The 71,606-nt window shown below is 47.7% G+C and overlaps 3 protein-coding genes across 3 annotated transcripts in view; all 3 read left to right on the top strand.

The window, feature by feature from the left end:
* The first annotated feature begins 17,178 nt into the window (after positions 1-17,178).
* Positions 17,179-22,329, top strand: LOC149329572 (uncharacterized). The gene is made up of 2 exons (XM_089559272.1): positions 17,179-17,466; positions 21,025-22,329. The coding sequence occupies exons 1-2, from the start codon at positions 17,179-17,181 to the stop codon at positions 22,087-22,089; spliced, it is 1,353 nt and encodes a 450-aa protein (XP_089415398.1). The 3' UTR covers positions 22,090-22,329.
* A 20,223-nt stretch (positions 22,330-42,552) lies between these two features.
* LOC149329571 (uncharacterized) lies at positions 42,553-48,950 on the top strand. Its single transcript, XM_089558886.1, has 2 exons — positions 42,553-42,863; positions 47,781-48,950. The coding sequence occupies exons 1-2, from the start codon at positions 42,576-42,578 to the stop codon at positions 48,843-48,845; spliced, it is 1,353 nt and encodes a 450-aa protein (XP_089415012.1). The 5' UTR covers positions 42,553-42,575; the 3' UTR covers positions 48,846-48,950.
* A 20,484-nt stretch (positions 48,951-69,434) lies between these two features.
* Positions 69,435-71,606, top strand: part of LOC149329570 (uncharacterized) — a 5,153-nt gene continuing 2,981 nt past the window's right edge. The window contains exon 1 of the mRNA XM_089559271.1: positions 69,435-69,722. Within this exon, the coding sequence (XP_089415397.1) occupies positions 69,435-69,722 (288 nt within the window). The remainder of the gene's footprint in view (positions 69,723-71,606) is intronic.

Below are 71,606 nucleotides of genomic sequence, written 5' to 3'. Positions count from 1 at the left end.
TCGCCCTTTAAACCCATGCGGAGTGTTGCAGTTTTAGTGTTCAGTGCCGAGGACAATGCAATCAAACGGCTTGCATAATACGGAAGGGACGTTGCAACCAGTGCTCATATATTTTATTCCGCGAAGGAATATTACGCACATTTCAGTGAAGTCATTAGTTTCCATTTTCCACTGTTTAGTACTCATCTTGTGTCGTTGTGAATTGAGAAAGAAGTGCTTTGCGAAATGTGGATTGTGAGGATTTAACGTCCCCAAGCAATACAGTGGCTATGAGGGAGGCCACAGTGAGGGGCTCCGGGTTACTTTTGGTTTCTTTTTTCGGAGGAAAGGAAATGACGCAGTAACTGTCACACATACCTGGGTGGACACCCGAACTACGTCGTAAGGCAAGGGAGAAAGGTGGTAGTGAAAGAAGAAAGAAAGAGATGCGGTAGTGGAGGTGTCGGGAATAATTTCGACCACTTGGGGTCCATTAAGGTGCACTGATATCGCACAGATATCGAAACGCGGCTGCCGCGGCCAGGTTCGAACCCGGGTCATCCGGCTTAGTAGCGGGCAACCATAAGTGTTGTTAATCAACCGCTCTTCACCTCAGCGGATAAAGACGTAGTGAAGTTCATAAATGACCTACCAGGAATTAGCTGAATCTGCAAAGTTTCCAGTTATATTTATGAGAAATATAAGCATAATTAAGATACGTGATGTGCTCGTGACATAAAATGTTTTCAGTTTTTTAATGGGAATTATATTTTATAGGCCACTTCAAGTGAATTGAATGACGCCGTAGGAAGTGTGAAACGATCGCAATCAAGCAATTTTATTCAGAGGCCACACTAAGGTGAAATAGGACTCATACTTGCCTTTTTTATTTACACAAGCGGAGAGAAATACGAAGCCTTTTAGTGCCAAGAGAAAGTTAAACAAAAACAAAACAGCCTTCAACAGGTTCATTGTACGTACTGAACTTTTGTGCCGAACAAAAATTCAGATGTGTAAGTACTTCGAAGACTAGAACGTTAGAAGCATGCACTTGTAACACCGTAGAGTAGGCTGCATGTTTCGCTGCCCCTTGCCTCAGGCGTGCGTTGCAGTGAAGACCGAGCACGCAGCAGAGGTGGATTAAACTTCAACATTACTTTTCGACTAAAACAAAAAGCGCTCAAGTTTATCTATTTGCCTGCTTGAATTCGCTGTATTTTATATCTTTACTAGGATCACCAAAGTATGCCGTTTCCGGCTAAGTATACGGCTGGAAAGGTATTTAGAGTAGCTTAGAATTCACTTTTTCTCATAATTTCTCTTCTTGTTGGTCCTAAGCATTTGATCAATTTTTTGACGTTCTAGATAGCTTGGGCAAGTAGATGTAGCTACTACAGTAAGAAAAAATATATATCTTGAAAAAGTCAATCCTTGAGAAGTTGTACTTTTTGAAGAATTTTTTATTCATATCTAAATGCACGGATTTGGTGCGAGCTTGTGATCTTTGGGAGGAGAAATGTCGTTCAGTTAGTTGGAATATCATAAGTCAAATGCGTAAAACAATAGATTTCCATAAATTAATTTCTTGCACTTTCCTTTGCTTATTACGGACATTGCGGCGAGAAAATATTGTTGTCTTCGAAAACAGGAAAATTTATCCTATTGCCGCGATAGACCGCGATATCTTTAACAGAAATCTGAGGTGCTTTAGCCCAGAGTCAGAACCACCCGAACTCCCTGTTGAGAGTCGCAGCTACGAACGCAACGTGACGGCTTGCATTAGAGTCCTGTTCTTACGTGCTCGGGGGCAAAACATCGATGACTAAATGAGTTGAGTTTTTGCTGGTATAGCGTCCACTACACAGCGAGGATCTTTTGAGTGGAACAAAAAACAAAACAGCGATAACTTCTGCTTCAGCGCCTCCGGGAACCGTGCCTAAGAGACGCGCATATCGGGTGAGAGAGGTTAACGGCTTCGGAAAGCATTTCATCATTTTCTTTATTTTTCATAGCACGACTGAATGCGTGCTGACGCTGGTCTTCCTGTCGAGTGGCAGCTCCACCGACACTCGCTTCTTGTGTTTAGTTTCCGCGGGGTCTGCCGCCGAGGGGGGAACCAGTTTAGTTTGAGGACGGTGAACGCTAGACAGCCTGTAAGGAAAATCTGAAGGATACAAATTGAGTACGACTTAACTTTCGGGGTCACAAGTTTTCACTTGTTACTAAATAAAATGTCAGTGAAGCCAGCGATTCACATTGAGTAAAACTTTCTTTTCGAGAGCAAAAAATCTTTGCATTAGAAAGAGACCGGTCATGTACTTTATATAGTACAGAACAAGACACACAAACGACCGGAAGTACGAGCTAGTAGTAACAAGCGCTATAACTTCGCCTTCTAGCTCCTGTATGGGCCGTCCTTACTTTCAGTTCTACATGTACCTCTTTTTGTGGTATCAATATGTAGTAAATTCTTGCATCAAAGCAGTTCCGTTCTCGTAATCTTATTGCAGCGACTTCCAAAGTAGCTCTGTTATGAAATTCTGTTCCTACTTGCTAGTGCTTTTTGGCACACTATGTATTTCATTCTGACTCTGCTTTTATTCTGGTTGAATTGCGTTCAATTTGGCAATTAGAGCAAACCGTAGATTGCAGGGTTAAGGTGAAAACGTGGAGGATTTGCGTAAAATGCTTGTTTTTGGGAAAATCGATCATGTCCAATATTCTCGGAGAAAAACTGAAAATTGGGAAATTGGAAGATAGTGCTACAGATATATTGCAGGTAATGGTACATTCTTTTCATATGTAACAAAATATTTCTTTTAGAGTGTTTCCATCGATCGCATCGAGGTGTTAATACGGCCTTAGAAATCAAATGGGGAACTTTTTGACGAAAGCAAAAACGTTAATAGAAAAAAAAATCAAGGGTGGTGTCGGGAGACCGGCGGATATATTGATTTTTAGAGTGAAAACTTAGATTATATGATAAACTTGACTCCATAAATGATTTCCCTCCCGAAAATGTTTTGTCCAGAATTGCTGGGTATGTGTATTGCTCTTTCTGAAGATGCTGATGACTCTCGGTGGGAAAAGGCTCATTTTTTTGCTTTGGATAACTGGTTCCAAATATGGACTAAAATTTTCCCGCCACGAGATTAGATTTGTGCCGTAAAGGCTTTTTTAAAAGGACCCAGTGACTACCGTTTGGAAGCGGCGATTTTTGGAGCTTAGGCTCACGGAACCGGGTGACAAAAACTCACTGCTGTTTCCTTGCGAAAACGCCAATCGGTTACAATTTGTGTACATTCATTAGGACCATTTAAGATAAAAAAAGCTGCCTCTTTAGTTAACATCACCTTGATATTATTACAAAACGGTGATTCATCTATGCAAGAAAACTTCACTTCGCGGTTAAGATCTCTTTTAGCGGAATGCAGCTCCTCTAGAAAATCGACAGCTAGTTGTGAACGGCAGTTTCGGTTGGCGAATTGGTTTTTCTCTTGGTTCAGCTACTCAGTCGAGCTCTTCCTTGTCTCGGTAGATTTTACAAGGTCATTATGATTAATTTTACAGCCGTAGCTATTAAGTCGCAGCTGGCGTCAGCACACATTCAGTCATGCTATGAAAAATAAAGAAAATGATGAAATCCTTTCCGAAGCCCTTAACCTCTCTCTCTATCTTTAAAAAAATTGCGAACGTTAGAGATAATAATTGCCGACAACCTCATTAGAAAAGTATGGCTTTGCTGTACAATTTCGAGCAGCAATTTGCCAAATTAGGCGGAAGCGCCCTTATGGACCTACGGGTGAAACAAAAGGCAGAAGCTTTGCCCTAGCTTTCGACTGGCGCTTGTTTCCCTGACCTGGGTAAACCAGCCGCGTAATCACAAGGCACCAATAAAGATGCTGTCGGTCTTCCCTGGAGGGGTGCCCGACTCATTCTGGGTGAAATGATCAGGAGATGGCGCCTTGACCCCACCACGTGTAGACGAAGACACCTTGTGTAATGGTGCCCTTTGGTCGCAGATGCTCTTGCGCCAATAAATCCTCCTCATCGTCATCATTTAAATAAGCGAAACACCAAGTAGATCATTGCAGTGCGAGGTGTGTGAAAGCTGAGGTAGGTCATTTGAACAGTTTGCACGTGCCCAAGAAATATAATTTGATTCGATTTATTGGGGTTTAACGTCCCAAAGCGACTCAGGCTACGAGGGACGCCGTAGTGAAGTACTCAGGAAATTTCTACCACCTGGGGTTCTTTAACGTGCACTGACATCGCACAGTACACGGGCCTCTAGAATTTCTCCTCTATCGAAATTCAGCCGCGGCGGCCGGGATCGAACCCGCTTCTTTCGGGCCAACAGCCGAGCGCCGTAACCACTGAGCCACCCCGGAGCGGTCCCAAGAAATTATAACGTGTCAGTGACAAAATACACAAATTTCTCACCTGAAATATTTAGCTCTCCACACTGAAAACGCTGTATCTCAGCTTGCCCCGGAAGAATTTGATTTTCACATCAATTTCACCCGGTAAAGACTGGCTGCGTGCAACCTTTCATTTTTTTGAAATACCAGGGGAATGCCGGGAGGATTTATTGGTCTAATGTTCTAAACCAAGACCGTAGGTTTTTGAGTCATGCCTTGGTGGAGAGCACTGTAGCAATCCGATCATACCAGTGGTATTTCAACATATATTGGGGCAGTTCTTCACGGGAAGTTTGTCTTTCGCTGGCATCGAAACACCGGCACGGACGGGATGCAAACCGCGAATCTCGAACCCGCGCCCCTCGGCGGCAAAGTTTTTACCTTGCAACGTTACTATTCAGCGTTAAAAACGCCATAGCCACTCGGCGGCTGCAGCGAATCACACCTAGTTCCTTATTTTGCAATGTATTGAGAAATTGTTATTTCGACCATTAGGCGGTGAACGGAAATTTATTATTCGCTTGATCGCTTCGAAAAGAAGGCCACCTGACATACAGCTACGCATAGAAAAGGTTGTGAATGCAGCTCGAGAGGTGATGAAAGCCAAACGGGCGCAGCGGGCGATACGTTCCACAAGAGGAAACGGTTGCTGGTGTTATAGTGGCCCTGAAGACCAGCTACAAAACAAAATAGATATTCTTATATTCCGGAGCTCTGGTATTCTTATTTCCTGCAGTCCGTACGCGAATGGAAAGCTTTGCAACCATGTATTACCTCGCAGCGAATAAAGAGACAAATGCTTGTGCTCTCTGAAAAAGGCAGTGCTTTGTTATACGCATTGTTCACCCTGGTTCCTCATGTGCACTTGTTTTCTGTTATTTTCTTCATCTTTCAATCCGCTCCTGTAATGACCCCTTCGGGGTTGGCAGTATTCCGAATAAATAATTTTTTTTTTCTTGCAGGAAGAAGGGTGTGTGGTGGGTAAGAATGTCGGTCGAGCTTCGCTGCAGATTTATGTTTTGCTCATTTATATGACACTTAAACCGGTGTTTCTCTGAACGTCTCCCGCTCCAGACATGTCTATTCACAAAATTAACAGCGCAGCTTTCGCGTTTCCTCGAGTAGTGAAAAAGACGGTTTCGTAAAAGCTTCGTAGTTTGCCTTTGCAGGTCAAGTGCTGGAATGAAGACGAAAACTGCGAGGCAGTGCTGCCAGCACTACAAATCGTCCAACACTTCCACCATGAATGCGGATACCATTGGACTTTTTGCAAGAAGTGTTCGGCCACCGTCCTTTGCCGCGACATCTGTGGGCACTTGCGATCAGCGTGCTGCACTACAGTGACGCTTGCTGCATCCGAATGTCAAGAGGACAGCTGCAGGGGGCAAGCGGCGCTTACATCGTCCTTTAGAAATGCACTAGAACGGCACGCCTATGAAATAAAAGCCCTCCTGGAGCGGCTACTAAGTGCAAGTGGCGCGAATAGTGATCGACTCAGCGAAATTGTTCACGGGGTAAACAAATGCCAACAAGCACTGAGAGAAGAATTGAGGCAAGGCACTGACAACGTACAGAAAAGAAGCCGCCGCGGTGGCTCAGTGGTTATGGTTCTCGCCTGCTGACCCGAAAGACGCGGGTTCGATCCCGGCCGCGGCGGTTGAATTTCTTTGGAGGAGATATTCTAAAGGCCCCTGTACTGTGCGATGTCAGTGGACGTTAAAGAACCCCAGGTGGTCGAAATTACCGGAGCCCTCCACTACGGCGTCTCTCATAGCCTTAGTCGCTTTGGGACGTTAAACCCCATAAACCAAACCAAACCAAAACAAACGTACAGAAAACAGTGATCCAAGAGGCAGGCAACCAAATGTGAGAACATCGTGACTGGCAGAGAAGGTGCTTGTATGAATTAGCTGCATTCAAGGAGGAAACGAAAGAGCGTTTGATTGCAATTGGGGATATTATGCCGCGGATTTTAGGCCCCATGGATAGACTGCATAAACAGGAAGATGAGGTGGTGAAGGCAATGAGAGCGAACTTTGAGAAGTTTCCCAGATTTCACGTAGCATCGAAGAGTCTAAGGAAGAAATGAAAGAAGGGAAAAAGACAGTTGATTACATGGGAAAAAATACTAAGGCAGACAGGACAGCCTGTATCGATGTGCGAGTTTCTTGTGACTGATGTGAGCTTACAGCGAGAGAAAGCTCTTCAACCTGGCTTGTGTACGAAGGTGACAGAGCATATCTACGCGTATATTGCATGCCCCTGGCGTCTACCTCAAAAAGGAAGATGGATTGCATTGGATTGGAAAACGTTTATTGTCAGCACTGAGCCCTAGTGGGCATTATACTAGTTGGCTTCGAGCCCATGGCTCTTGGCGACCTTGTGAGCCCACTCAGTGGCCCGGACTTGCGTCAACGGGTCTGAGCTGGCCAGTATAGCCTCCCACCGCTCTAGAGAAGGGACTGGTAGTAGGTCCGCCGGTGGCGGTGCCTTTTTGCAGCTCCATAAAATGTGGTCATATCCGGCTATCTCGCCGCATTGTTCGCAAGTAGCGTTGTATTGTGTCGGATACATGTGTGCTAGTCTCGACGCGCTAAAGAAGGCTCGCGTCTGGAGCCGACGCCACGTTACCTCCTGGCTTTTGTCGAGCTTTTTGTCTGGTGGCGGATAGATCCTCCTTTCCAGTTTAAACTGATTGGCGTATTCGTGAAATGATATGAATGCATCTCTCGTGAAATTTGGGGACTCAACCCGGCTCACTGCTCGGCTGACATAACCTCGAGCTATACTGTGAGCCAACTCGTTTCCCCTGTTCCCCGAGTGTGCCGGCACCCATATTAGTTCCACCTCTCTTTGGTCCCAGTCTTTATCTCTTAGGATTCGTTCTGCCTCCTGGGAGATCATACCCCACGCAAAATTGTTGATAGCCACCTTGGAGTCGCTAATTATGGTGACTGCTTTGGTGCTGGCCATTGCCATGGCGATAGCCGCCTCTTCCGTTGTCCCTGAGTTTTTTGTTTTGACCGAACCGGCCGTTAATGTTTCATTCGAGTCGTTCACGGCCACGACCACAAAGGAGTCGCCTCCTTCGTATTCCGCCGCGTCTACATAGGTTGTGTATTCCGAGCCTTCGAGCTTGGCTTCAAGGGCCTTTGCTCTGGCTCTCCTCCTGCCTTCGTGAAAAGCAGGGTGCATGTTTTTTGGAAGTGGTTTAATAGTGAGCAATTTTCTAACTTTGGTCTGTATTTTTGCCTGCGCGTTTCTTTCCGGAATTCTATCATGTAATCCTAGGTTGCTCAGGTTGCTTTCTCTCGTCCTGTGTATCGCGCTGCTTTAAGATGAAAACGTGAATGCCTCCTGCGTTGGTATCGCGTTTCCTAGCCCCACGGATCACCAGAAGTTCGGATTTGCTTGGCGAGCATTTTAGTCCTGCCCATTCCGCGTAATCCTGGACAATATCGATCGCGTGTTGGAGATTTTGTTCTATTTCCCCATCGTTTCCTGTATGCGTCCATATTGTTATGTCATCCGCATATAGCGTATGGTTTATACCTTCGACAGTCTTCAATAGCGGCGGTAGGTTCTTCAACGCCAGGTTGAATAAGAAAGGAGAGAGCACTGAGCCCTGCGGAGTTCCCTTGTCTCCCAGCTTAATAGTTTCTGAATGGATGTCTCCTAGATTTATTTCTGCGGTTCTGCCGGTTAGAAAGTCCCTTACGTAATCGTAGGTCCGCTTTCCAGGGGCAATCTCCGCCAGATTAGTTAGTATGACCTCGTGTTTGACGTTATCGAAGGCTTTATGTAGGTCTAGGCCCAGTATAGTTTTGGCGCCCCCTTTGTTCGGCGGGTCTATGATGTCTGCCTTGAGCTGGAGCATGACGTCCTGCGTGGACAACTTGCTCCTGAAGCCTAGCATCGTTTCAGGAAATGCCTCCCTTTCCTCTGCGTATTCCTGGAGTCTGTTTAATATGACATGTTCCATCAGCTTCCCCAGGCAGGACGTTAGCGATATCGGCCTGAGGTTGCCCACTTCAAGTTTCTTCCCGGGTTTTGGAATAAAGATTACTTTAGCTTGTTTCCATTGTGAAGGTAGACTACCTCGTTTCCATATCTCATTTAGGTAATCTGTGACTGCCGTGACCGAGACTAGATCTAGGTTCCTTAGCATTTTGTTGGTTACCCCATCTGCCCCCGCTGCCGACGTGGTTCTTAGTTGACTCATTGCGCTCCATACCTCCGCTATCGAGATGTCCTCATCTAGCTGTGTGTTCTCTGCTCCTTGGTAAGCTGGAGATGAACCCCCTTTGTCTGTGTTAAAGTACCTGCTCTTCAGTTCCTCTATTAGGTCCGCGGCTGTTCCCTGGTATTTGTGAATCAATCGTTTAAGCTGCCCTTGTGCCGCCGACTTTGTTTGTCCTGGGTCTAGTAAGTGGCGAAGAAGATGCCACGTGTTCTTGCACCCTAGCTTTCCATTCATTTCATCGCAAATTTGTCCCCAGTGTTGACGCTGAAGCTCGTTTGTGTAGTCTTCTATCTGTTTTTCGAGTGTCGATATTCTCTTCTTTAGCCTTCTATTGTGTTTCTGTTTTTTCCACCTCTTCAAGAGGCTCTCGTGGGCTTCCCACATGTGGGCCAGCCTCGAGTCTGTGATGTCATGTTCGGTGGTTAGGGTCTGTCTAGTGTGACTGTTTACGTCTATTTTGAATGTCTCAACCCATTGATTTAAATCCGATATCTCCCTCGGAGCGGTTCTGTCCCGGACTTTTCGGAGCGTGTCCTAGTCTGTCAGCTTCGTTTCGCGCAGCTTCCCCTTCATCGGCCTGGTTTGTGTTTCAATCTCTATGATGTAGTGATCGCTACCCAAGGTGTGTCCTGTGTTTGACCATCTTTCACCCTCGAGGTCATTGCCTAGCGTCAAGTCTGGGGACGTGTCTACGCTGACGCTATCGCCTATCCTCGTGGGGTCTTGCGGGTTGTTTAGTAGCGTGAGCCTTAAGTTTTGGATTTCTGTCCATAGTTTGTTTCCCTTAGGGGAGGCCGTCCGATATCCCCATGCCGGATGCGGGGCGTTGAAGTCCCCCGTGATTACTAATCCCTTCTTATAAGATAGTCTAATGGCTTTACGTAATAGGTCCGCCAGCCCTGTGCCCCGGTTTTTCGGTGAGTTGTATATATTCAGAATAAAGAGACTGTTGTCCCCTTTTCTGTTTGGGATTATTTCTACCATCACGTAGTCCTCGCTTGTGTTTTCGAGTGCGTGTTGCGTTGCCGTTAGATTTCTTTGCACTAGCGTGGCCGTGAACGACTTGGGTTTGTGCTCTTTTTGCACTTCTAGCGGGGTGTACGCGGCGTAGCCATTTAATTTGACCATGCCGCTTGCCTCCTGCGGCGTGATTACGTCCGGTGTGGTTATGTTTTTTTAATGTATGCCTGCAGGTTCCATCTTTTGGACTGGAAGCCTCTGCAGTTCCACTGCCAGATTTTAATTTGTTGGCGAGGGGCCATGATGTCCTACAGAGGCTGCTGCTGCGGTTGCAGCGAGGGGAGGGTGTTGCCGGCAACAGGGGGAAGCCTGGCTTCTATGTTTGCTAGCTGTTCCAGAATTTGCTGGAAGCAACCCATGGTTCTTTCCCTGAACATGACGAATTCCGCCGTCAGATTGTCAGCACGTTCGGCTATTTTGTCTACCCTAGCGGTAAGGGCATCAATTCTAGCGTCTTGAGCGTCAACCCGCTTGAAGAGTGTTCATGTCTGACCTAACCTTGATATGGGTTTTAGCCGATGCGTCCTCGTTAGGACTTTCTGCCGCCTTTTTGGGAGTACTGTCGTTTGTGTTTCCCTCTCTGGGTAGAGGTCTTTTCAAGGGGACTCTTGTGTCTGTGTCCATTGTGTTTTGAATGTCTCCCCCTTCATATGCGTCACGCGGGGGCGCCTGACTCGCGTTTTGTGATTTATGCAAAGGTGGTTTTTCGACCACCTTCGGCTGTTTTGTGTTAGCGTTAATGAGTTTCCTCAGCTCCGCCATCTCCTTCTTTATGGTGTCTAGCTCTCTGTCTCTCTTAGCGAGCTGCTCTACCAGTTCCTTCTCCCGAGCGGTTTCCCAAGAAGAGGCCTTATCTGGCCAGCTCACCTTTTTGCCCGCGTCTCTGTCCTTGCTTGAGCCTCTTCCTCTGCTCGAGGTGCTCTCTCTGTCAGGACCCGAGCTGGCGCCTCCGGTCCACGGTAATGGTGGGAAGGAGCTCGATCTACTTCTCCCCCGGTGGGCTTGGCGGGTGCCGCTGTGGTCCCTGGTCTTCGGTCTTGGTTGGTGTCCGGAGTCAAGTTGCCGCAGGTCGTTCTTGGCTTTATAAGGTTCTTTCTTTGCCAGCCGATACTTGCAATTCCGGCTGCCGGTGTTGTGTGGCCCCCCGAATACGATGCATTCGGGCTTGCATGTCGGCAGTTCTCCCTCCGGTGGGTCTGGATGGTCTTCGCCGCATCTGCGGCAACGCTTTACCCATGGCTTATAGCACACAACCGTCCTGTGTCCCGTATTCCTGCAGTTGTAGCAGGTCTCTACCCGCTCTCGGTACGGGTAGACGATGAACACTGATCCCCAGTAGAAGACTTGTCTGGGAAGCTTTTTCTGTCCAAAGGTGATGAGAATAGATCTCGACTTGCCAATTCTTCTGTCGTTCAGTACTACGATGTCCGGGTTGCGTTTGATGAATCCTTGGCGGACGTCTTCCGGTGTTCCGATATCATAGGCGTTGTATACCACGCCCTTAATTGCGTCGTCGGGAGCCGCGACGTAGGGTGCCATGGCGAGGGTCTTCTCCCCGATAACTATCGTCTTTATCCTCGCGTAGGTGCTCGCGCGTTGACGATTCGGTGTGCTGATCGTGTACGTGTATTTCACGGAGTTGATTCTTGAAGTGTCTTCGTCCAGAACATCTCCGTATGGTAGTTGCGCGACCGCGCAGGTGGCCTGCAGTAGGTGACGTGGCACGTAATCGTTCAAGTTCCAGCCTCTGGGCCTGAAGATTATTTTATAGTCGCTCTCCGGGAGCTTCGGCATTGGTGCCCTTTTTCGGATGTTCGGGTTTTGCCTCTTTTTCTGAGTGGCAGTCGATTTCTTCTCCCCGGCGCCGTGATCGCCAGCGTTCCCGCCGAAATTCGCGGCGGCGTTCGTGCCAGCGTTTCCGCTGGCGTTTCCAGGCTTCCCGCCTTTTTTCATCATGCGGTCGTGCATGCTGAGAACGGTCTCCCACTCACCGTTCTCAAATTCCGAGGGTGCCAGTTCATCTCCGTCGACGGCGTTGATCATCGTGGTGGTCATGGGGCAGCCCGAGGGGCCGGCTCCCGTCGATGCACGGGTAGCTACGCTAGGTCTGGGCGTTAGGCCTAGCTAGCTCTCACGCGCCCGAGAGGTGAAAAGTCCCATGAAATGTGAAATAGTCCACCGTTTGCCCGAAATCCAGTGTCCCCTTGCACGGAGGGAGAATCCGGATCTGTTCGCGGTAGTTTCCGGCCCGCAGGCCCAAGTTGAACGCCGAAAAACAGCTGCTTGGCGGGAGCGCATGGAAGAGTTATGCTGCGTGCAAATTTCCGTCTGCACAAAGGAGAGATGGATGATGTTGTTGAGTGGCCATTCAGTCAAACAATCAAACTGCACGTTCTTCATCCCAAAGGATGTTTAGAACGCGAGCTCAAAGAAAGCACACGTACATCTCTTGGTCCTTGTGCAAGGCCGAAGGTGTCAAGCAACGAAGAGTCGTTTGGTAGTAATGCCTCACTCAGTCTTGATGACCTAATCAGAGATGGCTACGTGCAAGACGACAAGCTCAGTGTGATGTTCCAGGTTCTACGGTGATTGAAGTCTGAAGGACAGCAGAGGCCCGGAGAGCCATCCAGCACGCATACACAACATTACTTCTTGATTTATTTTTATATGTGTTATCTGGGGATATGTTGACGGCCTGACGGCATTTACTCCTCTTAACTTGCCTCGGAGACTGTTTCTTCGTAGCAGTGTTTGCCCATATATATGAACTCTGAACGGCGGGCAAAACTGGGAGCAGTGATACTCGGATAAAACAAGACTCCTTCCATTCTGGCCACTCTGTGTGCGTGTGCTTGTGCGTGCGCGTGCGCGCGTTTGGTTTGTGTGCTTGATTTATGGGTTCGGTTTGTGGGGTTTTAACGTCCCAAAGCGACTGTGAGGGACGCCGTAGTTAAGAGCTCCGGAAATTTCTACCAACTGGGGTTCTTTAGCACTGACATCGCATAGTACAAGCACTGTAAACAAAAATATACCCAAAAGGGAGTAAAAATGGTGGCGGCCACCCATTTTACTCCATTTGTGAAAACATTTACTCCATGAGTGGGGAGTAAAAAGGTGGACTGTCCTCCATTTTACTCCCATGAGGGAATAATGGAGTTTAAATGAGGATTTACCAGAATTTACTCCAGTCTAGAAAGGGAGTTAATGGCTCCAAATACTCCACCAGTTCCGAAATGGAGTAAAAAACACCATTTTGTGCAATCCGCCCCGCCAGCTAGCGCCTCGTCTGCTTCTGGTCAGTCGTCTGATAATCGCGGTGAGTGAAGACCGCTTTGTTACCATCGTCGCTGGATCTCTGCTCACTTCTGCTCCTTTATGGACGCCTGCCGCGGTACAAGATATCGGCTTGTCGCCGTTTTCCGCTACAGTACGGTACATAATTGAATTGCTCCTTTGAAGCTTCCAGTGCTCTAACCATACCTAACTTTCCTTTGTTTGTGTCGCCACCCCGTTACAGCCTTCGCTTAGGCCTAATTCTCACAGGCTTTTTTCAGTGTGGTCCTCGCAGTGTATTGCAGCAGATTATGTGGTTCTTGAACGTGGAACTGTGATAGAGTATAGTGTCAACCCTGAGCTCTTGATTGAGCTCATGAGGCTACATTTTTCCTCAGTCATATTGAAAAGCCAAGCCTTAATGAAGTGAATATGGAAGCAAACACTGCCATTCCAAACTACCATCAGGGATGTTTTCAACTTTTCTGCTCTGCTTTTTAGTCAAATACAGCGTGGTGCATGACCATGAAAACTGCCCAGCGACTCCTTCTCAGTTTGGAACTGTTGATTATAATGTTACAGCCCTTTAACTACAAACACGGCCAACCAAACGAGCTCGTACAGCAAAGGGAGACGACTCCTGCCGCCTACGCCGCCGCTGGGCTTGCAGACAGCGAATAGAATGCGGGACGCGGAGTTACATTAGGGCAGCGCAGTTTCCCAAGTTGGGTTGCCGGCGGCCCGCAGAGCTACTGCCCGTTTCCACCGCTGTCACTGTAAGAATGAGCCTGAATGAGGATATATAAACTATAAATATCGCGCCATTTTCGGGATCCATTTCTATAAGGGAGTAAAAAATTTACTCCCTTTTCACTCCTTAATAACTCCCTTATATAAGGGAGTAAATAAAAAACTCCATACATATGGAGTAAAAAAAACCTCCTTCAAACCTCCTTCAAAAGGAATCAAATCGCTCGAAACAGATGCGCTGGAATGCGCCTCTTCGGTCTACTGGAGCGAGCAGGTATACCTGTGTGGCTACTGCATGTCACCTGGGCTAAAGTTCGTAAAGAATGGCGCTTGTGTGCACATGACGGTGGCGCTCTTGATTAGGAAGGGTCACAATGACGACGCTGTTCTGTGGCCATTCCCGCTCAAGATACGGGTGGGCATAATACACCCACAAGAAAAGATGCCATGTGTCGTTGAAGTCAAGCCAGCATTCATTGGGACGCCATGCAAAAACCTAAAAAGTCCAGTAATACAGGAATGAATTTCCTTCATCCGTTAATTAATATTAGCGCTCTACAGAAGTACGGCTTCGTATTGGAGGACAACCTTCGAATTATGTGGGAAGTGCTTCCATGAGTCGCACTTGCACAAAGCTTTGATCGAAAGCCATTTCCTTGTTCTGGCATCTTTTTGAGCACTTTGTTTTTAATGCTTAGGCTGCGCAGTATTCTGGAACTTATCCGCCTCGGCAATTTTTTCTATAACTGCATTCACTATACACTTTTGTTCTTATATACTTGGGTTTAACTTGAACAAATTGCCTTACTAGCAAGAAAAAGATGTAGCGTAATATCCTAAGCACATGGTCTTTTTCCCCACCTTCATCGTTTCATTTGGTCAAGTTTGGGTAACTAGACATCTGAACTTGTCCGTGTGTCATCCATACCAGACCGCAAACAAGGAAACATTTGCCGAGGCTGACTATGAGGTCAGTAAGCATATTGCTGTGGGCAATGGTGTTATATTAAGCGGCTGTGGTGCTTCAAAACACGGCCTTTAGCTTAGGGTGGAAACCGGAGGAAGTAAACAGGTAATAAAAAGTAAGGTACCATTGTGTTATTTATTTTTTCACTGATTCGTGTACAGCCAATTTCAACGTCAAGTGAAGAAAAAAGCGCCATAGACAAGGACGTGACACGGGAACAAAGACATTGAACTAACAACTAGGGTTTATTGTCAGACAAGAATTGTTTATAGGTCACACAAAAAAGAGCAAAAGTGCGTCAGTCGGGCTACTATCAGCTGCGAAAGAACATAAAAGGTAACTTTGATGAGTCAGATGGCGTATGAAAACGCCATCTGCCAAGTAAAAACAGTGAGCGAAAATAAAATTGACATTCATATCTAAAAAAGGGCGACCAACGAACAATGGCGAATCATGTTGCACACTAATAGTGCCGGAAGGGAATGAAAAATTGGCGCAGGCCTGGCTGCAAGTAATTGGAGGGCTTGGAGTCTTTAACAGTTTCACAAGGAACAAACAAAGTTCATGGGTAACTTTCTTTAAATACCAGCAGAATGCCTGAAGGATTTTGTGAAATGTGTGGGGGAATACCCGAAGGCGAAGTAGATTTGAAAAATTGGAGTAATTATTCACTGACGTCCAGCCAAGCGAAGCCATACGGCAACAAAATAAAGCTGCACAGCTTTCTCAGAAACGTCTTGGTTAAAGAAGAATGAAATAAATCCAAGAGGATTTATCAGGCGCTAGGTCCTAAACCAAGAAAAGCGTCGTAGCGCCGAAAAGAAACACACACTAAGTGAGATGGAAAAGGCGCTACAACCCTTTTCTGGAAATACGCACCAACTAGCCGCCCGACAAGTGTTACTCCTAAACCAAGGCTGTCGGTTTCTGAGTCGTTGGTTGGCGAAGGGCACTATAAGAAACTGTTCCTAACACTAGTTTTTCAACGCAAACCGGGGTAGTTTTGCAAGGAAAGTTTGAGCTTCCGCTGGCGTCGAAACTCCGGCACGGACGGGATGCAAACCGCTAATCTCGAACGCGCGCACCTCGGCGGCAAAGTTGTAACCGTGAAATATTACTATTCAGTGTTACAACGCCATGACCACTCAGCGCCTGTAGCAATTCACATAGAGTATTCTCATTTTGTAATGTGTTGCAAAATTTCATTTCTGCCATTAGGCAGGGAACAGAAATGTATTATTCGCTTGATCCCTTCAGAAAGAAAGCCGCCTGAGTTAAAGCTACGTTCATGATGAAGTTTAGCGCCAAAAACGAGGACAAAGTAGGAGTGAAGACACAACACGAGCGCTTTTTCGCAACTAAAACTTTAATGGAAGAACACATAACATATATACCCATCTCGTGAAGTAAATCAAAAAGAAGAAACATACATGATATGGTCAAGATAAACCTTAGAGGGCGATACATCTGAAGAGTGCTGAGGGTGCAAAAGGTACATAAAGGGTGCAAAAACAGGAAACTTCATGGTCACAATCACAATCACGAAGGCGAACCCAAAATACCAAAAAACCAAAAAAGGGGGAAAAGGAAAAGATATTAATTCCACGTGTGATCCAGGTATGCCAGCTCTTTTTCTGTTAACGAAATGGACGGTGCGCTTATGCATGAATTTCCCTGTCGCGAAATATAAAAAGCCTCGGTAATTTCGCGCTGGAGGCGTTCTCTATGATGTGACAGAATTTCAGCCTGCGCATAAAGTGGATTGCATTTTTTCTTGCACACTGGGCCACATTCCGGCACACAATCCGGCTTGCACTCCTTACATTCTTGGCAATGGTCAACCAAATGCGAGGACTTCGACCCAGAGAGCGATTTCTCGTGTTCTTTTAGCCGCACGTTTACACAACGCCCTGTCTGACCTATGTAGGTCTTGCCACAGGAGACGGGCAGTTCATATACCACACCCGTTTTGCACGGGATGAATCCCGAAGAATGGCATGTCTTCTTCTTATTTTTATTTTGTCCTCTCTGGTTCCCTATTGTTCTGCTTACTAGGCCGCACACTTTCTTGAGCTTGTTTGGGGCCGAGAAGATTACCTGTACGCCATAGCGCCTGGCCACGTTGGCAAGGTTGTGCGAAAGTTGATGCTTATATGGTATCACCACTTTTTTCTTCTTTATCTTCTCGTCCTTTTCCTTCTTTGGGGCAATACCTTTTACCCAGCGGATAAGTTTTTCGCATGCAAAACCAATTGCGCTGTCCGGATAGCCTGATGTCTTTATTCTATTTACTTGTTCATGAAAACTTTTAGCCAAAGCTACGTATTGGAGAGGTTGTAAATGCAGCCGAAGAGATAACGACAGCCAAACGGGAGCAGCAGGTAATACTTTTCGCGAGAGGTAGTGGATGCATGCCGCTCTGATAGCCGCCCTGACGACCAAACGAAATAGATAAGAGCCCGCACGGAGAGGGCGGAAAAATGCAGTTTTTCAGGCGGCGGCGCAGCGAGCGCACGCGAAGAGTGATGCCTCCTGCCGCTACCCAATATACCCTGGTCGGCTTCAGCCCGGACCTCGACTGGAGACCTCTGAATTTCGTGAAGACCATTCCGACGAACAGGGTGTGCAGTGCCTGCGGGCTGGTGCGCAAGCGGACCGCGTTGCTGTCCTGCATGCACGTGCTGTGCGACTCGTGCTACGAGCAATGCGCCCAGGAAGAGATGCACGTCTGTCCGCTGGACGGCCACGAGTGGCACGACGAAGACGACGTCGAGTGGAGGGACTTTCCTCTAGATCAGCTGCTGAGGCGAGAGGTTAGTCACTCAACTTCCGCCTCCCGTCCTCCTTTTCTTTTAAAGCTAAAAACTATACTCCTTTCCCCCTTAGCCTGAAGCTCAACTGGGTCTTTGATTTGACCTCTAATGGGAGGCGCGCCGCATGTCGAAAATCGCGACCGGCCGGGGCCTCGATCTTCTTCTTCATCGTCGCCATAGCTGCGCGCTTGGCAGTCACGTCCACCGCGGCGCAGGCCGCTGCTCTGCCGCTCATTCTCGCCTGTGGCCGCACGTGAGAGTCACCTGACTCGCTCTTGAGCATGGCGGTCACGTCCACCGCTGCCCCGACCGCCGCTCTGGACGCTTGATCTTGCACTTGCGGCACGTGGTTTGCGCTCGCTGAAGTCCTGAAAAAATACAGGTGGACCAAAGCTGGACAGTGTATAACCATGCTTAGGAACTCTCGCTCAGTTTATGCTGGCTGAGGTGAGTTGCGCAACAGCCACTTTTTGTCTGGAGCTGTCGATAACCTTCATTTTTCCGGAAAAAAGCCTTCTACAAAAGAAATCAAAATGCAACACGCGGAACAAGAAGTGGACAGACGGAACCACTGGCTCTGACTGCTTAACAAAAAGTTGCACTCAGTTGTATTAGAACGCTATATTGCGGTATACCATTGCAGCCCGTTGCTTCGTGTGTTATTTTCTTCGGCCGTGTACTGCGCTTTGAATTGCCTGAGTACCAGCCTTAACTAACGATGCCAACGTCATTAAATAACCGTGCAATGAATAGAAACCAGTTTACGACAGGATGGTTTGCGGGATCATTCAAACGTGTATACCCCGGAATGATTTAAGTATGACGTAACCTTAATACAACCGGAAGCAAGAAAGTGTCTGGAAATCTTCGCCACAAAGAAAGTCGTCGTGGTCTTTAATTAGGGATAGTTATGCCCCAAGTTAATCCTTTGTTTTCACTTCCACGCGAAACAATCCATTTTTTTTTGCCCTGTTTACCAACTTTGCCTACTTTTTATTATTCCCGCAAGCTCTGTTTCTCGTTCAGTGCGTTGGTCTTTTTTTATGGTCTTTGTTGTTTGTGAGGAAAGCATGTTTCGAAGAAAAGAAATCTTGCCACATCATGCAATAAGCCAGCGGTGATAAGCATTCTTAATCTCATCCGCCAACCTAACTTTCTGCCGCCCCCTGCTACGCTTGCTTTCTGTTGGAATCCACTCCGTTATCCTTAAGGTAAGGCTGAGATCTGGGCGAGTTGGTATGCATTCATACATGCCTTCCGTCCTTCAATAAACCCAGTTGATAGTCAGCGCTTGTCTTGTTGTTGTCCCGCCTTTTTTGCGCTGTTCACCAGTATGAAGTTATCCTTAAGGACCAGCGGGTATCTTGCTTTGCATTACATGCTTTGCCTAAGCCCATTCTTTCCTCTTGATTTCGACTTGGATGTCATTGACCCGCGTTTGAGGTTTGATGACTTCCAAATTAATGGTTGTTAATAAGAGAAGTTTACGTTGATGCAGCGGCCGCAGCTTGCAAAGGACAGGGGTTAATTGGAGAGACATGGGTGAGGTCTTTGCCCTGCAGTGGGCGCTGTTAGGCTGATGATGATGATAATCATTCGGAGTCTTGTATGCTTTCACTGTCCGATGACGCCGACAGTAGTAGTGGCGGGGGTTATGGGTGCATGTGGGAAGAGCTGTGAAGATGAGGCTGCCTAAAGCAACAGCTGATAAGACGCTCATGAACTGACTGTTCGACAGTGGCCGATACCGCTAACAATGGCTCTCTGACCTTGCATAGTCCTATGGAAATGTGTGTATGAATGCTGCTGTTATTTCCCGGATATTTTGAATGCTGGATAAGCAGGATACACTAAAGAAGCCGTACTATGGAGCCGCACAGACGACTCAGATGTCTCGAAGCTTTTAAGAAAAGGACACCTATTTGTGCATTGATGAAGGCACTCTTAAATATGGGCCGAGTTTCCTCTTAATACTCTCGCATTCTGTCCGGCTCTCTGGATGTATGAGTAATGAAGACTGTGCGAAAAAATATATTTAGCAGTTAAAGGTGATCGTCATGCGTAGTGTTTTATCATATGTCATGGTATTTTGTATTGTTCCAAAAGAGAAAAAAAGCTATTGTTAATAAACATTCTTATCCGCGGAGGTTCCAGAGGCACCGAAGCAGCGCAGCTAATATGCCAAATATTATTGGCAAGGGTTGCTCCTACAACGGACCAAAATTAAACCATCCATTTCAACGTTGGGCCGATTGATTATGTTGCTTGTGTGTAGTGTTATGCGATACCTTAATTGACAGTCACAGCTCGCTAATCTTAACAATTTTAATGCTAGATGAGGTAAAATAGACCGTGGACAACAAGCTCTTTCAGTCAGGTGCGCTCATGACTCAAAGGAAAGACCTCTATTCCTGCTTTTTCGCGACGAGGAGAGGCTTCAGTTTTTTTCATCCTTTTGCGGTCGTGGTCCACCGCAATACGGTACTGTGCGCAGTAGAGTGCGCCTTTTTGGCAAGAAACCAAAGCGACTCGCTTAGCGTGTCGCCGCTGCTGTCGCAAGCACGGTTTTGGTCATTCAACGCTTGTCTTTGAACAGCAACTGCCACTGCAGCTGAACAATTTCCCCAACAGTGGTATTTCTTTTGGTCCTAAGCGAAGGCAGATGAGCTGAACAGAACTAGCCGCGATATTTTTGCATAAGATTCAAAACTCGTATCTGACGCCGGGTTTCTCAAATAGTTAACATTCTTTATTGCTTCAAAGTATGAAAATCATTTCTTTTCCTTTTTCATGTATCGTATTCCGTGACCAACACGTAGTGCATTTAGCATGCGTAGCGAATGTCAAAGTTTATTTTTCAGAACACTAGAGTAAAAACCCTTGTTTTTCATGGTTTACTATTTATCATAAACTGACGTCTGGTGATCCAGTACGGTGGCATGTTTATATAGAATTAACTACAATCAGTCATTCCTTCATGCGTGGGGAATTTCGACGTTGAGTTTCTCTGACTGCAGTTTCAAAATGTCCAGCTGCTTTACTATGTTGTCTCCGTCTACCACCCATCCAACAATTGCTACCCAAATTAACTGGAGGGCACGATATCCTATGATCCTACCTTGTCTGAACGCGGCCATAATGCGGCATGCGCACAAATAAACATAGGTGCTGTTTAGTGTCGTTCTCTGCTGCTGCTTACTGCAATGTACGTCTGTACGTACGCAGCTGGTCCAAAATGAGGGCGCATGGGGAGAACTAAAATCGTGACAACGGGTACAGGAAGGTATACATATAACACTGTAATTTAGTTCACGTATTACACTAATATGAGTCAGAGTGAGGTTAGTGCAGAAGTGAAAATAGCACAGTGTCTTTGCACTTCATGTGTTGCAGGTATTTTGAAGAACAAATATGTATAGCATCCTACTGTCCGTGTGCTCAACCAAGTGGTGACGTGAATTCACCGCAGGAATTAACCTAAAAACAAAAATTGAAAAAAAATCCATCGTTGGAGAGGTAATAGGGATTTCAATAGATATACTCTTGTTCGCCTTGCAGGTCAAGTGCTGGAATGCGGAACGGGGTTGCCAGCACGTGACGCCTGCTTCCACGGTCGCCCACCATTTCCAGCGGGAATGTCTGCACCATTCTACTTGCTGTCCAAAGTGTTCGATGAACGTCCTCTGCAGCGAAGTGTGCGCCCACCTCAGATCGGGAACTTGCGGCTCGTTGAATAACGCCTCGTTGGAATCCCAAAGCAATTGCGACCCCAAGGATGGCAATGCGTCTTTTGCTACTTTCAGCCAAGCATTTCAAAAGCAGGCGGATGAAATGAAGGGCTATCTCGAAAGAATCACTGCTGATAATAGCACGCACGGTGAAAGGTTGAATGAAATTTCTCATGATATCAACGCATTCAAAGAAGCCTTAAGACAAGAAATCCTAGCGTCGAACGAGGAAATTAAAGAATATATGACCACACGCCGCGACACCGTAAACAATATTTCCGCAGGGGTAAACCGACTAGAGAGAGCACTGACAGATCATTTGGGTATTATGACAACGGAAACTGCAGGAAGCATTTCTCAAATCACAGCTGCCCTGGAGCAAGCCAGAACAGAAGGGAGGGAGAATGGTCAGAAGACGTTGGAGCGCATCACCAAAGTGCACACACACGCTCAGCTGCAGGCAACTCGGTGCGAGTTTTTTGTACAGGGTGTGAAATCCCTTGAAGAGAAAGCGCTGAACGAAGGCTTTGCTAGCTATTACAACGAGAGGGTGTACCTGCGTGGTTACTGCATATCACCCGGCCTATTCTTCAGGAAAGGAGGTGACTGCGTTACTGTGCATGTTTGCTTAGCGCTGCACAAAGGTGTCATGGACGACGTTGTTCTTTGGCCATTCGAGCAAAGAATCAAGCTGAGCGTCGTGCACCCTCAGGGAGGCGCCGAACGTGAGGCCGAGGATGAAACATGGCGTTCTCTGAAGTATTACAAAAAGCCGGAGACTCCAAGCAATGTTGGTGTTTGTCTCCTGAAGACTTCGTTTCTCCTAGCGGATCTCCTGAATGACGACTTTGTTGAGGACGACAAGCTTCGAGTCAAGTGGGAGCTCCTGTCTTGAGTTTCTCTTCTAAAGGCACAGGAAGAAGGAAGTGGCGCATGTGCACGGCAGGAATAAACTTTTTTTCGTGAGAACTTCTGGAGAATTAAAATTTGAAGAAAACCTCGTGGGCATTGCAATGTTTAATCTTTTTTGTTCAAAATAAATTCGCAGTTTAACTGCAATTTATTAAGGTTTGTTTTCGACGGCATTGCTGTTTTGCCCTACCAAACACTGCTTTTTAGCATCTTAGAATTTCCGTTACCACACTCGCAAATTCTGTTTGGAAATGAAAGCTTTCACATCTGCTCATACCCAGCTTCACATCGATGGCTGCATATGTAATATTTCCGGGAATAAAAAAGCCTCCGTGTTCGTAATATTTTCCAAAAGAATACTGCGACGCTCATGTCAGAATAACCCCCCCCCCTCCCCCCACACACACACAATAACCCCGAATTCCCTCAAGAGCTGCACAACATTCTGAACGAACTTACAAAACACCCTTACGCACTCGTGCTCCTTTTCGGAGATTTTAACTATCCTGACATCGATTGGAATAACCCTTATCAGCATATTTTTAGAGAGCATGAATCACAGGAGTTTGTGGACGTGTGCTTAAATTTTAATCTTACTCAATTAGTAACCCAGCCTGCACGCATCGCCGAGATACCGCTAACATTCTTGACGTTATCCTATCGAGCCACCCCGAATGCCTCAACTCCATTACTTATCTCCGGGAAATTAGTGATCACAAAGTCATCCACGCGTCCTTTACCTTCACTCCAACACTAAAAGAAACTTCCAGAAGAACAATCACCCTTTATAACAAAGGTAACTATGAGGCTATAAACAGGGCGTTGGAAGCTTACTTCCCAGCTTTTAAGCGCTCTTTCCTGGAACAAACCATCCACGAAAATTGGTCGATGTTTATTCATAAAATGAACGAACCTACTAACAAATATATTCCCAAATGCAGCGTCCGCGCAACCAAACAGAAACCATGGTTTACCAAGGCTCTAGGAAGATTGGAAAAGAAAAAGAAACGTTTGTTCCGCAGTACCAAACGGACTGGAAATAACTGCGCATGGGAAAAATATTACACCGCCGAAAAGACATACCTGGCCGCAGTAAAAAATGCTAAACGCTAATTTTATCATACTGACCTACCCAACATACTTAAGGGTAATCCGACTAAATTCTGGCAGCTTTTAAACCCGCCATCGATACGCACTATTACCTTCACTGATGATTCCGGGCGTGTTGTTTCCGATGACGAGTGTGCTAGCATATCTAATTCTGCTTTCGCATCTGTATTCACTCATGAACAGGAACCCCCCCCCCCCCCTCATGACAGTAAATGACCGAAGATGTTTAATGCAAGCCGTTACTTTCTCTGAAGCCGGCATATAATGTCTTATAGATAAACTAAAACTGTCATCATCTGCCGGCTTTGACGAAATCAACACCAAGGTACTAAAAAACGTTAAACACACGTCTGCCAAATTTTTATGCCTGCTGTTTTCACAATCTTTTTCTACAGGTGTCATGCCCCATGACTGGAAAGTGGGGAAGGTCGTTCGGGTCCACAAGTCGGGTAAGAACGATTCAGCACATAATTACCGACCCATATCACTCACCAGCATATCATGTAAACTCATGGAACACGTCATTTACTCTTTAACGATGCATTTTCTGGTTATAAATAATTTTTGTCGCTCATCGCAGCACGGATTTCGCAAAGGATACTGTGTTCAAAGTAAGCTAGCACTTTTTGTTGATGACTTGCATGCCAACCTTGATGCTAACCTCCAAACTGACGCAATTTTTCTCGACTTCGCTAAGGCATTTGATAAGGTACCTCATAACCGTTTTTTTCTGAAACTCTCGCCTAAACTTGCATCCCGACATACTAGCATGCATAAAATAATTCTTAACTCACCGCTTCAAATCATTCATTGTCAATAACCAAATCTCTAACCTTTTACCAGTCTCCTCAGGCGTGCCCCAAGGATCCGTCTTTGGGCCACTCTTGTTTCTAATTTATACTAACGACCTACCTGAGAAATTAGATTGCCATATTCGGATGTTTGCTGACGATTGTGTTATTTACAGAACAGTAACTAACATCTTCGGCCAATAATCTCTTCAAAATAATTTAACTCACGTGGATTGCTGGTGCAGTGAATGGCTGATGACACTTAACAGAAGTAAATAAAAAATATATGTCGTTCCATCGTTGCCGTTACCCTCTTCTGTTTCAATACAGCATATCTAACGTTCCTCTCGATCTTGTCCAATCATACAAATACCTTGGTGTTCATCTTTGTCAGGATCTTACATGGAATACGCATATTTCAAACATCGTATCATCCGCGAACAGAACACTAGAATTCTTAAAGCGTCACCTACGCTCTGCACCTCAGCATGTCAAGCTCCTCGCATACAAATCATTAGTCCGATCAAAATTAGAATACGCATCTCCCATCTGGTCTTCAAGGCAAGCATATCTCTGTAATTCAATTGAAGCAGTTCAAAACCGAGCAACTAGATTCATTCATTCATCGTATTCCTTTGATATCAGCATATCATCCCTCAAATCACAGTCCAGCCCACCTGCCCTTGCTCATCGCCGCTACGTTGCTAGTTTATGTTTGTTTCACAAGTTTTTTTACTCTGAGCTACGACAGGAACCCTACTTCTGCGCACCACCACCACGCATCTCCCTCTGCACCGGTCATCAGCGGCAAGTGTCACGACCTCGCGCCCGCACCACTACGTTTTCTTCTTCATTCTTCCCCCGGGCTACGAACGACTGGAACGGCGTTGCCCAAGAACTTGCTGCTATCACATGCCAATCTTTGTTCGTGGAAAGAATCACGCGGGGACTTGCTGAGTGGAAATCTTATATTTATATAACTCAACTTATCGGTTACTTATTTTGTTTTTCATTTCGGTGTGTCCCACCCCATATGTAATACCCTCTAACGAGGGTCTTTAAGGTAATAAAGTGAAGTGAAGTGAAATGTGTTAACTGAAGGGAAAACTACCCTTGGGTCATGTCTACTCTCGTATAGGCCAAATCAAAACGTTTTATACAAGTGTGCTTTAGACCTGCGGACAGCCAATACTCTCATCAAGTGAGGGCAAGGCCCCAGTCCGGTTACAAAAGCGAATAAGGTGGAAAGAAAACTCCGCCAGCAGCATTCCCTCGGAAAGTCCTAAGTTCTGGCCGCCACTTAGCTTTAACACAATACACGGTGGTTGAAATGAGCTGTGTATGCGTAAGGTTTTTCGTGCCGCTGCTTCTGTATGGCCGCCGTGTTGGCTCAGTGGATATAGCACTCTGCAGCTGACCCGAAAGACGCGGATTTGATCCCGCCCGCAGCGGTTGAATTTGGATGGAGATGAAATTCTAGACGCCCATGTACTATGGGATCTCAGTGTTCGTTAATGAATCCCAGGTGGTCGAAATTTTCGGTGTCTTGCAGGGAACTACGGCGTCCCTCGTGGCCTGAGTCACTTTGGGACGATAAACCCCGACAAACCAAATCACATTTTGCAAAGGAGCCGTGGTCAAATTGTGAGCAAATGTCTTAGGAAGACGAGTGCGGACCTCCACGGTGCAAGCATAGAGGTATTTAGTTAAATTCTACAGAAAACGAGGCTTCTTTCACTCAGTGACTGTTCTTTAGTATAATTTTAGCCTGCCTTAACCATGGGACAGGAGAGAGAGAGAGAGATAACTTTTATTTTTCAGCTCAAGTCCGAGCCTTCTTAGTTGCCCGTTTGGTGGGCGCTATTTATCGGCGGTGGCAGAGTAGGGCCACGTGTCCCTTGGATGCGTCGGATGTGGGCGGCGAGGAGCGGCCAGAGGGTGGGCTGCAGAGAGGTTGGTGGAGCGGTCCATCGATCCCACGTGAGGTGAAAGGGGGGAGGCAAGGTATGCGAGGAAGGTATGGTGGGAGAGTTAGTTGCGCGGGGGCATAACCAATATGTATGAATGTTGGAGGGATGCTCTCCGCACACGAGACAGGCGGGTTTGCCAGGTTTATGAAGGATATAGTGGGAATACAGTTCGCAGGGAAGGGAGTTAGTCTGTGCCTGTCGAATTAGAGAGGCGTCAGCACGGCAAAGGAAATGGGAGGGTGACGGAAGGGTTCGTCGCATGTGCCGCAAATTGCGAAGGTGTTCGCGGCGGTCCTGTCGGTGTGTAGCGCGGTCTGCCTTGGGATTATAATGGGCTGGCCAGGCAGTCGGAGGGCCCGGTGGTATTTTTTCACGGGCCAGAGCATGAGCAAGCTCATTCTCCGGTATACCTTGATGACCAGGAATCCATTCAAGGCGGACATGGAGCGTAGGGTGGGCTGTTAGGTATTGCAGCAAAGTGTCTAGGATATGGGGAGGGAGTTTTTGAGATTCGAATGAGCGTATGGCAGCCTGAGAGTCTGCACGTATGGTGATGGTGGAGGACAGGTGGTCGTGAAGCGTAATCGCCTCTGCTATGGCCAGAGTTTCTGCGTCGGTTGAGGAGGGCACTCCTGTGTGGAGATGTGTGGAGGTGCTTCGAGGACCGACTACTGCAGTAACTACTTGGTGCTCGAGGATATGGGCATCGGTATAGTAAGTGTCGTGGCCCAGTACGGGTAAATGGTTCGCCAGTGCTTCACGCCGCCCGGGATTTATCGTTGGAGACATGTGGCGTGGAATGGGTTTTACAGTAAGAGGCGGGAGGCTTTTCCACGGGGGAGCAGATGGTTGAAGCGGGGGTAGTTGGGAAATGGTGTGTCCGAAAAGGCTGAGGAGGTCTCTGCCTTGCTCGGAGGTAGAGAGACGGTGTATCTGGGCTCGGTGGTGTGCTGCTGCGCGTTCTTCGAGGGAGTTGAAAATGGCGGCGTCTGCGATCAGAGCATTTGCGGCGTAGATGGGAACTCCCATGGCTAATCGAGTGAAGCGACGCAGAGAGGCTTCCAGTTTGCTTACTTGAGAGGATGTGAGGCGTTGATAGGGGTAGGCGTACATGACCCTCGAATAAACGAGTGCTTCTATAACTCGACGGAGTTCGTGTTCTCTGAGTCCATGCTTTTGACGAGATATGCGGGACAGCATGTGGCGAATTTGGTTCAGTTGTTGCAGGAGTTGGCTAAGCCACACGTTGCACTTGCCATCTTGTTGAAAAGTGAAGCCAAGGATCTTGATGTGGCTCCGTCGGGGAATAGGGGTTTGCGCGAGAGAGAGTTGAATGAGTTCGCGGTAGGAAGAAGCGGTTTTTTGAGGAGCGTTAGAAACCACGATGTATTCCGACTTTTCGGCGGAACAACTCATACCTATGCGGCGTGCATGCTCCTGAACGACGTCGAGGCCTTGCTGCAAAGTGGATTCTAGTTCCCCGGCGTTTCCTGTGGTAGACCAGAGAGAGATATCATCCGCATATATAGCGTGGCGTAGGCCAGGAATTTCAGCGAGTTTTCGGGGCAGTTCTTTCATTGCCAAGTTGAAAAGCATAGGTGAAAGAATGGATCCCTGTGGTGTACCTGCGGTGAGGGGAAAGGGGGCGGAAGGTGTGCCGTCGGGGCCAATGATTCGGAGGGTCCTGTCTGTAAGAAAGTCTTTGATGTAGTTGAACATGCGGACCCCAGGGCGAGTGTCTGCCAGGTTGGTGAGAATTGCGGAGTGGGCGACATTATCAAAAGCCTTTTTGATATCCACGCCGGTCAAAACTCGAAGCTGTGCGCTGCTTGGGAAGGCGTACAAATCCTCATAGATTTGCCGTCCAATGTCTTGTGTGCATACGTGGGCGCGGAATCCGACCATAGTGGGAGCAAGACAGCGATTGGTATGCAGGTGCCATTCGAGGCGGGTAAGGGCCATCTTCTCCATCAGCTTCCCTAGGCAAGAAGTCATGGATATAGGTCGTAGGTTAGTGATGAGCGCAGAGGATTTTTCTGGTTTCGGAATCATAATTACGTGTGCCTCTTTTCATGCAGCGGGAATTTTCCCGGAGCGCCAAACAGTATTAATAATCTGAATAAGTTCGTCTAGTTTTGAATCGGGGAGATTACGGAGTATACCATAGGTGACTTTATCTGGGCCGGGTGCTGTGTTTCGCTTAAGGGAGCGTAGAGCAGCCTGAAGTTCGGCGAATGTAAAGTCGGAATTCATTCCTTGTTCGTCTGCTTCTTCTTCGGTGTAAGGGTATGACGGGGAGCTGGCAGGAGAAGTAGAGGATGGGTAAAATTGATTTCGGATTTGCTCAACCAGCTCTTCTTGTGAGACGGAGAGGGCCAACTGTAGCTTTTGAAGTGTGTTACGAGGTTTACCCTGTCCAAGTAGGGTGCGCATAATGTGCCAGACTTTTGGAGTGTGGAGTCTCTCGACCATGTCATCACAGAGCTGAAGCCAGTTGTTCGTGGCTAGTTGGTCAGCGTATTCTTGGGCTGCTTGCGTTAGTTCAGCAACTTTTCTTTTCAATGCGTGGCTAGATCTACAGTTGCGCCAAGCTTTTATGGCCCGGCGACGTTGTTTCCATAGCCCAAGTAGGTGTGTGTCAATGTATGGATAGTCGGGAGATCGGTGGATATGTTTGGTGTGTTGGGAGACGGTCTCCATAATGGCGCTACACCATTTTTCGGGGTCCTCGAGTGAGACTGATAAGGAGTCGAGGGCCGGCCGAGCCTTTGGCCAGTCTACGAGCATAGTGGGAGGTAGATGTGTTCCGGGTGGTCTGGAGGGTCGCTGGGACGTGAGCATTATCTGAAGAATACAGTGATCACTCCCCATCGTGTCACCCGTATTACTCCAAGAAGCGCGGAGATCGCTGCGAATCCATGCGAGGTCGGGGTTTGTGTCGGATTGTGCTCCACATCCTAGACGTGTAGGCATGAACGTGTCATTCAGGAGGGTGAGGTGATGAATACTGGCGAAGCGGTCGAGCTTTCGTCCGGAGGCTGAAGTACGGTCGTATCCCCATGCAGGGTGTGGGCAGTTGAAGTCACCAAGAAGGACGAAAGTAGTAGGGACATTAGAGGCAGAAAGGGCCGTATGCAAAGGTGGGATGCTGGTTTTGGAGTCGGAGGGAGTCCAGTAGCAGTTTAAAATCGTGATAAGGTGACCCTGATATGTGGAGTGTGTCAGGACATGCTCTTTCGTCCCGGAGTTGAGGTGGGATGTATCTTCCTGAATGGTGGGTATCGTGCGCCGTATGTATGTAACCGTCAAAGTCGGCGGAGGAGGGGGCGTTTGATGTCCTTTTCTCTTCATGACTATACTTGGCTGAGTAAAATGGTCGTAACCTGGCAGAGAAAAGGCACCGTGCGTTTCCTGCAGTGCGATGACGTCTGGGTTAACGCCAGTAATCTGCATGTGTTGCAAGAGGGCATTTTTCTTGCGACGAAAACCGCGGCAGTTCCACTGCCAAATAATTAGAGGGTTTTGGGGTGGGGATGTGTGTCGCATGATATCACTCATCATGCCGGTCTTCCTCCATTGTGTCGAGGTTAGGCACTAGAGGGGCGCTTGCGCGCTTTCGAGGGGGAGCATTGGAGTCTGCGTCGGGAGAGGGTGGGGCAGAGGACGCGAGGGAGAGGAGATGGTGCTCTAATTGCTCGACGCGAGCCGTCAGTTGTTGTAAGGCCAATAGGACGGGAGCAAGGGATTGCTGTATGAGAGCAATAGCGTTGTCGGTAGGGAGGGGTGAAAGTGGAGTAGGTGTGGAGGGGCTTGAGTAAAACCGGTTTTGGAAGGACGGGGGAGGGGGTGCGATGGATGTGGGAGATGGACCGCTCACCTGGTGACTTGGTGGAGTCTGTGACTGCATCACGGAAGCTTGCGGTTTAGTAGAGGAGGTGGAGGTGCTGGTTGCCGCACCAGAAGTGGTGGACGGTGGCCGCTTGGCAGAGGGCTTGGTTCGAGATTGACTTCTTTGCGCGGTCTCGTGCCCGGGCTGTTGCTGCTGCTGCTGCAGGAGAGCTGAAGGGCCTCGTAGCGGTTCGAGGTAGGCAGGGGCGGCCAGATGGTCGCGTCGGCTTTAGGGGGTGGAGGGGCGGCGCGGGCGCGATGGCGTCGTTGGGCGCGGTGCCACTTTAGGACTGCAGCGTCGGCGTCTTTCCTTGCGGGGCATTCAGGATGAGACGGTGTGTGGTCGCCCTTGCAGTTCCAGCAATGTGGTTCACATTCGTGTGGGATAGTCGTTGGGTCTTGGTCAGGAGGAAACGGTTGGCTGCAAATCGAGCACCGAACAAGGCTAGGCTTGTTAGGACAGACGTCGGCACGGTGTCCTATGGCGTGACAATGCGTGCATTGTTTGCTGTGCGGCTTTTGCGGGTAGACGCGGTACACTCCGGTGTAGAAGACGGCATAGCGTGGTAGACGGGGCCCTTCGACGGTGAGCAGAAGTGTGTTGGTACGTCCGAGACGGCGGGCGCTTAGGAGTCGGGTGCCGTCAACACGAAGGTTAGCGGCAAAGTCGTCTTCGGTAAAGTCCATGGTGATGCCGTGTATAACACCACGGGCGTTAAGGGGGTCGTTAGCTACGTACGAGGTGACTTCGTACTGTATGTTGTTCAGTGAAACTTGCTTGAGTTGGAGCAGCTTGTCCGCAGCGGCTGGGCGGTGGGTATCGATGGCCAGGATGTTTTGCGAGGTGCGGAGTTTGATGTAGGTATTGTCACGTTCAGTCTTGGTTAGGCGGGCGGAATCCATGACGGACCGACAGAGCACAGGGAATAAAGTGTTGCCGAGGTTGAGGTGGTTCGCAAATTTCATGACGATCGTGGCTGCGGAGGCTTGCCGGGGCGCCGCGGGAGCACAGTGCTTGTGATTCAGCGCCTGGGCTGCTGACTGGCTAGGCGAGCTCCCCGCCGTTCCGGCTGCGAGCATGCTGGCGAGCGCGGGGGGCGTTGCCCCGGCGGTGCAGATGTAGGCTTGGCTTAGCGCGCCTGGCGTGGGCGGCCAGCCAGATGCTGATGTGCCAAAAAACGGCGCAGAACGCTTGGAATTTTGGTTACCAGGCGTACAGGCGATGAAGTAGCGCTCCTGTAAAACGGTTGGTGGCGATCCGAGGTCAGGAACCTGGACGTAGACGTGATTTTGCTGGAGCTCGGTGTGCGCACAGCCGATCACGGTGGCGCTGGTGGCGCCCTCCCCTGGGACAGGAGCCGTGTAAAAATTTGCATTGCCGCAAGTCTAGTTTCATACCCAATAAAAATGCGTCAGGTACTGGGAAAGCTGGTGTAGCGCCCTCTCCCTTGAAATCACGTCGAAGTTTCTGAATATTGTCTGGGAATTACTTCGGAAACTATTCAACCAGTGTGACGTTGCAGATGTTTGATGTTTTGTGGCAAACCTCATCAGTGAAACACAGGTATTGTCTTCCGCTGTCTCCTCGCACACGTTCATCAAATTGGATCTTCTTTGCGTCGGGCGGTGTGCGCTGTCCAGGTGTTGTGCTTATCACTGCAATGTCGCAGCTTTTCGCATGATCGCGGCCGAGAGCTTCCATTGCTCCGCCTATGTACTGTCAGAAGCAAAAGTTTGCGGAATCTCCAGCGCGTGGCGGAGCGGCGCAAAAGTGCATTACAGCGCCATCTGCTGCCTCCAAGCATGTTGTCGAGGCTTGCAGAAATTGCGTCTGAAGCACGCTTTGTGCATGCCTGTTCTTTTTTTCGCTATCAAGCATGCCTTGACGCTTGCTTCCCCGTGAGGCGCTTATCTAACTCAAGGGGGCCGCTGAGTCGTTGTGTGACGTTCGCAGCCAGTCCTGCTTATGCTCGCTCGAGCGATGGGAGCACTTTACACCATCGCAGCAGCCGAAAGAGACGCGCAATGATGGTGATACAGTGATTCATTGCCAACGGCGAGTGGCAAAAGCGGATCCCGGCGAAGACGCAATGAGACATGCTTGGTTTGGTTTGGTTTATGGGGTTTAACGTCCCAAAGCGACTAAGGCTATGAGAGACGCCGTAGTGGAGGGCTCCGGAAATTATGACCACCCGGGGTTCTTTAACGTGCACTGACATGGCACAGTACACCGGCCTCTAGAATTTCGCCTGCATCGAAATTCAACCGCCGTGGCCGGGATCGAACCCGTCTCTTTCGGGTCAGCAGCCGAGAGCTATAACCACTGAGCCCCTGGCGGCGGTCAATGTGAGAATGAAATGTTGATCCTGTGTCCCATGCTCAGGGGAGCGGACGCGTCTATGAATGCGGCAGAGGCATCCACGCAAAGAAGGCGAGCTTTAATATTACCATCAGCATCATTACAATCAGCCTGATAACGCCCACTGCAGGGCAAAAGCCTCTTCCATGTCTCTGCAATTAACCCTGTCTTTTTCAGCTGCGTACACTGTATCCTTGCAGATTTCATAATCTCATACACCGAGCTAACTTTCTGCCGCCCCGAGCTGCGCTCGCCTGGTTCGCATTACATCCTCTGCCCAAGCCCAATTCTTCTGGTCGATTTCGACTTGGATGCCATTAACTCACGCTTGTTCCCTCATCCATTTTGCCTGCCTTCGGTCTCTTAACGTTACATCCTATCATTTTTCTTTCCACAGCTGGCTGCGTTGTCCTGAACTTAAGCCCAACCCTTTTCGTTAGCCTCCACGTTTCTACCCCACAGGGGAGTACCGGCCAGATACAGCAGTTGTGTACTTTTCTCTTGAGGGATATTGATAGACTGCCATTCGTGGTCTGAGAGCGTGCCATGTGCGCCCTACCCACTTCTTCTAACTATTTCTCTCTCATGATCCGGATTAGCGGCCACTACCTGACCTAAGTAGACATATTCCTTTGTCATTCGTTAACCAATTTTAAACCGGTATTCCCTTGCGAGACTGTTGACCATCACTTTAGTTTTCTGCATTTTGATTTTAAGGCCTACCATTTTGCTGTGCCTGTTTAACTGATTGATCATGCTTAGCAGCTCACCTCCTAAGTTCGGAAGGGAATGTCATCAGCGAATAGCCATTTACTTAGGATATTCTCGTTTAACCGTTATCCTTAATGCAGGCCTCGGGACACCTCCTGAAAACAAGCGGTGAATAGCATTGGCGAGATTGGGTTTCCCTGCCTGACACACTTCCTTAATCAAATTTAATTGCTGACTTTATAAGGACTCTTGTAACTCTGCAGTTGTTATAGACATATTTCAGTATTTTGACACAAGAGTCTTAAACACCCTGATTGCGCAATGGCTGCGTGATCGCTGAGCTTTCCGCTAAGTAAAATGCTTTCTCGTAATCACCGAAGGCTATATATAGGGGTTGGTTACATTTTTAGCATTTCTCTACCTTCTGATTAATAGTGTAAACATGGTCTATTATCGAGTATGCTTTACGCAAGCCTGCGTGACAATTTGGTTTATTTAATTAAGTACAAGGTTGTCTGGATTCCTTTTGCGGTTACCCAAGGAAATACCTTGTAGGCAACGGGCAGTAAGCTGATAGGTCTAATATTTCGAGTGCTTGACGTCTCGTTTCTTATCAAGTATGATAATGATTGCGTTCTTCCTAGCTTCTGGTGCTCGAGGTGGTAATGCATTGTTGTGTATAGGGTGGCTAGCTTTTCAAACACAATCTCCGCTGGTTCCTTCAAGAGATCTGCTGCTGCTGATCCTGACCGCCTACTTTCCCTCTTTATATTGCTTCTCAGCCTTTCTTTGCTTACTCTTTTGTTATCGGGGGTGTCCCATTACTGTGCACTAATGCCTGTCTCACGGACGTTCTGTTACATTGGATACTGAATAGATTTTTGTGGAACACTTCGGCTGCTTTACTTTAGCTATCTTATCCATATTTCCAATGACATTGCCCTCTTTGTCTCTTTGCACATACATCTGGTTTTGACCTATGTCTAGTTTACTCTTCACTGCTTTTACACTACCTCCGTTCTCCATAGCATGCTCGATTTTCTTCATATTAAACTTCCTTATGTCTGCTACCTTGCATTGTTTATTAATTTTGATACATATACCAGTCACACCACTGATACGTATACCAGTCACGATCGTCAAATCTATCATTTTTAATTCCATAGCTCGCTGCGTTGTTCTGAACTTAAGCTGAACCCTCTTTGTTAGCCTCCACGTTTCTCCCCGTGGGTGAGCAACGCTATGCTACAGCTGCTGTGTACTTTTCTATTGAGTCCTATTGGTAAACTGCCATTCATGATCTGAGAGAACCTGCGATAAACGCGCCACCAAATTCTTATTCTTCTAGTTATTTCCCCCCTCATGATCCAGATCAACTGTCACTACATGCCCTAAATATACATATTGTATTACTACTTCCAGAACCTCGCCACTAATTGCGAACTGCTGTTCTCTTGCTAGACTGTTGAATATTACTTTGGTTTTCTGCTTGTTAATTTATAGCCCTACCGTTCTGCTCTGCCTGTCTAACTCATTTATAATGCTTGCAGTTCATGTGCCGAGTGACTTAGCAAGGCAATGTCATCAGCGAGTCGCAGATTACTTAGGTATCCTCCATTAACTCTTACCCCCAACTGTTCCCATTTTAGGCCCCTGAATACCTCCTGTAAACAGGCGGCGAATAGCATTGGAGAGATCTTGTCTCCCTGCCTGACACCTTTCCTTATTGAAATTCTTTATTGGGTGCAATCGCCCTTTAAACCCATGCGGAGTGTTGCAGTTTTAGAGTTCAGTGCCGAGGACAATGCAATCAAACGGCTTGCATAATACAGAAGGAACGTTGCAACCAGTGCTGATATACTTTATTCCGCCAAGAAATAGTGCGCACATTTCAGTGAAGTCATTAGTTTCCATTTTCCACTGTTTAGTACTCATCTTGTGTCGTTGTGAATTCAGAAAGAAGTACTTTGCGAAATGTGGATTGTGAGGATTTAACGTCCCCAAGCAACACATTGTCTATGAGGTAGGCCACAGTGAGGGGCTCCGGGTTACTTTTGGTTTCTTTTTTCGGAGGAAAGGAAATGACGCAGTAACTGTCTCACATACCTGGGTGGACACCCGAACTACGCCGTAAGGCCAGGGAGGAAGGTGGGAGTGAAAGAAGAAAGAGATGCGGTAGTGGAGGTGTCGGGAATAATTTCGACCACTTGGGGTCCATTAAGGTGCACTGATATCGCACAGCACACGGCCTCCATCGAAACGCGGCTGCCGCGGCCAGGTTCGAACCCGGGTCATCCGGCTTAGTAGCGGGCAACCATAAGTGTTGTTAATCAACCGCTCTTCACCTCAGCGGATAAAGACGTAGTGAAGTTCATAAATGACCTACCAGGAATTAGCTGAATCTGCAAAGTTTCCAGTTATATTTATGAGAAATATAAGCATAATTAAGATACGTGATGTGCTCGTGACATAGAATGTTTTCAGTTTTTTAATGGGAATTATATTTTATAGGCCACTTCAAGTGAATTGAATGACGCCGTTGGAAGTGTGAAACGATCGCAATCAAGCAATTTTATTCAGAGGCCACACTAAGGTGAAATAGGACTCATACTTGCCTTTTTTATTTACACAAGCGGAGAGAAATACGAAGCCTTTGAGTGCCACGAGAAAGTTAAAAAAAAACAAAACAGCCTTCAACAGGTTCATTGTATGTACTGAACTTTTGTGCTGAACAAAAATTCAGAGGTGTAAGTACTTCGAAGACTAGAACGTTAGAAGCATGCACTTGTAACACCGTAGAGTAGGCTGCATGTTTCGCTGCTCCTTGCCTCAGGCATGCATTGCAGTGAAGACCGAGCACGGAGCAGAGGTGGATTAAACTTCAACATTACTTTTCGACTAAAACAAAAAGTGCTCAAGTTTATTTATTTGCCTGCTTGAATTCGCTGTACTTTATATCTTTACTAGGGTCACCAAAATATGCCGTTTGCGGCTAAGTATACGGCTAGAAGGGTATTTAGAGCAGCTTAGAATTTACTTTTTTCCATAATTTCTCTTCGTCTTGGTCCTAAACACTTGATCACATTTTTGACGTTCTGGAAAGCTTGGGCAAGTAAATGTAACTACTACAGTAAGAATATACATTATATATATATATATATATATATATATATATATATATATATTGAAAAAGTCAGGCCTTGAGAAGTTCTAGTTTTTCAAGAATTTTTTATTCATACCTAAATGCACGGATTTGTTGCGAGCTTCTGATCTTTGGGAGGAGAAATGTCGTTCAGTTAGTTGGAATTTCATAAGTCAAATGCGTAAAACATAGATTTCCATAAATTAATTTCTTGCACTTTCATTTGCTTATTAGGGCAATTACGGCGAGAAAATATTTTTGTCTTCAAAAACAGGAAAATTGCTCCTATTGCCGCCATCTGAGGTGCTTTAGTGCAGAGTCAGGGCCCCCCTGCCTTCTTGTGGAGAGTCGCAGCTACGAACGCAACGTGACGGCTTGCACTTCAGTCCTGTTGCTACGTTCTTGGGGGCAAAACATCGATGGCTAAATGCGTTGAGTTTTCGCTGGTATAGCGCGCCGTACACAGCGAGGATCTCTTGAGTGGCACAAAAAACAAAACAGCGATAACTTCTGCTTCAGCGCCTCCGGGAACCGTGCGTAAGAGACGCGCATATCGGGTGAGAGAGGTTAACGGCTTCGGAAAGCTTTTCATCATTTTCTTTATTTTTCATAGCACGACTGATTGGCGCTGACGCTGGTCTTCCTGTCGAATGGCAGCTCCACAGACGCTCCCTTCTTGTGTTCATGTCCGCGGCGTCCACTGACGAGGAGGGAGTACCTTTAGTCTGAGGACGGTGGTCGGTAGACAGCCTGTAGGAAAAGTCTAAAGAATACAAATTGAGTACGACTTAACTTTCGGGGTCACAAGTTATCATTGGTTACTAAATATAATGTCAGTGGAACAAACATTCACATTTAGCGAAACTTTCATTTTGAGAGCACGAGATATTTGCATTAAAACAAGACCCATCATGTAGCGGTTAAATAATTTCTACTACATAACTACAGGTTTATGGTTTAGGGGGTTTAACATCCCAAAGCGACTCAGGCTATGACGGGAACGGTAGCGAAGGGCTGCGGAAATTTCGACCACCGGGGACCTTTAACGTGCCCCTACATCGCGCAGTGAAAGGGGCTCTAGATTTTCGCCTCCATCGAAATATGACTGCCGCTGCCGGGATCGAACCCGCGTCTTTTGGGCCTGCAACCGATCGCAACAACCACTGAGCCACCGCGGCGGGCTACAGAACTACAGGAACGATGCACACAAAGGCTCGGGAGTACGAATACTAGCAAGCGCTACAGCTTCATATCCTAGTTGTTGCATGGACCCTCTTTATTTTCAGTGGTTCATGTAGCCTTCTTAGTGTTCTTTATCGATCGGATTTGTAGTGCATTCCAGCGTTAAACCAGTTCTTGTAGTGTAACCACATTGGAACGACTCTCAAAGCAGCAAATTGTCCCGAAATTTCCTTTCTACTCGCAGGCGCTTTTGGGACGACCAAGTATTTCTTTCTGACTCGGCGCTGATTCCTGCTGAGTTTCGATAGTCTTTAAAGGCAGACACGTCTCGAAGTAGAGCAAACCATTTAGCTGTGTGTTAAGGGGACAATAAGGGCAACTGCGTCCAGTACTTTCTTTTCCGAAAATCGATTGTATTGCTCTTTGTAGAGAGGCAGATCGATGTCGGCGGCAAAAGACGGATTTTTTCCTGGGGTAACTGGTTTCAAAGATAGAGCAATCTTACACATTCCCCCCCCCCCCCCCCCCTATTAGACTCCTGCCTTCAATGCTGTCAGGGACGTAGTGACGGATTTTTAGAAGCGAACATTGCTAAAGCTTAGGCTTGCAGAACCAGGCGACAATTGTTTGCTTGCGTAAACGCCAAGTGGTTGCGATTTATATTTTCTTTAGGAGCATTTCATCAATGGCCAGTGAAATTTGTTGTTTATTTGTAACTAAAGCGAATAATATGTTTAAATGCCCACGAGAGCGATGTATGAATGGAGCGGCGTTAAGGCTGCAATGCTACAGAAAAGCTGTCATCACCATCGGTGTTGTTTACCGTGAGCAAAAAATGCCGATGGGAGTAACACCGTGTGAAATTCATATAAAAAGAAAATTGGTTTAATATGGGTTTCGGTCGGAATCAAACAAAATAATTTTGGATTGGGAAACGGGCACGCATTGCGGAGGAGACTACAGCTTTATTTCTTTATTTTAAAAAGAGGAGACTTACAAAAAAAAACGCCATACAAAAAAAAACGCCTGAACTGGCACGAGTAACTAGAAACCTCATTTTGGGGAAAGGGGAGGCGGCGGGAGGGTGGTGCTTTTATGCGTGTGCGAAAACTGAAGGCGCTACGGAAAGCGTGCGCGCAACGAGCAGACGACACGACGAACCGACTAATTCTGCCCTTTGCTCGTCTTTCAGAACGACGCACCACTAGAATGCCTTTCCCGAAGGTTCCCCAGAAGATGTCAACTTGAAGGCTCAACAGCCAGCGTAGAAGATGATGTTGCGAGGTACGGGCTGTGGACTCGGTGAAGGCTGGGAAATGGGTCTTTATTAGAAGAATTTGACCCAAAAGAAAAGAGGGCCCCAGGCCCTTGGAAGGGGCAGACTGGCTCCCCGAGCAGCTGCTCTCTTCCGCTGCTGGAGGACGACTCTCCTCGTTGACTCCCGTGCGTTCACTGCTGCTCCCTCGAACGCCGTGCCCACGTGACCCAGCATCGCGTTCACGGGAGGAAGCGTCCCTCTGCGCTGACGGTCGTGTTCTCGAACGCCGTGTCCCCGTGTTCGCGTCCCTCGGCTTTTGCGTTCGCGTTTTCGAACGCCGAACATGAGACCCGCGTCCGCGACGAGGCCGGCATTCTGCGACGCCGAGTGTGGGTGGGAACGCGACACAGCACAAAAAGTTTCCGGATCTCTAGCCCACATGCCAGCATTGTCTTGCAACGTAACAATGAGGAGGTTGGTCTCTTGAAGGGAAGAGCGAACGGGCTTTGATTTCTGTATTTACTGCTTTTCAGGGCGCGCATGGCTCTGGTATTTGGTAGAGCTAACCTTCAATGCTTCACATATGCTTTGAGCTTGTTTGTCTGAATTGTGCAGACCTCTGGTCAGTGGTGGTTTAATTGTGGGTAACTATACGCTTGAAGTTCTCCCTGTGTCATCCATACAAGACCGCAAACAAGGAAAGGTTTGCCGAAGCTGACTGCGAGGTCAGTAAGCATTTTGCCCTCGGCAATGGTGTTATAATAAACGGCTTTGGTGCTTCCAAACGTGGCATCTAGCTAAGGATGCAAACTGGAGGATAAGGTAAGGAACTATAATGTTACCCCTATACTGCAGCCGCATCAATGCGAGACAGCGCTGAACGATAAGCGGTGCGCATGCGCAGAAATCGATTCGTCCGGCATGCTGCCTCCGAGTAGCGGCTACGTGCTCCGCAGCCGACGCGCGCGGTGCACTCTGGGTTGACGGCTTCGACGCGCCCGGCGTAGAATGGGAACATGTTCCATTTCGACGCCAGCACCGTCAGAGCGCGCCGAAGCCTCCGAACACGTCGGTGGCCCAGCTAGAGCACTGCACGGGCCTCAATCTGAGGCCCAAGCCCGACCCGGGCCCGAGACTTGAAGCCCGAGCCCGGCCCAGGCCCGTGGCTTCAAGCCCGGGCCCGGCACAAGCCCGCTAATTTATCGCTCTAGCGAGCCCGGCCCGGCCTGTGAACGCTGGAGTGAAGCCCAGCCCGGGCCCGGCCCTGCCCGTTTTACAGTAACGCTTGAGGTTTACTGCTCACTCTGAGCAAGTAAACTGCTACTAGACCGATAAGGAACTGGCCGGCAAAGGTTCTGAAACCACAGTTTGGCTCGCAGAAAGTTGCCAGAAGGAAGTGATTAAGAGTAGTGCTCTCCAGGCCCGTCTTTTGGACAGTGACCTCGTGTAGGTGCGCAAAGATAAACTCGGAAGTTCCGAGAGCCAAATAAAAAGGGCTGCATACGCACGTAATAGACTACTTTGCATTCCCCCATGATTTTAATCAGTCATATTTGGCTGCCCGCGAAGTATAAACATTCAAGCTGCCTAGGAAGCAGTGGGATGACATTTTTTTAAGGAACGTGCTCTGACAGGTGCTCTGACAGAAACAAAAAGCTAAAAGGTTTGAGTATTTCACGGTGTGTGTTTGAAGACTATAAGCGTCCTAAACTAATATGTTATTCTCGAGTGCATTTAAATAGTGTATAGGTATGTTTTGGTATGACGAACGATCAATGGCCAATTAAGACCGGTTGAATATTACTCGTACTGGTGTAGCAGAAGATAACGATCAAACCACGTGATAACTTACACGGCAAATGTCAGGACAACCAGTCTGAAGAAGCGAGGAGGGATAGATGCGGTTATGAAATGAGATTTACAAACTCTCGCGAGCGTTAGTTGGGGAATTTTCTCACATGGAAAAAAAATATAGCTATAAAATAAAAGCTATGTTCCTGGGGCTTAAAGGCCCAAGGGGAGTCAGGCTGTGAGAGACACCGAAGCAGAGGGCTCCGGATCATTTCAACCACCTGGGTTTCTTCAACGAGCAATGATAGTACAAAGTACATGGCTGTCATGCTTGCCGACGAAATAGAAATGCGGCCGCCGAGGCTAGGAGCAAACCCTGGTTCTGCAGCTCAGTAATCAAGAGACTTGACCACTAAGCCACCGTGGCGTGGAAATATGGAAATAAATTAGTCAATGAATAAAGCTCAGTTTTTTTCTCAGCGTGTACTATAACCCATAGCTCATTCGTGTCGCTGCTCCAATGCCGCAGTTGTGTACTCCTCTGTGCAATAGTGACTGAATAGTCGGACGCCAGCCGTTTCTGTACGGACCCAAACCCGGCTCGGTTCCGCAGCTTTAAGCCCGAGCCCGGGCCGGGCCGGCAACTTCAGGCCCGGGCCCGGCCCAGGCCCGGCAACACAGATCATGCCCCGGCCCAGCCCCGCCCGCGGGCCGGACCGGGTGCGGGCTTTCGGGCCGGCCCGAAACCGTGCAGTGCACTAGGCCCAGCGGCGTCGGACTATAGAGGGTCTCGCTTTGGCCAACGTGAAGTGGCAGTGCCGCGCAATTTACGTCGCAGTATAACAGAGCCTAATAGGGACAGAAGTAAATGGAGAAATGAAATGTTGTCTCCTTGCCTTTTGCGCTGTTTCCTTCACTTGACTTCAGGCACCAGCACGACTGCCAAAAAGCCGTATTCTATTTCAACGTGTGTAAGAAACCCAATAGAAGCAGCAGGATATGCTTCCACTTGATTTTCTGCTGTTCGTGCACGAAGCGGCGGGTGTTCTGCTGCTGTACCCGTACCGACTGCCCGTAGCCTCCTGGGTAGTTGTGCAAATAAAAAAATTACGCAACAAAATGAACACTTCATTAATTTCTTCACGTTGTATTTGGGGATGAGCATTTGCCAGAGGCGTTTCAGCGAACGCGAACATTCATGCCAGAGGAAACTCCAAATCTTTTACGTGTTACACACAGCACCTAATTTTCACACCAATCCGCAGTTTCTCAATGTGGTCAGTTCAATCATGAAACTTCCAGCACGGGAGCCTTTTTATCGCATTGCTGTAGGCATGGCTGCAAGTAATTTAGTGCTTCGAGCGCTTAACAGTTTCACAAAGAACAAACAGTTTCGCAAGGAGCAAACAATTCATGCAAAACTCTTTTTTCTAAAATACCAGCAGGATGCTTTAAGAGAGAAAGAGAAAAGGACGCAAAGGCAGGGAGGTTAACCAGGCGATGCCCAGTTGGCTACCCTACACATGGGGAGGGGATTCCATCAAGGTGAAGTAGATTAGTAAGAGTTGCGTAATTACTCACTGATGTCCAGCCAAGCGCAGCCATACGGCTACAAAGAAAAGGTGCACAGCTTTCTAAGCAACTTCGTAGTTAAAAAAAATAAATCCTGAAGGATATATCAGCCATGAAGACCTAAACCAATTCTGTCGTTTTTTTATTCATGCCTTGGTGTAGGGCACTACGAGACGCCGATCATAACACTTGTTTTTCAACGCAAAGCGGGATAGTTTTGCAAGAAAAATTTGAGCTTTCGCTGGAGTTGAAACTCCGGCACGGACGGGCTGCAACCCGCGAATCTCGAACGCACGCACATCGGCGGAGAAGTTTTAACAGTGAAACATTACCATTCGATGTTACAATGACATTGCTACTCAGTGCCTCGAGCGATTCACATCGGCTACCTCATTTTCTAATGTGCTGCGAAATTTAATTTCGGCCATTAGCCACAGAACAAAAATCATTATTCGCTCGTACCCTTCCGAAAAAAAGCCCTCTGGGTTAAAGCTACGTATAGAAGAGGTTGTGAATGCAGCTCGGGAGATAACGACAGCCAAACGGGCGCAGCAGACAATACTTTTCTCGAGAGGCAGTGGATGCCGCTCTGATAGTCGCCCTGATGACAAAAGGAAATAGATAACAGCCCGCACGTAGAGGGCGGAAAAAAGCAGTTTTTCAGGCGGCGGGGCAGCGAGCGAACGTGGAGAGGGATGCCTCCTGCAGCTACCCAATATACCCTGGTCGGCTTCAGCCCGGACCTCGACTGGAGGCCTCTGAGTTTCCTGAAGACCATTCCGACGAACAGGGTGTGCAGTGCCTGCGGACTGGTGCGCAAGAGGACCGCATTGCTGTCCTGCATGCACGTGTTGTGCGACTCGTGCTACGAGCAATGCGCCCAGGAAGAGATGCACGTCTGTCCGCTCGACGGCCACGAGTGGCGCGACGAAGAGGACGTCGACTGGAGGGACTTTCCTCCAGATCAGCTGCTGAGGCGAGAGGTTAGTCACTCAACTTCCGCCTCCCCCCCCTCCTTTTCTTTTAAAGATAAAAACTATACTCCTTTCACCCTTAGCGTGAAGCTCAACTGGGTCTTTGATTTGACCTCTAATGGGAGGCGCGCCGCATGTCGAAAAGCCAAGCTGCGCGCTTGGCAGTAACGTCCACCGCTGCGCAGGCTGCTTGCTCTGCCGCTCATTCTCGCCTGTGGCCGCACGTGATGAGTCACCTGACTCGCTCTTGCGCTTGGCGGTCACGTCCACCGCTGCCCCGACCGCCACTCTGGACGCTTGATCTTGCACTTGTGGCACGTGGTTTGCGCTCGCTGAAGTCTTGAAAAAATAAAGGTGAACCAAAGCTGGACAGTGTATAACCATGCTTAGGAGCTCTCGCTCAGTTTATGCTGGCTGAGGTGAGTTGCGCCGCAGCCACTTTTTGTCTGGAGCTGCCGACAACCTTCATTTGTTCCGGAAAAAGGTCTTCTACAAAAGAAATCGAAATGCTGTTTAACACGCGGAACAAGAAGTGGACAGACGGAACCACTCGCTCTGACTGCTTAACAAGAAGTTGCACTCGGTTGCATTAGAACGCTATATTGCGGTATACCATTGCAGCCCGTTGGTTCGTGTGTTATTTTCTTCGGCCGTGTACTGCGCTTTGAATTGCCTGAGTACCAGCCTTAACTAACGATGCCAACGTCATTAAATAACCGTGCAATGAATAGAAACCAGTTTACGACAGGATGGTTTGCGGGATCATTCAAACGCGTATACCTCGCAATGATTTAAGTATGTCGTAACCTTAATACACCGGAAGCAAGAAAGCGTCTGGAAATCTTCGCCACGAAGAAAGTCGTCGTGGTCTTTAACTCTTTGCCGTCCGCGCCTATTCCCATCGATAGCCCGCTATCGATGGTTTCAAGTTCGTATTTTCGCCCTTTTGGAAGCGTTCCTGCACAACTAGCGCTATCCAGTGTGAAATAAAGGAAGGAACTCTTCTTTCAGTTTCGCTTTTGGTTGGACTTTTTCCGCCAAGCGGTGATTTTTGAAGCCCCTCCGGAGTCAGCTGACTGGCGCTCCTTGTTTCCACCATGGCGTCGACGTCGCGCGCTGCTGCTGCGCCGAAACCGCGCGTTTCCACAGAAATTGATGCTCCTGAGAGTTCGTTTTTGGACGAGAACAGCAGCAGTGAGGATTCAGAAGACGACTTCGGCTCTTCAGACTTCAGCACCGACAGCGAAACTGCGTCAGACCGACCCGGAACGTCAACAGCCATGCCTCGGTAAGTTTCGCTTTCTCCCCCGAAATGTTCCGCTTTTGCTGCGCGCTTATCGGAAAAGATCAGTGTTCTGAAGGTCATAACTCTTATCTGCAGGGTGTCAACGTCTTTCGGGCGGGATTACTTGCCGCCGGCAGCGCAGAGAGTCGTGTTTTCGGCTCGAAGACAGCCAAGGGTCGACCTCGGCGTTGCGCGCCGGAGTGTCGCACGGCGCTCGGCGGCGCGGTCGTCAACAGCTTCATACTTTTTGACGCGCATCGCCAGCAGCATCCCGAAGCACCAGAATTGTCGAGGACATCAAGATTTGATCAGTTCACGTTCAGACTTTAATTGATCGAGCAACTCCTCGGATTTGATGAGCCACATCCTCAGGACCCCTATGTTCGCCCTCTGTTTCCGCCTCGTGATTCACCTCAGGGGCTGCAGCACAAGCCGCAGAAAATGCAAAGTACCGGAACTGCAAATTGTGCTACGAAGAAAAGAAGGTGGAACAAAAAACAAATGTTTTCTGTGAGACATGTGATGATCGGGGTGGCCACCCGGCTAGAAAGAGTAGCGGGAGTCCGGCACACCATCTACGCCGACGACGTGACGCTATGGGTACCGGGAGGAAGCGACGGACACATCGAGACAACGCTGCAAGAAGCGGTCAAAGCTTGTCCTCCCTGCTTGGAGGGAGCCTAACCGACTCTGCAGGCTTTCTAAATAAAAGTTGTTCTCTCTCTCTCTCTCTGTGCGGCCAACCTCTGCTTCACGGCAACAAGGAACTGTTTCGCGCGGTGGCACAATAGTCACTAGGACTACTGTTTCCTTTCCTAGCCCAGCTACTACTGTTCGCAGCAAACTAAAATTTGCTGCAATGTTGCATCAATCCCTGTTGTAAAAAATGTATATTTTGAAATTTTTTTATGTGTTATTTTTGTGACGGAACTTTGATGTTTTTGTGTGTTTTTCTTTGTAACTACAGTTTTCTTTCTGATAATTTTTTTTTCATCTCTTACTCAATAAACATGCTTACTGTGACTAATAAAAATGTGAAGAGAGTTTCCTCCTCTACAATTCGGTACCATACACTCCTGTACCAAGCAAGTTTTGTTAAAGAAAAAAAAATATTAATGATATGACATGAAAAAAACCATTTTCCCCGCGGACAGGAAAGAGTTAATTAGGGATAGTTATGCACCAAGTTAATCCTTTGTTTTCACTTCCACGCGAAAGAATCCATTTTTTTTTGCCCTGTTTACCAACTTTGCCTACTTTTTATTATTCCTGCAAGCTCTGTTTCTCGTTCAGTGCGTTGGTCTTTTTTTATGGTCTTTGTTGTTTGTGAGGAAAGGATGTTTCGAAGAAAAGAAATCTTGCCAACCTACCTTTCTGCCGCCCCCTGCTAGGCTTGCTTTCTGTTGGAATCCACTCCGTTATCCTTAAGGACCAGCGGGTATCTTGCCTTTGCATTACATGCCTTGCCTAAGCCCATTCTTTCCTCTTGATTTCGACTTGGATGTCATTGACTCGCGTTTGAGGGTTGATGACTTCCAAATTAATGGTGGTTAATAAGAGAAGTTTACGTTGATGCAGCGGCCGCAGCTTGCAAAGGACAGGGGTTAATTGGAGAGACATGGGAGAGGTCTTTGCCCTGCAGTGGGCGCTGTCAGGCTGATGATGATGATAATCATTCGGAGTCTTGTATGCTTTCCCTGCCCGATGACGCCGACAGTAGTAGTGGCGGGGGTTATGGGTGCATGTGTGAAGAGCTGTGAAGATGAGGCTGCCTAAAGCAACAGCTGATAAGACGCTGATGAACTGACTGTTCGACAGTGGCCGATACCGTTAACAATGGCTCTCTGACCTTGCATGCTCCTATGGAAATGTGTGTATGAATGCTGCTGTTATTTCCCGGATATTTTGAATGCTGGATAAGCAGGATACACTAAAGAAGCCGTACTATGGAGCCGCACAGACGACTCAGATGTCTCGAAGCTTTTAAGAAAAGGACACGTATTTGTGCATTGATGAAGGCACTCTTAAATATGGGCCGAGTTCCCTCTTAATACTCTCGCATTCTGTCCGGCTCTCTGGATGTATGAGTAATGAAGACTGTGCGAAAAAATATATTTAGCAGTTAAAGGTGATCGTCATGCGTAGTGTTTTATCGTATGTCATGGTATTTTGTATTGTTCCAAAAGAGAAAAAAACCTATTGTTAATAAACATTCTTATCCGCGGAGGTTCCAGAGGCACCGAAGCAGCGCAGCTAATACACCAAATATTATTGGCAAGGGTTGCTCCTACAACGGACCAAAATTAAACCATCCATTTCCAACGTTGGGCCGATTGATTATGTTGCTTGTGTGTAGTGTTATGCGATACCTTAATTGACAGTCACAGCTCGCTAATCTGAACAATTTTAATGCTAGATGAGGTAAAATAGACCGTGGACAACAAGCTCTTTCAGTCAGGTGCGCTAATGACTCAAAGGAAAGACCTCTATTTCTGCTTTTTCGCGACGAGGAGAGGCTTCAGTTTTTTTCATCTTTTTGCGGTCGTGGTCCACCGCAATACGGTACTGTGCGCAGTAGAGTGCGCCTTTTTTGGCAAGAAACCAAAGCGACTCGCTTAGCGTGTCGCCGCTGCAGTCGCAGGCACGGTTTTGGTCATTCAACGCTTGTCTTTGAACAGCAACTGCCACTGCAGCTGAACAATTTCCCCAACAGTGGTATTTCTTTTGGTCCTAAGCGAAGGCAGATGAGCTGAACACAACTAGCCGCGATATTTTGCATAAGATTCAAAACTCGTATCTGACGCCGGGTTTCTCAAATAGTTAACATTCTTTATTGCTTCAAAGTATGAAAATCATTTCTTTTCCTTTTTCATGTATCGTATTCCGTGACCAACACGTAGTGCATTTAGCATGCGTAGCGAATGTCAAAGTTTATTTTTCAGAACACTAGCGTAAAAACCCTTGTTTTTCATGGTTTACTATTTATCATAAACTGACGTCTGGTGACCCAGTACGGTGGCATGTTTATATAGAATTAACTACAATCAGTCATTCCTTCATGCGTTAGGAATTTCGACGTTGCGTTTCTCTGACTGCAGTTTCAAAATGTCCAGCTGCTTTACTATGTTGTCTCCATCTACCACCCATCCAACAATTGCTACCCAGATTAACTCGAGAGCACGATATCCTATGATCCTACCTTGTCTGAACGCGGCCATAATGCGGCATGCGCACAAATAAACATAGGTGCTGTTTAGTGTCGTTCTCTGCTGCTGCTTACTGCAATGTACGTCTGTACGTACGCAGGTGGTCCAAAATGAGGGCGCATGGGGAGAACTAAAATCGTGACAACGGGTACAGGAAGGTATACATATAATACTGTAATTTAGTTCACGTATTACACTAATATGAGTCAGAGTGAGGTTAGTGCAGAAGTGAAAATAGCACAGTGTCTTTGCACTTCATGTGTTGCAGGTATTTTGAAGAACAAACCTGTATAGCATCCTACTGTCCGTCTGCTCAACCAAGTGGTGACGTGAATTCACCGCAGGAATTAACCTAAAAACAAAAATTGAAAAAAAAAATCCATCGTTGGGGAGGTAATAGGGATTTCAATAGATATACTCTTGTTCGCCTTGCAGGTCAAGTGCTGGAATGCCGAACGGGGTTGCCAGCACGTGACGCCTGCTTCCACGATCGCCCACCATTTCCAGCGGGAATGTCTGCACCATTCTACTTGCTGTCCAAAGTGTTCGAACAGCGTCCTCTGCAGCGAAGTGTGCGCCCACCTCAGGTCGGGAACTTGCGGCTCGTTGACGGACGCCTCTTTGGAATCCCAAACCAATTGCGACCCCAAGGATGGAAATGCGTTTTTTGCTACTTTCAGCCAAGCATTTCAAAAGCAGGCGGATGAAATGAAGGGTTATCTCGAAAGAATCACTGCTGATAATAGCACGCACGGTGAAAGGTTGAATGAAATTTCTCATGATATCAACGCATTCAAAGAAGCCTTAAGACAAGAAATCCTAGCGTCGAACGAGGAAATTAAAGAATATATGACCACACGCCGCGACACCGTGAACAATATTTCCGCAGGGGTAAACCGATCAGAAAGAGCACTGACAGATCATTTGGGTAATATGACAACGGAAACTGCAGGAAGCATTTCCCAAATCACAGCTGCCCTGGAGCAAGCCAGAACAGAAGGGAGGGAGAATGGTCAGAAGACGTTGGAGCGCATCACCAAAGTGCACACACTCGCTCAGCTGCAAGCAACTCGGTGCGAGTTTTTTGTACAGGGTGTGAAATCCCTTGAAGAGAAAGCGCTGAACGAAGGCTTTGCTAGCTATTACAACGAGAGGGTGTACCTGCGTGGTTACTGCGTATCACCCGGCCTAGCTTTCAACAAAACAGGCGACTCGGTTACTGCGCATGTTTGCTTACAGCTGCACGAAGGTGACCTGGACGACGTTGTTCTCTGGCCATTTGAGCAAGGAATCAAGCTGAGCGTCATGCACCCGAAGGGAGGCGCCGAACGTAAGGTCGAGGTTAAAACATGGCGTTCTGAGAAGTATTACCAAAAGCCCGAAACTTCAAGCAATGTTGGTGTTTGTCTCCTGAAGCCTTCGTTTCTCCTAGCGGATCTCCTGAATGACGACTTTGTAGAGGACAACAAGCTTCGAGTCAAGTGGGAGCTCCTGCCTTAAGTTTCTCTTCTAAAGGCACAGGAAGAAGGAAGTGGCGCATGTGCACGGCGGGAACAAACTTTTTTTCGTGAGAACTTCTGGAGAATTAAAATTTGAAGAAAACCTCGTGGGCATTGCAATGTTTAATCTTTTTTGTTCAAAATAAATTCGCAGTTTAACTGCAATTTATTAAGGTTTGCTTTCGACGGCATTGCTGTTTTGCCCTACCAAACACTGCTTTTTAGCATCTTACAATTTCCGTTACCACACTCGCAAATTTTGTTTGGAAATGAAAGCTTTCACATCTGCTCATACCCAGCTTCACATCGATGGCTGCATATGTAATATTTCCGGGAATAAAAAAGCCTCCGTGTTCGTAATATTTTCCAAAAGAATACTGCGACACTCATGTCAGAATAACCCCCCCCCCCCCCCCCCCCACACACACACACAATGACCCTGAATTCCCTCAAGAGCTGCAAAACATTCTGAACGAACTTACAAAACACCCTTACGCACTCGTGCTCCTTTTCGGAGATTTTAACTATCCTGACATCGATTGGAATAACCCTTATCAGCATATTTTTAGAGAGCATGAATCACAGGAGTTTGTGGACGTGTGCTTAAATTTTAATCTTACTCAGTTAGTAACCCAGCGTGCACGCATCGCCGAGATACCGCTAACATTCTTGACGTTATACTATCGAGCCACCCCGAATGCCTCAACTCCATTACTTATCTCCGGGAAATTAGTGATCACAAAGTCATCCACGCGTCCTTTACCTTCACTCCAACAGTAAAAGAAACTTCCAGAAGAACAATCACCCTTTATAACAAAGGTAACTATGAGGCTATAAACAGGGCGTTGGAAGCTTACTTCCCAGCTTTTAAGCGCTCTTTCCTGGAACAAACCATCCACGAAAATTGGTCGATGTTTATTCATAAAATGAACGAACCTACTAACAAATATATTCCCAAATGCAGCGTCCGCGCAATCAAACAGAAACCATGGTTTACCAAGGCTCTAGGAAGATTGGAAAAGAAAAAGAAACGTTTGTTCCGCAGTACCAAACGGACTGGAAATAACTGCGCATGGGAAAAATATTACACCGCCGAAAAGACATACCTGGCCGCAGTAAAAAATGCTAAACGCTAATTTTATCATACTGACCTACCCAACATACTTAAGGGTAATCCGACTAAATTCTGGCAGCTTTTAAACCCGCCATCGATACGCACTATTACCTTCACTGATGATTCCGGGCGTGTTGTTTCCGATGTCGAGTGTGCTAGCATATCTAATTCTGCTTTCGCATCTGTATTCACTCATGAACAGGAAACCCCCCCCCCTCCCCCTCATGACAGTAAATGACCGAAGATGTTTAATGCAAGCCGTTACTTTCTCTGAAGCCGGCATATAATGTCTTATAGATAAACTAAAACTGTCATCACATGCCGGCTTTGACGAAATCAACACCAAGGCACTAAAAAACGTTAACCACACGTCTACCAAGTTTTTATGCCTGCTGTTTTCACAATATTTTTCTATAGGTGTCATACCCCATGACTGGAAAGTGGGGAAGGTCGTTCGGGTCCACAAGTCGGGTAAGAACGATTCACCACTTAATTACCGACCCATATCACTCACCAGCATATCATGTAAACTCATGGAACACGTCATTTACTCTTTAACGATGCATTTTCTGGATTTAAATAATTTTTTTCACTCATCGCAGCACGGATTTCGCAAAGGATACTGTTTTGAAAGTAAGCTGGCACTTTTCGTTGATGACTTGCATGCCAACCTTGATGCTAACCTCCAAACTGACGCAAGTTTTCTCGACTTCGCTAAGGCATTTGATAAGGTACCTCATAACCGCTTTTTTCTGAAACTCTCTCGCCTAAACTTGCATCCCGACATTCTAGCATGGATAAAATAATTCTTAACTCACCGCTTCAAATCAGTCATTGTCAATAACCAAATGTCTAACCTTTTACCAGTCTCCTCAGGCGTGCCCCAAGGATCCGTCTTTGGGCCACTCTTGTTTCTAATTTATACTAACGACCTACCTGAGAAATTAGATTGCCATATTCGGATGTTTGCTGACGATTGTGTTATTTACAGAACAGTAACTAACATCTTCGGCCAACAATCTCTTCAAAATAATTTAACTCACATGGATTGCTGGTGCAGTGAATGGCTGATGACACTTAACAGAAGTAAATGCAAATATATGTCGTTCCATCGTTGCCGTTACCCTCTTCTGTTTCAATACAGCATATCTAACGTTCCTCTCGATCTTGTCCAATCATACAAATACCTTGGTGTTCATCTTTGTCAGGATCTTACATGAAATACGCATATTTCAAACATCGTATCATCCGCTAACAGAACACTAGGATTCTTAAAGCGTCCCCTACGCTCTGCACCTCAGCATATCAAGCTCCTCACATACAAATCATCAGTCTGATCAAAATTTGAATACGCATCTCCCATCTGGTATCCAAGGCAAGCATATTTCTGTAATTCAATTCAAGCAGTTCAAAACCGATCAACTAGATTCATTCATTCATTCATCGTATTCCTTTGATATCAGCATATCATCCCTCCAATCACAGTCCAGCCTACCTACCCTTGCTCATCGCCGCTACATTGCTGGTTTATGTTTGTTTTGACAAGTTTTTTTACTCTGAGCTACGACAGGAACCCTACATCTGCGCACCACCACCACGCATCTCCCTCCGCACCGGCCATCAGCAGCTAGTGTCACGACCTCGCGCCCGCACCAGTACATTTTCTTCATCATTCTTCCCCCGGACTGCGAACGACTGGAACGGCCTTCCCCAAGAACTTGCTGCTATCACATGCCAATCTTTGTTCCTGGAAAGAATAACGCGTGCACTTGCTGAGTGAAAATCTTATATTTATATAACTCACAAATTATCTGTTACTTATTCTCTTTTTCATTTCTGTGTGCCCCACCCCTTATGTAATACCCTCTAACGAGGGTCTTTAAGGTAATAAAGTGAAGTGAAGTGAAGTAAAATATGTTAACTGAAGGGAAAACTATCCTTGTGCCATGTCTAGTCTCGTGTAGGCAAAATCAAATCATTTTATACAAGTGTGCTTTAGACCGGCGGACAGCCATTACTCTCATCAAGTGAGGGTGGTTGAAATGAGCTGTGCATGCGTAAGGTTTTGCGCGCCGCTGCTTCTGTAGAGCCGCCGTGGTGGCTCAGTGGATATAGCACTCTGCAGCTGACTCGAAAGACGCGGATTTGATCCCGGCCGCAGCGGTTGAATTTGGATGGAGATGAAATTCTAGACGTCCATGTACTATGGGACCTCAGTGTTAAAGAATGGTTTGGTTTGGTTTATGGGGTTTAACGTCCCAAAGCGACTAAGGCTATGAGAGACGCCGTAGTGGAGGGCTCCGGAAATTTCGACCACCTGGGGTTCTTTAACGTGCACTGACATCGCAAAGCACACGGGCCTCTAGAATTTCCCCTCCAAAGAAATTCTAGCCGCCGCGGCCAGAATCGAACCCGCGTCTTTCAGGACAGCAATCGAGCACCGTAACCGCTGAGCCACCGCGGCGGCCGTTAAAGAATCCCAGGTGGCCAAAATTTTCCCCGTCTTTCAGGGAACTACGGCGTCCCTCGTGGCCTGAGTCACTTTGGGACGATAAACCCGGATAAACCAAATCACCTTTTGCAAAGGAGCCGTGGTCAAATTGTGAGAAAATGTCTTAGGAAGATGAGTGCGGACCTCCACGGTGCAATCATAGAGTTTAGTTAATTTCTGCAGGAAACGAGGCTTCTTTCTCTCTGTGACTGTTCTTTAGTACCATTTTAGCCTGTCTTAACCATGGGACAGGAGGCGTGTAAAAATTTGCATTGCCGCAAGTCGAGTTTCATACCCAGTAAAAATGCGTCAGGTACTGGGAAAGCTGATGTAGCACCCTCTCCCTTGAAATCACTTGGAGTTTTGTGAATATTGTCTGGGAATTACTTCGGGAACTATTCGACCGGTGTGACGTTGCAGATGTTTGAAGTTTTCTGGCAAACCTCATCAGTGAAATGCAGGTATTTTCTTGGGCTGTCTCCTCGCACACGTTCATCAAAATGGATCTTCTTTGTGTCGGGCGGTGTGCGCTGTCCCGGTGTTGTGCTTATCACTGCAATGTCGCAGCTTTTCGCATGATCGCGGCCGAGAGCTTCCATTGCTCCGCCTATGTACTGTCAGCAGCGAAAGTTTGCGGGATCTCCAGCGCGTGGCGGAGCGACGCAAAAGTGCTTTCCAGCGCCATCGGCCGCCTCCAAGTATGTTGTCGAGACTTGCGGAAATTGCGTCTGAAGCACGCTTAGCGCATGCCTATCCTTTCTTCGCTATCAAGCATGCCTTGACGCTTGCTTCCCCGTGACGCGCTTATCTGACTCACGGAAGCCGCTCAGGCGCTGTGTGACGTTCGCAGCCAGTCCTACTTGAGCTCGCGCGGGCGATGGGAGCACTGTTCACCATCGCAGCAGCCGAAAGAGACGCGCAATGATGGTGACACAGTGGTTCATTGCCAACGGCGAGTGGCAAAAGCGGATCCCGGCGAAGACGCAATGAGACATGCTTGGTTTGGTTTGGTTTATGGGGTTTAACGTCCCAAAGCGACTAAGGCTATGAGAGACGCTGTAGTGGAGGGCTCCGGAAATTTCGACCACCCGGGGTTCTTTAAAGTGCACTGACATCGCACAGCACACAGGCCTCTAGAATTTCGCTTGCATCGAAATTCAACCGCCATGGCCGGGATCAAACCCGCCTCTTTCGGGTCAGCAGCCGAGAAACATAAATAACCACTGAGCCACTGCGGCGGATGTGAGAATGAAATTTTGATTCTGTGTCCCATGCTCAGAGGAGCGGACGCATCTACGAATGCGTCAACGGCATCCATGCAAAGAAGGCGAGCTTTAATATTACCATCAGCATCATTACAATCAGCCTGACAACGCCTACTGCAGGGCAAAAGCCACTTCCATGTCTCTGCAATTAACCCTGTCCTTTTCAGCTGTGTACACCGTATCCCTGCAGATTTCATAATTTTATACACCGAGCAAACTTTCTGCCACCCCGAGCTGCGCTCGCTGCCACTTGGAATCCGTTCGTTGACCGTTACAAACGAGCGGTTATCTTGCCTTCACATTACAACCTCTGCCCTAGCCCAATTCTTCGGGTCGATTTCGACTAGGATGGCATTAACTGACGTTTGTTCTCAAATCCATATTGCCCGCCTTCGGTCTCTTAATGTTAATTCGTGTCATTTTTCTTTCCACAGCTGGCTGCATTGTCCTCAACTTAAGCCCAACCCTTTTCCTTAGCCTCCACGTTTCTGCCCCATAGGTGAGTCCAGGTAAGATACAGCTGTTGTATACTTTTCACATGAGGGAATTGACAGACTGCCATTCGTGATCTGTGAGAACGTGCCATATGCGCTCCACCCCATTCTTATTCTTCAAGTCGTTCCCCTCTCACGATCTGGATTAGCGGCCACTACCTGACCTAAGTAGACATATTCCTTTGTCATTCGTTAACCAATTGTAAACTGGTATTCCCTTGCGAGACTGTTGATCATCACTTTAGTTTTCTGCATTTTAATATTAAGGCCTACCATTCTGCTATGCCTGTTTACCTGATTGATCATGCTTAGGAGCTCACCTGAGTTGGCAAGGGAATGCCACCAGCGGATCGCCATTTACTTAGGATATTCGTCATTAACTCTTATCCTTAATGCAGGCCTTGGGACACCTCCTGAAGACAAGCGGTGAATAACATTGGCGAGATTGGGTTTCCCTGCCTGACACACTCCCTTATTCAAATTTAATTGCTGACTTTATAAAGGACTCTTGTAACTCTGCAGTCGTTATAGATATCTCTAAGTATTTTGACATAAGAGTCTTAAACACCCCGATTGCGCAATACCTGCGTGATTACTGTGCCTTCCGCTCAGTAAAATTCTTTCTCGTAATCACCGAAGGCTATATATAGGGGTTGATTACATTTTAAGCATTTCTCTATCTTCTGATTAATAGTGTAAACATGGTCTATTATCGAGTATGCTTTACGAAAACCTGCCTGACAGTTTGGTTTATTTAATTAAGTCCAAGGTTGTCTGGATTCTTTTTGCGGTTACCATAGGAAATACCTTGTAGGTAACGGACAGTAAGCTGATAGGTCGAATTTTTCGAGTCCTTGACGTCTCGTTTCTTATGAATTATGATAATGTTAGCGTTCTTCGTAGCTTCTGGTGCTCGCGATGGTAATGCATTGTTGTGTATAGGGTGGCTAGCTTTCCAAACACAATCTCCGCTGGTTCCTTCAAGAGATCTGCTGCTGCTGATCCTGACCACCTACTTTCTCTCTTAATATTGCTTCTAAGCCTTTCTTTACCTACTCTTTTGTTATCGGGGGATGTCCCATTGCCGTGCACTAACGCCTGCCTCACGGACGTTCTGTTACATTGGATACTGAATAGATTTTTGTGGAACACTCCGGCTGCTTTAGCTATCTTATCCATATTTCCAATGACACTGCCCTCTTTGACTCTTTGCACAGACATCTAGTTTTGACCTATGAATAGTTTACTCTTCACTGCTTTTACGCTAACTCCGTTCTCCATAGCATGCTCAATTTTCTTCATATTAAACTTCCTTATGTCTGCTACCTTGCATTGTTTATTAATTTGGATACATATACCAGTGCAATTATGTCCGCAGGGTTACACGCTTTCATGTTTCATGGGTCGTGCCTTAATCATGTTTTTCATCTCCTGAGAAAGCTATTGTGCCAAAATGCACTTAAGAGTCTTCACTGTTAATGCGTTTCTACTATATTGGTGTTAGTGCTGTCGATGTTCTTTATTTGTCTTTGATAAAACAAGCGTAGCCGGAAGCGGGTGGAGCAAAGAACGGAGGATGAAATTACGAAGTTTTGCGGCAATAACAAGGCTGAAGATAGCACAAGACAGGATTAATCGGAAGTGTACGGGAGATACTTTTGTCGTGCTGTGGACGTAATAGTGTGATGATGATAAGCCGATATAGGTATAAGCTGAAGATTCACGTTTTTGTGGCTGTACCGAGCAATATACTTGCGAGATTTCGTCATCCTCATCAGCCTAACTGCGCCCACTGCAGGGAATGACCTCTCCCATGTCTCTGTAATTAGCTCTGTTCTTTGTCCGTTGCAGCCGCCGTATCCCCGCAGACTTCTTAATCTCATCCGCCCACCTAACTTTTTCGCGACCCCTGCAACGCTTGTTTTTTGAAATCCACTCCGTTACACTTAAGGACCAGCGGTTATCTTGCCTTCGCATTACATGCCCTGCCCAAGCGCGTTTCTTCCTCTCGATTTGAACTAGGATATCATTAACCCGCGACAGTTCCCTCCACCACTCCGCTCGCTTCCGATCTCTTAATGTCACACCTATCATTTGTCACACCTATCACACCTAGCTGAACCCTCTTTGTTAGCCTCCACGTTTCTCCCCGTAGGTGAGTAACGCTTTGTTACAGCTGCTGTGTAGTTTTCTCTTGAGTCATATTGGTAAACTGCAATTCATAATCTGAGAGAACCTACCATAAACGCTCCATCAAATTCTTATTCTTCTGGTTATTTCGCTCTCATGATTCGGATCAGGGGTAACTACCTGCGCTAAGTAGATATGTTCTCTTACTGCTTCCAGTATCTCGCTACCAATTGCTAAATGCTGTTCCCTTGCTAGACGGTTGAACATTGCTTTTTTTTTCTGCATGGTAATTTTTAACCCCACTTTTCTGCTCTGCCTGTCTAACTCATTTATAATGCTTTGCAGTTCATGTCCCCAGTGACTTAGCAAGGCAATGTCATCAGCGAATTGTAGATTAGTTAGGTATCCTCCATTAACTCTTACCCCCAACTGTTACCATTTTAGGCCCCTGAATACCTCCTGTAAACAGGCGATGAATAACATTGAAGAGATCTTGTCTCCCTGCCTGACACCTTTCCTTATTGAAATTCTTTATTGGGTGTCATCGCCCTTTAAACCCATGCGGAGCGTTGAAGTTTTAGAGTTCAGTGCAGAGGACAATGCAATCAAATGGCTTGCATAATACGGAAGGAACGTTGCTAACTGTGTTGATATACTTTCTTCCGCCAAGAAATATTGCGGAGATTTCAGTGAAGTCATTAGTTTCCATTTTCCACTGTTTAGTACTCATACTGTGTACTTGTTGTGAATTCAGAAAGAAGTACTTTGCGAAATGTGGATTGTGAGGATTCAACGTCCTCAAGGAACACAGTGGCTATGAGGGAGGCGACAGTGAGGGGCTCCGAGTTACTTCTGGTTGCTTTTTTTTGAGGAAAGGAAATGACGCAGTAACTGTCTCACATACCTGGGTGGACACCCGAACTACACCGTAATCCAAGGGAGGAAGGTGGGAGCGAAAGAAGAAAGAGAGAGATGCGGTAGAGGAGGTGTCAGGAATAATTTCGACCACTTGGGGTCCATTAAGGTGCACTGATATCGCACAGCACACGGCCTCCACCGAAGCGCGGCCGCCACGGCCAGGTTCGAATCCGGGTATTCCGGACTAATTGAGACCACCTATGGCTCTGTAACGTACGTATGACATCGCACAGCACGGGGGCGCCTTTTCTGTTTTGCCTCCACCTGAACACGACCACCGTGACCGAGCTTGAACCCGCGTTATCCGGCTTAGTAGCCGAGCGGGCAACGACAAGTGGTGTTAATCAACCGCTCTGCGCCGCGGCGGATAAAAACGTAGTGAAGTTTATAACTAATCTACCGGAAATGAACTGAATCGGAAAAGCTTCCAATTATATTTATAAGAAATATAAGGGCAATAGGATACGTGATGCTATCATGACATAAAATATTTTCAGTTTTTTAAGGGGAATTGTATTTTATCTCCACTCCACGGGCCAACATTGAATTGAATGACGCCGTTGGAAGTGTGAAATGATGAGAAGCAAGCAATAATATTCAGAGGCAACACTAAGGTGAAGTAAGACTCATACTTGCCTATTTTATTCACATAGGTGGAGAGAACTATGAAGCCTTTGAGAGCCACGAGAAAGTTAAAAATAAACAGCCTTCAACACGTTTATTGTGTGTGCTGTACTTTTCTGCAGAACATGAAGACAGAGGTATCAGTAGTTCGAAGACCTGAAGGTTAGAAGCATCCACTTGTAACACTTTAGAATCGGCTGCATGTTTCGCTGCCCCCTGCCTGAGGCGTGCGTTGCAGTGAAGAACGAGCACGGAGCAGAGACGAATTCAACTTCAACATTACTTTTTGGCTAAAACAAAAAGTGTTCAATTTTGTCAAGTTTACCTACTTGCCTGTTTGAATCCGCTGTATTTTATATCTTCACTAGGATCACCACAGTGTGGCGTTTGCGGCTAAGTATACGGCTAGAACGATATTGAGAGTAATTTAGAATTTACTTATTTGCATAATTTTTCTTTGTTTTAGTCCTAGCCATTTAAATCACTTTTTTGATGTTCTGGAGAGGTTGGGAGAGTAGATGTAATCAGTACAGTAAGAAAGAAATATTGCTACGACGAAGAGGAAGTGGAAGTCGAAGTGGCCTCCCGCGTGAAAGGGTCGCACGAAGAGGAAGAGGTTGTTGGTGCTTCCTGCTGGCGTTGGTGCTTCCTGATGCTCGCCGCTAGGAACTATTCACCTACTGCTTGTAAATAAATGTAAATAGTATTTCCCCGTAACATCTTGGTGGAGGTGCGGCAAGACGGAACTACGCAGCGGACGCTACCTTCCACCCCCGACGTACCTTTCACGCCGCCGCTACCTTCCGCGGTTTACAATGACGGAAGCCGCTCCTCCAGATTCGGCAGCATCAGTGTCCTCGGTGGTCCTCACTCACCCTCGGGATCCTGGACCCTTCTCTGGGGACGACGACAATGACGTTGAGACCTGGCTTCGCAAGTATGAACGGTGCAGCGCTAACAACCGGTGGGACCAAACTTTCATGCTTGCGAACGTGGTTTTTTACCTTAAGGGCACGGCGCTGAAGTGGTATGATAGTAACGAAGAGACATTAACCAGTTGGGATGACTGTAAGCAGAAACTTATTGATCTTTTCGGCAAACCACTCGGCCGGCAGCTTGCCGCTAAAAGAGATCTTGCCAGTCGCGCCCAGTCATCCACGGAGTCCTACGTGTCCTATATTCAGGATGTGTTGGCTTTGTGCTACACGGTCGATAAGGAGATGAGCGAGGCTGACAAAGTCGGACATGTGCTGAAGGGCATTGCAGACGATGCCTTCAATCTGCTCGTTTCTAAGACCTGCGACAAGATTGCAGACATCGTAAAAGAATGCCGCCGCTTCGAGGACGCCAAAAGCCGACGGATCAACCAGCATATCGCACGCCTGCCCAACACGGCTGCGTCTTCGTCCTGCCAAGATCTTTGCCCACGGAACCAGCCGACCTCACCAGAGAACGTGACCCGTATCGTACGCCGTGAGCTTGAAGCCATTGCTCCGGCCTCCTTAGCAACACCTGCAGCCAACCAGCCCCTGCCCCTCCCACTTATTCAAGCCGTCGTGCGCCAGGAAATTGCTAACTTGGGTTTGACCTCTGTCGCCGCTCTTCATACCTCCCAAGTGCCCGAAGTCCCTCCTCTATACCCTGTCCGGCCTGTTTACGCCGCTCCTCGACCGCGCAACCCCTCCGAGTGGCGTACGCCCGACGACAGGCCTATCTGTTTCAACTGTTCCCGTGTCGGCCACATCGCCCGTCATTGCCGTAGTCGATGATACTCCTCCCAGCGGACCCGTTACTCGGCCCCACCTTATCGCCCCGACGCTGCAGACTCAAGCTCTTTCTCGCGACCCTTGGACACGTCAAGACCCACCACCGACGTCCCGCCGCCTCGCTTCAGCCGCTCACCATCTCCACAGCGCCGCCAGTCCCGTTCGCCGCAACGACCGCGCGCTTCCTCTCCCGGCCCCTACGGACGATCTCAGGCGGAAAACTAATTTCTGCAGCGTCCAGAGGTGATGCTGCAGATACGACCCGGCTCCAAAATCCTCGTTTAGTTCTTCGTGCCCCGCGCAATTTACTGACCATACAAGTCGATGGCGTTGCCGTCTCTGCTCTGGTTGACACGGGCGCCCACATTTCTGTGATGAGTTCCGACCTACGACGCCGCCTCCGCAAAGTACTGACGCCTGCTCCTACGGCCGTTGTTCGAGTTGCCGATGGCACAACGTCCCCAGTCCTCGGCCTGTGTGCTGCTCGTGTGACGATTTCTGACCGCCAAACCACCGTGCTCTTTACCGTTCTGAATCAGTGCCCTCATGACATCATACTCGGCCTTGATTTCCTTAGTGAGCACTCAGCCCTTATTGACTGTGCTACAAGTGTTGTTGAGTTGGACCTACCGTACCTCTCAGAACCACCTGCCCCAGTTGTGCACCGTCTCTGTACTGCCGAGTTCACCCGCTTACCACCTGAAGCCGCTACTTACGTATTGTTTATATCTGTTCCACCTCTTCCTAACGGCCAGTATATCATCACCCCTGTCCTTGATTTGCCCGTCACAAAAAATGTTGCCCTTGCCCATACGGTTGTCGCAGTCTCGGCAAACAGCGCGTGGTTACCTGTTCTCAACTTCAGTACGCACGTCCAGACGCTTCCTCAAGGCATGTGCCTCGCCACGCTGTCCCCTACCGATGAATACGTGATCTCTGCAGTCACAAATTGTGTATCGTCCTCTCCGGACGATCATGTCACAGCTCTTTCGAGACCTGACCACTTTGCCAATATGATCGCTTCAGATCTCTTTGCCGACCAAGCCGAGGCGCTTACCCATCTTCTGGCATCTTTTCAGGACATATTTGACTTCAATGACCGCCCTTTAGCTCGTACGACTATTGTGAAGCATCGTATCAACACTGGTGACGCCACTCCTCTGCACCGCCGGCCTTATAGGGTGTCCAGTTCCGAACGCCAAGTGATACAACAGGAAGTCGAAAAGATGCTCGCTAAGGACATAATCGAACCGTCGTCCAGTCCTTGGGCCTCTCCAGTCGTCCATGTTAAAAAGAAAGAAGGCAGTTGGCGTTTCTGCGTCGACTACCGCCACCTGAACCGCATCACAAGAAGAGACGTCTACCCACTCCCCAGGATCGATGACGCTCTCGACTGTCTGCACGGATCTCAATACTTTTCTTCCATTGACCTTCGTTCCGGTTATTGGCAAATCGCCGTTGACGAGCAAGACCGCGAAAAGACAGCTTTCGTCACACCTGACGGTTTATACCAGTTCAAAGTGATGGCGTTCGGACTTTGTAATGCACCGGCTACTTTCGAACGGATGATGGACTCACTCCTTCGCGGATTTAAGTGGACTACGTGTCTTTGCTACCTTGACGATGTTGTTGTCTTCTCGCCCACATTTGCCTCGCACCTTGAACGTCTCAGGAGTATCCTGACTGTCTTTCGTACGGCTGGGCTCCAGCTCAACTCGTCCAAATGCCAATTCGGCCGCCGGCAACTCACCATTCTGGGACATCTCGTCGATGCCTCCGGTGTACGTCCTGATCCAGCTAAAATTGCAGCGGTGCAACAGTTCCCTCGCCCAAATTCTCAGAAAGACGTGCGCAGTTTTCTTGGGCTGTGCTCCTACTTTCGCCGTTTTATCCAAGATTTTGCCCTTATCGCTCGTCCCCTCACTGACCTCCTGAAGACGGACACAGACTTTACCTGGGGCTCTGATCAACAAAATGCGTTTTCCACGCTTGTCCGCCTGCTGACATCATCCCCGATTCTGGCACATTTTGATCCCGCGGCCCCTACTGAACTCCGCACGGACGCCTGTGGCTACGGGATCGGAGCCGTGCTGGCTCAACGCTCCCGGGGCCCACACCACGTGGTTGCGTATGCTGGCCGTCTGCTTTCACCTGCCGAGCGAAATTACTCCATTACGGAACGTGAGTGCCTCGCTCTGGTTTGGGCTGTAGCTAAATTCCGGCCATACTTGTTCGGGCGTGTTTTTTCTGTTGTCACTGACCACCACGCCCTATGCTGGCTGTCCTCGCTGAAAGACCCTTCTGGGCGTCTTGGCCGCTGGGCGCTACGCCTTCAGGAATATTCGTACACTGTCGTGTACAAGTCTGGACGTCTCCATCAAGACGCTGATTGCCTGTCTCGGTACCCTGTCGAGCCACCTGCTTTCAGTGACACTGACGATATCCCTTCCCTGTTTGGCATTTCTGATCTACACAGCATCGCCGAGGAGCAGCGCAAAGACCCATATTTGCAAACCATCATCGAGGGTCTCAGCTCAGGAAGCTTGAAGCGCTCCCTGCAGCTCTTCGTTGCTAAAAATGACATTCTCTATCGCCGCAACTTCCGTCCTGACGGGCCCTCACTCCTTGTAGTCATTCCCCAGCAGCTGCGGTCTTCTATAATTGCAGAACTCCATGACCTGCCTGCAGCTGGCCACCTTGGTGTGGCACGAACTTACGACCGCATACGGCGCCGTTTATTTTGGCCTGGATTATACCGTACAGTCCGGCATTACGTCACCAATTGCGACCTTTGTCAGCGCAGAAAGAAGCCTTCGGCACCACCTCCTGGTCTTCTGCATCCTATAGACGTGCCTGTGCAGCCGTTCCACCGTGTAGGGCTCGATCTCCTCAGACCATTCCCGACCTCGGATTCCGGAAATAGGTGGATCGCAGTAGCCACAGACTATGCCACTCGGTATGCGATCACCCGTGCGCTGCCTACGAGCTGCGCGACCGATGTCGCTGACTTTCTTTTGCACAGTCTTATTCTACAACATGGTGCCCCTCGTCAATTACTCACAGACCGCGGACGCTATTTCCTGTCTAGAGTTGTCGACGACATCCTGCGTTCGTGTTCTACCAAGCATAAGATTGCCACAGCATACCACCCACAGACAAACGGGCTAACCGAGCGTTTGAATCGAACATTAACAGACATGTTGTCTATGTACGTCTCCCCCGACCACAAAGACTGGGATCTCGCCTTGCCGTATGTGACGTTCGCTTACACCTCCAGGCATGACACAACTGGTTACTCTCCGTTCTATCTCTTACGGGAGACACGCTGTCCTGCCATTCGACACACTCGTGCCATCCGCTGACCGTCCCGTCACCGCCTTCGCCCGGGACGCCATTGCTCAAGCTGAAGACGCTCGCCAAATCGCCCGAACTCGGCTCCAAGCGTCCCAACAAGCGCAGAAGTCATTGTACGATAATCGCCATCGTCATGTCACCTACGAACCGGGGTCGCTCGTTCTTCTGTGGTCCCCTTCCCGTCGCGTCGGTCTCTCTGAAAAACTTTTGTCTCCCTACCATGGTCCTTATCGTGTTGTGCGTCAGGTCACCGATGTCACGTATGAAAATGCTCCTCATACGCCTGCATCCTCTTCATGTACGCCACCCACCGACATTGTTCACGTTATGCGCCTCAAGCCCTACCACGCCGCTCCTCTATCACCGGCCTAACGCCGGGACGGCGCTCATGCCGCCGGGGGTCATGCTACGACGATGAGGAAGTGGAAGTCGAAGTGGCCTCTCGCGTGAAAGGGTCGCACGAAGAGGAAGAGGTTGTTGGTGCTTCCTGCTGGCGTTGGTGCTTCCTGATGCTCGCCGCTAGGAACTATTCACCTACTGCTTGTAAATAAATGTAAATAGTATTTCCCCGTAACAATATATATCTCGAAAAAGTAAATTCCTGGGGAGTTGTACTTTTTCAGAATTTTCTAATCGTGTCAAAGTGCGCGGATTTGGTGTGAGCTTGTGATCTTTGGGAGGAGAAATGTCGTTCAGTTAGTGGGAAAATGTGAAGCCAAATGCGCAAAATAATTGAATTTACATCGATTCATTTCTTACCTTAACCTTCCCTTATTACGGCGATGACGGCGAGAAAATATTTTAGAGCGCAGCTCTTTGGCGTCCGTTCCTGGGTTTCGCGTCGTCGTCGGCGTCGGCCTCGTACCAGCTCCGCCCCCAATGTCACGCTTTTCAATTGGTCGAAATGCTCGTGACGTCACAGTGCGCGAATTTCAAATGGGGCCAATTGTACGTTGGCTAGTAACCATGCAACCAATCAAAGGGATCGTATAGTGATGCTGCAACTAAGTTGGACTGAGTTTAGTTAATTGCTTAATGAATCAATTAGCCTAATTAATATAGAGGAGAATGAAGAGGTCAGAAGAAAAGAAAAGAAAGACGCGCGCCGCAGCGACAACAGCGTCCGCGGAAGGAGACGCTGCTGAAAAAACAGATAAGTACGAAGCCGCATTCCCTCCACCACCACGCACTTCCCCACTCAGTAAGACGTTGCTCGTTTCATATACGTTGTGTCGAACATCCTAGACAGTTCCAACAATTGACAGGTTAATGACAGAACACGATGGATAGAATTACAATAATATAAATATGAAATAGCCTAATTAACCTTTCTAGTCAGACCGCATAAATCAATAAAACCGAGAACGAAATTGGTCGAGTTGGGGAATCGAACCAGGGTCTCCGGAGTGCGATACGAGCACGCTAGCCACTCCGTAATGCCAGCTGAATGGTTTGGAATGAACAAAGGCGCGCCTAGCTAATACGGCGTCTTCGTTCACTCCCATCTTCCCCCTTTCCCTTACGGTGAGGTGCAGGTGTCCACCCAGATATGCGAGAGAGATACATTTCCTTTCCTCAAAAAATAAATTTACCGTCCAGCAAGGCGTACAGCCGAATTGGCGATGGCGTTCTGTGGACTCCCTGGCAGCGTTGCAAGACGCTGTCGCGTTCCACTCTTACAGGCGAAGCTTAACATGTTAACCACACATCAGTAACACACGCAGACAGCCAATGGGCGCGTCATTCGCTGGCAGCACTTGATTCATCATTCACAACCACATTCGTGACAGAATGCTGTACTAAGGCTTTCGCCTTGCACCACTTTAGTCGCCAAAGTGACTCCTAATTTTAGAGCGCAGCTCTTTGGCGTCCGTTCCTGGGTTTCGCGTCGTCGTCGGCGTCGGCCTCGTAACCAGCTCCGCCTCCCTTTCATCCCACCAGCGCTAGCAGCGACCGACTGATAACGACCGACTGATACCGCTGGATGCCGCTGACGCCGCTAGAGAGTCAAGATAACGTGACTGCATAGAACACCGTCGCCGCCATGCAGAAAGAGGAGGAAAGGGCCCCCCCCCCTTTTCTTGTGTGGCGGATAGGGTGCTCTTCAGTTGCCGACGCGCCGGTTATTTCACGTAGGCCCCGGCACGTCGACGAATACGTGACCACCTTCCCACAGCTAGACCTGGTTCTTAGCGCTGCGGAAGCGAGGGTATCATATTGTTTGTGTCGGCATCGGCGGCGTTGTCCCTGAAACCAACTCCGCAGCTGGGGTTGACTCACTATCGAAAAGGTGAAACAGCTTATTTGCTGCGCTCAAATTTCGCATTAGGAATTAACGTAATCGTCGGTAATTTTTTGTCTTCGAAAACAAGCAAATTTACCCAACGTAGGCGACCTCGAGGGGACGGAACCTGTGCTCCAAGACTATTCGGCGATACTGGGTTACTACAAGGGCTGCAGAAAGCGTTATCCGCCGCCGCATAGCTCCCATAGCAGAGAGAACTCTGTCGCGTGCAGGAAGCTACAAACGGGCTCGTAACCGAACCTAAACGTACTCAGCAAAATGTATCCCACACAATACAATGACAACTGCCCCTGGTGCCAAGAAACACCCACGCTGTACCAGATAACGTGGGCATGCCAGAAGATAGACGTGGTACCCGTTGTACGAAACCCGAGTGCGGAGCAATGGGAGGGAGTGCTCTGCAGCGATCGCCGAGTCGACCAAGAAGGTCTGATTCGGCGAGTGCAACTGGCAGCAGCATCCGGCGGAGCCTTGGACTAAATGCAGCCGACCGTTGAGCAAGAAGATGGACGAAGCCATCTGAAGACCGCAGAAGACCAGCGAATCTAGAGCTCAATAAAGTTTTTCACTCACTCACTCACTCACTCACTCACTCACTCACTCACTCACTCACTCTCACTCACTCACTCACTCTCTCTCACTGACTGACTCACTCACTCACTCACTCACTCACTCGCTCACTCACTCACTCACTCACTCGCTCGCTCACTCACTCACTCACTCACTCACTCACTCTCACTCACTCACTCACTCTCTCTCACTGACTGACTCACTCACTCACTCACTCACTCACTCACTCACTCGCTCGCTCACTCACTCACTCACTCACTCACTCACTCACTCACTCACTCACTCACTCACTCACTCACTCACTCACTCACTCACTCTATTGTCGCGATAAACCTTGATTTCTTTAATAGCTATCTCGGGTGGTTTAGTAGACAGTCGGCGACCCGACTTCTCTGTGGAGAGTCGCAGCTATGAACGCTACGTGACGCCTTGCACGGGTGTCCTGTTATTACGTGCTCGGGGGTAAAAAATCGTGCTTAAATGCGTTCAGTTTTAGCTCGTAGCGTGCAATACACAGCGAGGATGTTTGGAGAGGCACAAAAAAAAAACAAAACAACGAGAACTTCTGCTTCAGCGCCTCCGGTGGACGTGCGAGCGAGATGCGCATGTCGGGTGAGAGAGGCTAAAGGGTTTGGAAAGCATTTCATAATGCTCTTTATTTGGCATAGAACGACTGAATGTGAGCTGACGCTGGTCTTCCTGTCGAATGGCAGCTCCACAGACTCTCCCTTCTTGTCTTTAGTTGGCGTGGCAACCGCCGACGAGGAGGGAGCAACTTTAGTCTGAGGACGGTGAACGCTGGACAGCCTGTAAAAAAATCTAAAGGATACAAACTGAGTACGGCTTAACTTTCGGGGTCACAAGTTATTAAGTGTTACTGAATATAATATCATTGAACCCAGTGATTCACACTGAGTAAAACTTTCTTTTCGAGAGCAAAAGATCTTCGCATAAGAAAAAGACCTGTCATGTACTTATAAATTAATTTTTGCTAATGTACAAAACGAGGCACAAAAACGACCGGAATCGCGAATAGTAGCAAGAGCTACATCTTCGATTTCTAGCTGTTGTATGGGCCATCCTTACTTTAAGTTCTTCATGTCCCTCTTTTTGTGGTATCGATATGTAATGAATTCTTGCGTTGAAGCAGTGAAGTCCTTGTAAACTTATTGCAACGACTTCAAAAGTAGCACTGTTACGAAATTCATTTCCTACTTGCTGGCGCTTTTTTGCAGACTATGTATTTCATTCTGGCTCAGCTTTTATTACCGTTGAATTGCGATAGGGTTTGTGGGCGCGCGCGGCAATCCATAAATTTGAGGGTTAAGGTGAAAACGAGGACGACTTGCGTTCAATACTTTTTTTTGTGCAAATCGATCATGTCCAACATTCTCGGACAAAAATTTTGAAAATTGGGAAATTGGAAGATGCTGTTAGGTATTTATTCAATGTAATGGCCCATTCTTTTGTTACGTAAGAAAATCTTCCTTTTACAGTGTTTCCATCGATCGCAACGAACTGTATACTGCCTCAGAAATCCAATGGGGAACGCTTTTGATGATAGCAAATAGGTTAATAGAAAAAAAATTCAAGTCTGCCGTCGGGTGATGTGCTGATATATTGATTGTTATAGTGGAACCTTACATTATGCGAAAAAATTGCATCAATAAAGTTTTCCCGTCCTAAAATGCTTTTGTCGAGAATTGCTGGGTATGTGTATTGCTCTTTTTGAAGATGCTGATGGCTGTCGGCGGCAAAACACGCCACATTTTTTTCCTAGGACAACTGGTTTCAAAGACGGCCTAACCTTTTCACGCAAACCGATTGGTCTTGTGCCCTCAAGGTTGTTTGAAAAGAGCGCAGGTAGTAGCGTTTAGAAGCGGCCATTGCTAGAGCTTAGGCTCAGGGAACCGGGTGACAAAAACTGCCTCTACGTCACTGCTGTGTTCTTACGAAAACGCCAAGCGGTTGCAATTTCTGTACAATATTTAGGACCATTTAAGATAAAAAAAGCTCCCTCTTTAGTGGACACAGCCTCGTCGTCATCACCAAGCGGTGATCTGTCCCTACAAATAAACTTCACATCGCGGTCACGATCTCTTTGAGCGGAATGCAGCTAGCTCCTCTAGAAAATCCACAGCTAGTTGTGAACGGCAATTTCGGCTTGTGATTGGATCTTATCCTGGTTAAGCTACTCAGTCGAGCTCTTCCTTGTCTCGGTAGTTCTAGCAAGATCGTTAAGATTAGTTTTGACAGCAATAGTTGTTAGGTCGCAGATTGTCCTCTCTGTAAAAATTTCGCGAAAGTTAGAGGTAATAATTGCCGACAGCCTCATTAGAGAAGTATGGTTATGTTGTGGAATTTCAAGAAGCACTTTGCCAAATTAGGCGGAAGTGGCCTTATGTAACCACAGATGAAACAAAGGGGCAGAAGCTTTGCCCTGGGTTTCGACTGGCCCTTTTTTCCCAGACCTAGGTCACCCGTAGGCGTTACCACAATGCACCAATAATGTGTATTGTCTGTCTTCCCTTGCGTGGTGCTCGTCTTATTCTTGGTTCAATGATCAGGAGATGGCGCTTTTACCGCTCCTCGTGTAGATGAAGACACTGTCTGTAAATTGGCCGCAGATGCTATTGCTCCATAAAACCATCATCATCATCATCATCGTCGTTAAAATAAGCCAAAAAAACACCAAGTAAGTCATTACAGTGCCAGGTGTGTCAAAGCTGACGTAGGTCATTTGAAGATTTTGCATGTGCCCACGACATTATAACGTATCGGTGACAACGTACACAAATTTATCACCTGAAATATGTGTTATCCACACTGATAGAATTCTGTGTCGCAGCTTGCACCGCACAAATTTGATTTTGACATCAATTTCACAAAGTACATACTAGATGTGTGCAAATCTTTTATTCTTCTTAAATACCACCGGAATGCCAGAAGGATTTATTGCTCTTAATATCCTGATCTAAGACTGTCGGTTTTTAAGTCGTGCCTTGGTGGCGAACACTGTAGCAATCCGATCATACCACTACTCTTTCAACATATGTATATTGGGACAGTACTGAACGGAAAGTTTGTCCTTTCGCTAGCATCGAAATTCCTGCATGGACGAGATGCAAACCGCGAAAATCAAACCCGCGCACCTCGGCGGCAAAGTTGCAACCACGAAATATTTGCTATTCAGTGTTACAACGCCATGGCCCATCAGCGCCAGCTGCAATACACATCGAGCATCTTCATGTTGTGATATGTTGCAAAATTTTATTTCCGAAATTAGTCAGGGAACAGAAATTTGTTACTCGATTGATCCCTTTCGAACGAAAGCCGCCTGAGTAAAAGGTACGTATAAAGGATGTTGTGGATGCAGCTCGAGAGATAACGAACGCCAATCCGGCGCAGCAGGCGATACGTTCCGCAAGAGGCAGCGGATACCGCTCTGCTAGTTGCCCCAGCGACCGCCTACAAAACAAAATAGATAAGAGCCTGCACGGCGAGGGCGAAAAAATTGCAGTTTTTCAGGCGGCGGGGCAGCGAGCGCACGCGAAGAGTTATGCCTCCTGCCACTACCCAATATACGCTCGTCGGCTTCAGCCCGGACCTCGACTGGAGGCCTCTGAGTTTCGTGAAGACCATTCCGGCGAACAGGGTGTGCAGTGCTTGCGGACTGGTGCGCAAGAGGACCGCGTTGCTGCCCTGCATGCACGTGCTGTGCGACTCGTGCTACGAGCAATGCGCCCAGGAAGAGATGCACGTCTGTCCGCTCGATGGCTACGAGTGGCACGACGAAGAGGACGTCGACTGGAGGGACTTTCCTCTAGATGAGTTGCAGAGACGAGAGGTTAGTCACGGAACTTACGCCCTTCTTTTTATCTTGTACTATCGTTCCCTGTTTCTATCTGGCATGAAAAAAGTATCATAATGTTTGCAAAAGAAGTAGGAGTGCCACACGCGGGGCAAGAAATAGGCAGACGGAACCACTCGCTCTGACTGCTTACCTAAAAGTTTCGCTCCATTTTTGTACAGCGCAGTATTGCGGTGTGCCATGGTAGCGCATTCTTTCGTCTGTTATTTTCTTCTGCGGTGTGCTCCGCTTTGAATTCCCGAGACTACTTGCCTTAACTCCCGATGTCCACGTCAAAATGCAATGAATAGAAACTAGCCCCCGACAGGAGAGTTTGCGGGATCATTCAAACGAGGACACCGCGGAACGATTTATGTGTATCCAAACATTAACACGGCCCGCACCAAGACACCGTATGGAAATCTTTGCCACGCAAAATGTTTTCCATGATCTTTAATTCGGGATCGTCACTCCAGAAGTTAACCTTTGTTTTTCATTTTCACGCAAAACAATCAAGTTATTTGTCTTATTTGCCAATTTCGCTTTCATTTTATTCTTTCTGCAAGCTCCGTTTTTCGTCCAGTGCGTTGCTCTTCTCTTTTCTTTGATGTTTGCGGGGAATACGTGTTGCGGACAAAAAAATACTGCCACATCATGCAGTAAGCGAGCAGCGATAACCACTCGCAGTCGCGTGTGCTTTCGCTGTCCGATGACGACGGCACCAATGGTGACGGGGGTTATGGGTTCATGTGGGAAGAGCCGGGCAGAGGAGACTATTTGAAGCAGCAGCTTCCACCGCTTCGCCTAATCTCGCTGATTTCGCCGCTGTGTGCGGCGATGATGCGGTGTTGAACTGGCTTTTCGACAGTGCCCGATACAGTTAAAAATGGCTGGTTAACTTGCATGGCGCTGTGGAAATGGTTGAATGAATGCTGCTCTCATTTGCTGATTATTTTGTACGCTGAATAGATAGGATATACTATAGAAGCCGTACTACAGAGCCGCAGAGATTACTCGAATCGGACGTCTCGAAGCTTTGAAGGAAAGGACACGTCATCATCATCATCATCATCATGATCAGCCTGACTACACCCACTGCAGGGCAAATGCCTCTCCCATGTCTCTCCGATTAACCCTGTCCCTTGCCAGTGGCGGCCATAGTATCACCGCCAACTTCTTAATCTCATTAGCCCACCTAACTGTTACTTTTGCCTTCTCTTGGAATCCACTCCGTTACCCTTAAAGTCCCTTAAGGTTATCTTGCCATCGCATCACATGCCCTGCCCAAGCCCATTTCTTCCTCTTGATTTCAACTAGGATATGATTAACCCGCGTTTCTTCCTTCACCCACTCCGCCCTCTTCCGATATCTTAACGTCACGTCACAGGCACAGGTATTTCTGCAATATTTAAGGCACTGTAAGGTATGGACCGAGTTTCGCCGAACACGCTCGCAATCTTTCTGGTTCTGCGAGTTTGTGAGTGATCAAAAGTGTGTGAAAAAAAAGTATTTAGCAGTTAAAGGTGATCACTGTGCGTAGTATTTTTCTTACGTCGCGCTAAAAGACAAAAATAAAAGCTATGGTTATGAGCCTTCTTATCCGCGAAGGTCCGAGAGGTACCCAAGCAGCGCAGGTAATTGACCCAATATTAGAAATGTATTGAAAAAGGGTTCGGTCCTACAGAGAACCAGAACGAAACCATTCATTTCCAATATTGGGCCGATTGATTATGCTGTTGGGTATAGTTTTATGCTGTGCCTCAATTGACAGCCACAGCCCGCTACTCTGAACGTTTGTAATGCTAGATGAGGTAAAAAAAACCATGGACAACAAGCCCATTCAGTCAGGTGCGCTGACGACTAGAGGGTAAAAAAGTCCCT

The sequence above is a fragment of the Amblyomma mixtum genome, chromosome 9, assembly GCF_055824585.1.
Source record: "Amblyomma mixtum isolate Tamu chromosome 9, ASM5582458v1, whole genome shotgun sequence".
NCBI lineage: Eukaryota > Metazoa > Arthropoda > Arachnida > Ixodida > Ixodidae > Amblyomma > Amblyomma mixtum.
Note: the sequence above shows the minus strand (reverse complement) of the source record. Positions and strands in the feature narration are given on the sequence as shown.

Coding starts and splice junctions, on each gene's coding strand:
- LOC149329571 (XM_089558886.1), top strand. CDS start 42,576: ATGCCTCCTGCAGCTACCCAATATACCCTGGTCGGCTTCAGCCCGGAC. Junction 42,864..47,780: donor ATCAGCTGCTGAGGCGAGAG/GTTAGTCACTCA, acceptor TTCGCCTTGCAG/GTCAAGTGCTGGAATGCCGA.
- LOC149329572 (XM_089559272.1), top strand. CDS start 17,179: ATGCCTCCTGCCGCTACCCAATATACCCTGGTCGGCTTCAGCCCGGAC. Junction 17,467..21,024: donor ATCAGCTGCTGAGGCGAGAG/GTTAGTCACTCA, acceptor TTCGCCTTGCAG/GTCAAGTGCTGGAATGCGGA.